The following is a 72,089-nucleotide window of genomic DNA, read 5'->3' as shown; positions in this document are numbered from 1 at the left end:
TGAGAATGCTTGGTCTGGGGGACAATGTGTGCAAGTGGGTAAATAGCTGGCTGAGTGATAGAAAGCAGAGGGTGGTTATCAATGGAGTAAGCTCAGGGTGTGTCAGGGTTACTAGCGGGGTGCCTCAAGGGTCTGTCTTGGGCCCTATATTATTTAATATATTTATTAATGATCTAGTGGAAGGGTTGCATAGTAAAATAGCAATATTTGCAGATGATACTAAACTTTGCAAAGTAGTTAATACAGATGAGGATAGGGCACAGCTACAGGAGGATTTAGATAAATTGGGGAGTTGGGCCAAAAAATGGCAAATGGGGTTCAATGCCGATAAATGTAAGGTCATGCACATGGGAAAGAAAAACAGCAGTCGCCCATACATATTAAATGGGAAACCGTTGGGGAAATCTGACATGGAGAAGGACCTGGGTGTCTTGGTTAATAGCAAATTAAATTGGAGTGCCCAGTGTCAGGCAGCAGCTGCGAAGGCAAATAGAGTCATGGCATGCATCAGAAGAGGAATAGGGGCATATGATGAGAACATTGTTCTTCCTCTGTATAAAGCGCTGGTAAGGCCGCACTTAGAATATTGTGCACAGTTCTGGGCTCCGGTGCTCAGGAAAGACATATTGGAGCTAGAGAGGGTACAAAGGAGGGCGACTAAGGTAATAAAGGGAATGGAGGGACTAGAATACCCAGAGAGGTTGTCAAAATTAGGCCTATTTACGTTGGAAAAGAGAAGGCTTAGGGGAGACCTCATAAACATGTATAAATACATCAGGGGGCAGTACAGAGATCTCTCCCATGACCTGTTTATACCAAGGATGGTGACAAAGACGAGGGGGCACACTATGCGTCTGGAGGAAAGGAGGTTCCTGCACCAGCATAGAAGGGGATTCTTTACGGTCAGAGCCGTGAGACTCTGGAACTCTCTCGGAGAGGAAGTGGTGATGTTCAACTCACTTAAAGAGTTCAAGAGAGGCCTGGACGCCTTTCTTGAGAACAATAAAATTACATCTTATGCTTAGTTAATTAATCCAGGGATTTAATCTGACTGCCAGATTGGTGTCGGGAAGTGAATTTTTCCTCAAGGATGTAAATTGGCCTATACCGCATGGTTTTTTGTTGCCTTCCCCTGGATCAACGCTGTGGAATAGCTGCAGTGCACAAGAAATAGGCTGAACTGGATGGACGCTTGTCTTTTTTCGACCTTATAAACTATGTAACTATGTAATAGGATAACACAAGGAAGGGAAGACAAACAACGGGAAGATAACAACATAAATATACCTATCTCTCGAACAGAAAAACTTCACCGCTGCAATAGCAATGAACACCACAGCTTCTCCAGAGACTGGCTCCTTCAAAAAGGTCAGCATAGAATGAACTACAACCTGCGGTCAGCTGATGGATCATATGGCTATTTAAAGGGAGGTGGAAGTGGCACCAACCAACATCAGCTGACCTTTAACAAAAGCCTGCCAGCAAGAGACTAATATTAACCCTTGCTGGACCAAAAGTAAAAGTACATTTAAATTACAGCATAACCAGAGCTGCCACGAATCTCCAAATTATTTATCACAACCAGCAAGATAAGGTGATGGTGGCCTCTGTCATCATGAAGGAGTTTGCTTGTTGTCTAGGAGATCGACCAATGCTGCTGTCTACTTTGTGAACATTCTGTTGAAGCTTGATTGACCCAAGGCCCGCAATCTTCTGCGTCTGGAGAACGTGTTCTGTCCCAGGGTCCGACTGTGTCCCGGCTTACACAATATTAACCCAGTGTGCCGTCAGTGAGATGTACCATCCCTGGCCACAAGCTTGTCCACGTGTCTGTGGTTAGGCGGTCCTTCACAGTAACTGCATTGGTAAGAGCACGGAAAATGTTCTGGCATATGTGCTTTTGCAAGGTGGGGATGCCACACCGGGAGAAATAGTGGCTGCTGGGGACCGAGTACCAAGGGACAGCCACCGCCATGAGGTTACAGAAAGCTTCCGTCTTCACGAGCCTAAAAGGCAAAATTTCTAGTGCAAGCAGTCGATAAATGTGGGAGTTTAGTATTGTGGCCTGTGGGTGGGTGGCTGTGTATTTGCGCTTGTATTCCAAGGACTGGGGTAGGGACAACTGAATGCTGCGCTGGGACAAGGACGTGGACGTGGTTGCTGACGGTGATGGTTGCAAGTGTGCAATGACAGGTGCAGGGTGGGAGACCTCTTCGCCTGCATCATGGACGGAGGCTTGACAGGCACGTACAACAGGGGAAGAGGCAGTGGTGTCACCTGCAGACACTGTTTCTGGGTCCTGGCATTGCCCATTTTAAATAGAGTTTAATATTTGCCACATTGCCAAAAATGTCTATTATTTCTGCAGTAATATAGGATCATGACTAGTGTTGGGCGAATATGTTCTGTTCCGAGAATGCTCGGGCCAAGCTCCGAGTATTTACAGCTGCTCGGTGTTATGTTTGAATCGCTCCCGTGTGCATGATTTGCAACTGTTTGACAGCTTTATTACATGTGAGGAATTTGCAAGAAATAGACATTCCTCACATGTATTAAAACTGTCAAACAGTCGCAAATCATGCACACGGGAGCGATTCAAACATATCACCGAGCAGCTGTAAATACTCGGAGCTAGGCCTGAGCATACTCGGCGAAAGGGTTAACAGAACATACTCGCTCAACACTAATCACGACTGATGACCACGGTTTTAAGCAGTGACCTGAGAGTCAGAGATGCTTTCAGGGGTCTTACCCATGCTCTTCCCATGTCATTTCAGCATTGTATAGATGTGTCTGATCATGTCTCACACACCACATGACAAGATAAGGTAGTAAATAGTGATGAGCGAGCATTCTCGTTTAACCCTTTAAACAAGCATGCTCCGGTACTCGCCAAACAGGCTATCCCTGCATGTGTCACAGCTGTCTAATAGGCTGTTGCTGAAAAGCCGAGCACACCGAAACTACTCGGCGAGTACCTAATAGTAAAATGTTAAAATTACATTTACTGGTAAATGTATTTTTCATCGTTGAAAGCAATGCAAAAGTGCAATAATGCATCAAAAACGCAACTTGTGAGCATAGCCCAAGGTGTGGAGGAGCTTTTTTTGTTTCCTTATATACAAGTCATTACCCTGTAAAAAATGTTCCTTAATATTTTTTCCAGGAAAATCCATTTTGGCTGCGTTTTTGTATGTTTTATTGTGAGTCTGTAAAAGTGGTGTAACACAACATTGTTCATAGCAGTGACCTGGGAGTCAGAGATACTTCCAGGGGTCTTCCCCATGCTGTTCCCATGTCATTTCAGCACTGTTCCCATTGATCTGGGCAATTTTTAGGCCCCCTGCAGACTTCCGGGGTGGGCCGCCGGAAAAATGCTTGAGTTTCCCATAGACTTACATTGGGCTCGTTGCTCGGGTCGAGCACCCGAGTATTCCAATGTGCTCGACCCGACCAACGAGCACCCGAGCATTTTAGTGCTTGCTCATCAGTTACTTTTTTTTTTCAAGCATACACACTTCCATGTTCCATCTGGGGCCGGGGTTGCAGTCACTGGCATAGCTGTTTTCCCCATCTTGAAACAAAGGGACATCATTGATACCCATTTCATGGGCTGGGCTAGTCCCTGCTCTACAGTGAATGTGTCGGTTATCAATTTCAACACAGTATGTGCTCCCTACTTACATTCCTTTGAATGTGCACTGACAGTGCGCTCCCTCACCAGCTTTAATGAGAAGTGATGAGCCGGCAAGAGAGCGCACTGTTAATGAGAATTGAAAAGGAAGAGAGAAGCAGAGAAAAAAACTCAACAAATGAAATAGACATTACAGATGATGTCCCATTTCAGGGCACTGATAGTCTGATTTCTGTCATTTTCTCACTCACTGTGGCTACATTTAGAGCTCTAGGATATAAAAGGCAGAAACCAGAGCACAGTTGGGTTTGCTGAAAAGGAATGTATCCAAATGCTATTATCTTGCAGAAATGGGGTTAATATTCAAGATAATGGATATGCAAATATACCCAGCAGCTGCACTAAAAATTCAACTGCTGGAAGTAAATAAAGGAAATAAACTTTATTCCTCCTGGCTGGCTTTCAGTCATAGAGGGGCTTTCAGTCATAGAGGCACACCGGTGAAGTCAAGTCATTGCTCGGTATATAGTGGGCAGTGACTGTAACCAAGTCCCTGCACTGACTTCCATCTCAGCAGTGCATCAGTAAGGTGAGGGTTAAACCAGTTGTTTAACACAGTTTTAAAATCAATGTGCTTGCCACTAAAGGTGCAATTACATGGCATGATTATTGTGAATGAGCTTGCCTAAGAATGCTCAATTAGTGATAATCACACAGTGTAAACAAGCTGCCCATCACCTGACAAACAACAAATTGCTCCATCATCCTCATTCTCATAAGAACATCATCCTGTGGGAACAGGACAATGGCATCCTGTGCGCACGGACTGATCTATTTTTTCCAGTCATTCAGTGCACATCTGAAGTGCATAGAAGTGGGCTTCCTTACCTCTTGTGCCCCTGTTCCACCACACAGATTGTACCAATGTTATTTCCACCCCTAACGTGTTCTGACTAATAAATTACCATTGGGCTTCCCTTCTAATAACTTGGGATGTTATAAGAGGGTATTTGACAAGGGGTTTGATGTTACCTATATATAACCTTGTAGCTACAAGCCAGGAAGAGAACAAAAAGAGGCAAAAACTGAATTTCCTCCTAAAATTCTTTAAATCACCAGGACCCAATTTTTTGCTACTTTGTTAAATCAAGCAAAATGCCAGATCGTGAGGGGTGATGTGATTTGGAGAGGCCTAAGAAACAAATGTTAGCAGCAATTCGATTTATGTCAAACAAATCCCAGCTGAATTTGGGTGAATCTGGGAAATAGAATAAAATCTCAAAAATATTCACATAATTTCTATATGCTTAAAATGTTGGGGAGATAGACAGTTTCTTCTTTGCCTCTGACGTTGATGGAAGTCTTGGATCTGTAGAATTAAGGGCTCACATATTGGTCAATATAAAAAGTTGCCTTCCAATAATTTAGTAGTACAGTAAGATGGATTTTCTGCACGCTCTGCAGTCTATCACTACACACGCCACCATTACGCTGTTTGTCTTGCCATTAGACCTCCAAACACTTTTGCTGTTGCTTCCTGGCAGGAAGGAGGAGAGAGAGAAATTGTTCTCAATTGTGCGTCAACACATAACTATAAATCTCTTTAAATTGTTTAAAGAATTTTTCATTTCCAGCTTCTTCCTTATGAGCAGGGATTAAACCCTTAAAATCAAACCTGTTTTCACCTTTCAGACCAGGTCAAATTTTACAATTCTGACCAGTGTCACTTTGTGAGGTAATAACTCTGGAATCACTTCAACATACTTCAATTATTCTGAGAATGTTTTTTCCTGACACGTTGTACTTCATGTTAGTGGTAAATTTTGGTCGATATGATTTGCGTTTATTTAACCGCTTCCTGACCGCCCACTGTAGATAAACGTCGGCGCTGCCTGGGCTCTGTGCAGCGCCGACGTTTAAAAACGGTGGGTGGTCCCGCAGCGCTCAGGACCCCGAGGGTCCTGCAAGCACTGCGGGTGCGGTGCAGAGTGATAGCTCTGACAGGGAACATCATCGGGACCTGATTGGATCAGGTCCCAGTGATGTTAACCCTTTGCTATCTTCTATATGCCGCGATCTATAGTGATTGTGGCATATAGAAGATAGCAAGAGGAGAGGCGGTTGTCTACTTACCTCTCCGGCGACCCCTGATACCTTCCAGGACCTGGCGTTGTTATGGCAGCTGGAGGTCACATGACCGCCTCCAGATCTGCCATATATGGTGTCCTGCTAGGCTCAGCCTGCAAGCTGAGTCCAGCAGGAGACACAGTGTGAAACTGTCAGCAGTGGTCTCATACAACGTAATATATGTCTATTACATTGGATGAGATCAGTGATCATAAAAATAAAAATGAATGTCCCATACAGGGACTAAGTAAAAATGTAAAAAAAAGTCAAAACAATGTTTTCAAACTGTTAAAAAAAAAATCACAAAATAAATAAAAATAAATAAATAAAATATTAAACCGATAAATCCGTATATTTATGCAAAAACAAAAAAAGTACACATATTTGGTATCGCCGCATCCGAAACAACCCGAGCTATAAAACTGTCACACTAATTAACTCCTTCTGTGCACACCGTAATAAAAATAAATAAAAAACGGAACAAAAAACTATGCTTTTTCCTCATATCGCCAAACAAAAAGTGAAGAAAAATGCAATCAAAAAGCAAAATGGAAATAAAAATGGTACCGCTGAAAACATCATCTTGTTTCGCAAAAAAAAAGCTATCATACAGCTCTATCAGCCGAAAAATAAAAAAGTTATAGCTCTCAGAATAAAGCGATGCAAAAAAAATATTTTTTCTCTAAAATTGTTTTATTGAGTAAAAGCGCCAAAACATAAAAAAATATACAGTAAGTGTAGTATTGCTGTAAATGTACTGACCCAAAGAATAATGCTGCCTTATCACTTTTACCACACGCAGAACGGCATAAAAAAAAACCTCAAAAAACAATTCCTGAATTGTTGGTTTTTGTTAATTTTACCTCCCAAAATATGGAATAGAAAGTGATCAAAAAATGTCACATACCCAAAAATGGTACCAATAAAAATGTCAACTCGTCCTGCAAAAAACAAGCCATCACATGACTCTGTCGGCCGAAATATGGAAAAATTATAGCTCTCAAAATATGGCGATGCAAAAACTAGATTTTGCAAAAAAAAGCGCCTTTTAGTGTGTGACAACTGTCAATCATAAATACCCGATATAAATCTGGTATCTCTGTAATCGCACTGAGCTGAAGAATAAAGTAATCTCATCACTTATACTGCACGAGGAATGGCGTAAAAAATAAATAAAACCAATTCTTCACCTGCTACTGATTTGTTTATTATGTCTCCCAATGTGCTAACCACACATCTAGATAAGTTCCCTAAGGGGTCTAGTTTACATAATGGTGTCACTTGTGGGGGGTTTCCACTGTTTAGGCACATTAGGGGCTCCCCAAATGCGACATGGCGTCCGCTAATTATTCAAACAAATTTTACATTCAAAAAGTCAAATGGCGCTCCTTCCCTTTCGAACCATGCAGTGTACCCAAATAGTGGTTTTCCCCCACATATGGGGTATCGGCATACTCAGGAGAAATTGCACAGCAAATTTAATGGTGCAATTTCTCCTGTTACCCTTATGATAATGCAAAATTTGGGGATGAAAAACATTTTATGTGGGAAAAATGTGAAAATTTTATTTTTATGGCTCAATATTATAAACTTCTGTGAAGCACCTGGGGGTGCAAGGTACTCACCACACATCTAGATAAGTTCCCTAAGGGGTCTAGTTTCCAAAATGGTGTCACTTGTGGGGGGTTTCCACTGTTTAGGCACATCAGGAGCTCTCCATACGCAACATGGCGTCTGCTAATTATTCAAACAAATTTTACATTCAAAAAGTCTAATGGCGCTCCTTCCCTTCCGAACCCTGCAGTGCGCCCAAACAGTGGTTTTCCCTCACATATGGGGTATCAGCGTGCTCAAGAGAAATTGCACAAAAAATGTTGCGGTCCATTTTTTCCTGTTACCCCTGTGAAAATAAAAAAAATTGGGTCTAAAGTACCATTTTTGTGAAAAAAGTTAAATGTTAATTTTTTTCTTCCACATTCCAAAAATTCCTGTGAAGCACCTGAAGGGTTAATAAAGTTCTTGAATGTGGTTTTGAGTACCTTAAGGGGTTCAGTTTTTATAATGGTGTCACTTTTGGGTATTTTCTGTCATAAAGACCCCTCAAAGTGACTTCAAATATGATGTGGTCCCTAAAAAAATGTTTTGTAAATTTTGTTGGAAAAATGAGAAATCGCTGGTCAAATTTAACCCTTATAGCTCCCTAACAAATAAAAATTGTGGTTCCAAAATTGTGCTGATGTAAAGTAGACATGTGGGAAATGTTATTTATTAAGTATTTTGTGTGACATATCTCTCTGATTTAAGGGCATGAAAATTCAAAGTTTGAAAATTGCAAAATTTTCAAAATTTTCGCCAAATTTCCGATTTTTTCACAAATAAACGCAAGTGATATCAAAATTTTTTTACCACTATCATGAAGTACAATATGTCACGAAAAAACAGTCTCAGAATCAGGGGAATCCGTTGAAGCGTTAAAGAGTAATTACTTCATAAAGTGACAGTGGTCAGAATTGAAAAAATTGGCCCGGTCACGAAAGCAAAAACAGGCTCTGGCGTTAAGTGATTAAGAAAATATCGGAAAATTTACTAAATCTTTTGCAATTTTCAAACTTTTAATTTTTATGCCTTAAATCCGATAGTTATACCACATAAAATAAATAATAAGTAACATTTACTACATGTCTACTGTACATCAGCATCATTTTTGAAACATTTTCTTTTGCTAGGAAGTTAGAATGGTTAAAAATTAATAAGCAAATTTTAATTTTTACAATAAACTTTACAAAACCAATTGGTCAGTGTTTTTACTGACAGCTTGGCTGTACAAACCTGTGATGGGCATGATGAGCTGTCAGTGCTTTGATTGATAGCTCGGCTGTGCAATCTGTGACTGGGATGTGCGGGACTTTCTCCAGGTGTTCTGTGTTCTGGAGATTGCCCAAGCTATTTAACTGAGCTGTCTGCTCCTAATCCTTGCCAGTTGTAGTTTGTGCTTCCTGGTGAGTGTTAGCCTGATTCTGTTCTGAGTTCTGATCTTCTTCTGCCTGACCCTTTGGACGGTGTTCTGATTATCCTTTTGTCTGGTCCTTTGGCTTTGATCCCCTATACCTTTGTATTGACTCTGGACTGTGACCTGACTTACGTCTTTGTCTTTTCCCATGGTTATCCACGTTCTCTCTTGGTTTTGACCCCAGAACGTCTGACTTTTCTGCCTCACGGTCTGGCCATATACTTTTTTTTTTCCCTCACCAATTGATCCAGTTTTTGCATTCTGACCAGGTGAATAATCTGACCCAGATGGTTCAGGATCTAGCCAGGAATCACCAGAGGCTAAAATCATCAGTCCAAGTTGCAGGGTAAGTTTGGGACTCTGGGTGCTTCCCAAAGCACTCTGCTATTGACAAGTAGTTATGTCTTCTGAACCCACTGATGTGCATTTGACCTCTCCCGAACCAGTTGTCGCACTTCCAGATTTGGTATTTTGTTATTGACCCTGGACTGTGACCTGAATAATGCCTTTGTCTGTACCCTTGGTTATCTACATTTTCTTTTGGTATTGACCTCAGAATGTCTGATTTTTCTACTTCGCTATCTGTCTGTGAGTAGAGACTAGCATCACAGTGCCATATTGGAGTTCAGATTTTGCTGGATTGGTTTGAGGGTGCCATGTCACATTGGCAGAGCCCCTAAGGTGCCATAACAGCTGAAACCCCCATAAGTTACTCATTTTACAAACTACATCCCTCAATGAATTCATCTATGGGTGAAGTGATCATATTGACACCATGCGTGTGTCACAGAATTTTAGATAATTTGGCAGTGAAGAAAAAATAATTACATTTTAACCACAAAAATTATTTTCACATGGAAAAATGGGTAAAAAAGGCACCAAAATTTGACACAATTTTTGTTAAATGTGGCAATTCCCCATATGTTTCTGTACAGTACTGTTTATCCACAATGCGAGACTCGGGATGGATGAAGCACTATTTGACTCTTGGAGAACACATTTTCATAGAATAGTTTTTGGCCTCCATATACAGAGCCCCTAAGTGCCAGAAGAGCAGAATCCCCCTTTAAATTTCTCCATTTTCTAAATAGCACCCCTGAGGAATTTATCTACAGGTGTAGTGACAATTTTTACTCCATGGGTGTTTTCCAGAAACAAGCTGCAGTAGATGTTGCTGAGTAAAAATTGCAAATCTGCCTTTGTAGTGTCCATACGTTGTAGTGTCCATATATTGTGCCCCGCTCCTGCTTCTGTAAACATGGACCCCGTAAATTAGGCAGACTCTTATCTCTACAGAAATACCAAACATGTGGATGCTAAATTTGGTTTAGACACATTGTAGAGTTCAGAAGGGAAGGGGCATTTTGATTTGGAGCTCAGAATTCACTGGATTTCTTTTGGAGGGCGAAGAGCCATAGCGCTTTTCCAGATCCTTTGCACTACCAGTAACATCAAAGCCCCATTTATTTCTATTGAAAGATGATGGACCTGAGTTGAGACATGTTTTTTTGTGGATTGAGTTGAAGCTTTAGCTGGGATAATTTTACACAAAAATTTTCGATCACTTTTATCCTGTGCTCTACACTTAGCTCTTACATCGGTGTTTCGATCTAAATCTCCGAGTGATGTAACTCAGATGAAACCCCCTAGGGATCTGCTATGCATCCAGTCAACACTGTATTGCCACAACCAACATGGCTTCAGCATTACAGTGATTGTCAGGCAATCCCTGCATAGTAATTGTCAACCTAATATGCGTCAAACATGCGGGGCGGGGACTCGAGCTCCCGCCCGAACATTCAAAAAATACTTGCCAAGTAACGAGCATCTCGAGCACTGTGATGCTTGGGTGAGTGATGAGTAGTGACGAGCATCCTCGCTCATCACTAATACCAATGAAACATTTCTTGGTAAAAAAAAACCCTAAATATTAGGGATTGTCCTCCATTTGCCATGGTACAGACCCCTCTAGTGAAACAAAATAGTCAGCAAAAATATCCCTGACTCTACTGTAAGACCAGAGGGGCCTGCTTGTGTACTATGCTGTGTTTCTTGTAGTAATGGCACAGTCAATGTTCTCATATCCTCATCAGCATCCAAGGATCCATCATGCATCCTACAAAAATTATGCAGAATTATAGTTTCCTTTATGCCTGCTTGGATATTGGCCAAATGCAATTGAATAGTGCTCTAAAAAATGCACCAATTTGATGACAATTTCCCAAAGGCTCACAACGGGTTTTTGTCAGACGATTGTTGAACCTGCGCCTCCGTGTGTTTAAACCTTGATGAGGAAATACATATACCGAAAGCACAAAACCCTTAGCAGCAACCATAATAAAGGATGGAGGCGGCCCAAGGGTCCTGGAAGCACACAGGGCTGCGGAAAAGCAAGATTCATCTCAGAAAGCCACCGAGCACCTCTTGAAAAGCATAAGGTGTGAACAAGCAACGCCTTCCCATAGGCCCCAATATCAACAATTACAAAACGATAGTTACTGTCAACCAAAGCCAGCAGGACTACTGAGAAAAATTCTTGTAACTGAGGAATCTGGAGCCCTAGTTTGGCGGCTTTTTAAGATGAATGTGCTTACCATCCAGTGCCCCAATACAGTTAGGAAATTGGGCAGCTTCCATGAACTCCTGGGAAATCCTCAGCCAGTCATGTGTGGTTGGTTGAGGCATTACCCGGCTCTTGAGATTGTCCCAAATAATATCAAAGAAAATGCTCACAATCCCTGATATTGTTGACGTACCTAGGACGAATTCAGAATGGAGGGAACCAAAATAATTGCCAGTAGCCAGAAATCTGTATAAAAAGATTGAAGAAAATTGAATCAGTGATGAGCTAAGAGATGCTTTCCTGGTGAACTACTATTTTCCAGGGGGTGTTGAAGATATATCTGAAGAACCACTTAGGGCACGTTCATACGACAAGTCTCTGGTCACTATTTTGGGTTCGTATTTGTAAGGCAAAATCAGGAGTGGGTGACAAATGCAGAAGTGGTGCACATGCTTCTTTTGTACTTGTCATCTGATTACTGCACTTCTGTTTTTGGCAAACACAAGTATTTTCAGCATTTTGTCTAGGATAGTGGTGCTGTATGATGAGCGAGGGGGACGTGTTTGATGTGGGGAGAGGTCAGAGGAGTGTCGTGCTTGTAATCTATTTTTTTTTTCCCTAACTTAATATGTGTAAATCGCGGCTAGCCAATCAGGGCGCAGAAACCATCCAGACATGTCTTTTAGTGCCATTTTGTGAGTATAACAGGCCAGAGAGGCTGCTCCTGGATACTGAGTGATTTTAGATAATTAGCTAGGCGGTTGCTTCTAAGTTAGATAGTTTAGATAGATTGGGTCCTGTGTGGTTGTGAAATCGACCGTCAAGCAGATTTTATTTTTTTTTGCCATTAGTGAGGTCCAGACAAAGACAACAGGGCACATTTCATCAATATCGGTTGCGCTCTGCTTCTATTGTGCTCCATGCACAAGTAAACCTATAAAAATCTAATTTTTCCTGTTGCTAACGTGATACAGTAGGGGGTATCTCATTTTGAAATTGTTTGGAGCATATAGCACATTCTATTTAATACAGGCCTCATCCACAATAAAAAAAATAATTTCTTCTGTTATTAACGTGATACAGTAGGGGAGGTCTCAGTTTAATATTGTTTAGAGCATATATTCTATGTTATACAGGCCTCATCCACAGTAAAAAAAAAAAATTAGTTCTTTTGTTAGTACGTGATACAGCAGGCCATATGTCAGTTTGAAATTGTTTGGATCATATATTCTATTGTATACAGGCCTCATCCACACATGATACAATATAAATTTATTCTGTTACTACCGTGCTACATAAAGCAGGCCACATTTTATCTTTTAATTATTTTGTGCTAGTATTGTGCTCCAGCCAGGAGTCCACATTTCACAATAGAAATTATTTGTGCTAACAGCATGCTCCAGAAACCAGGTCACATTTCAGCAGATAAATATTTTGTGCTAATATTGTGCTCCATCCAGGAGTCCAACTTTCAGAATCCTAAATTGGTTGTACTAATAGCGTGGTCCTGAAACCATGCCACATTTAAGCATTGGACAGGACTTAGAGCAGTATTTCTAGTTTAACCGTTGATCAGTAACTGGTAGATTAGTGACAGGTGTAGGACTGGTGCTCTGAGAGCTCTGCCAAATTCAGGCAACACAAATGAAGGAGACCCAACTTGGAGACCAAACATTTCCAATAATTATGGGCAGATTCCACTAAAGTGGCATCAATTTCTATGTATTTATTTTACTCACTTATATAGTGCCAATAATTCCACAGTGCTTCACAGATTGGGTCTCACAATCTAAATTTCCTATCAGTATGTCTTTGAAGTGTGGGAAGAAAAATGAGTACCCCATAGGAAACCCTCGCAAGCACAGGGGGAACATACAAACTCCTTGCAGATGTTGTCCTTAGTGGGGTTGGAACCCATGACCCCAGCGCTGCAAGGCTGCTAATGTTTTTGCATCGACGACTCAACGTTCCCGGGGTTTGAAGTCTATTACTGCGGTGCACACTGTGTGCCTCACTGTTGTCTTGGGTAAAACCACTCTCAAGATGGTCTTGAAGCATGTTTTGATACTGCAGCATGGGTGCGTCCCCTTTCAAGGGGGGAAGCAACTGAACAAACTTAATTTTGTACCGTGGATCGAACAGAGTGGCAACCAGGTACTATCTATCGTAGTAGCTATTTCGAAAATGTGCAGAAGGGTGCAGAGGACCTTCATCTGTGTCCACTCCGCAAGTGTGATTTGCACCATGTCCATACTGCGTTTACCCAGGCTATACGACATGAGATACTGCATCAGGGCTCGTCGCTGCTGCCACAGTTGCTGCAACATGTGTAGAGTTGAATTACACCGTGTCGGTACATCAGATATCAACTGGTTTAATTTAAACACTGCCTAATTGCGGTGAGCCCTGGCTGTGCAGTTCGGAAGTGGTGGGGATTCTCTCTGCACTGTTGGAACACGTCTCATTAAGGCGGAGGTGGAGGCCCTAGAGGAGGTGGAATAGGCAGAAGCAGTGGAGGAAGTGTTAGATACAGAGGTTTGTCCCACAAGCCTTGGGGATTCCATGACTTGGTGTCAAGTGGTTTAGTTCTCCAACCCCTGTTGTCTAGTAGTTTAGTTCTCCATCTTCTGGTAAGTGGTGGTTTAGTTCTCCATCCCCAAGCCCCCTGCAAATCTTAGGGTTCCAAGACTTGTGGAGCAGCCCATTCCCCGCTGGCCCCCACAGCCACCCAGTGCCCGGTCAGCGAGATGTCACTCCCCTGGCCATGCTTACTCGTCCAGGTGTATGTGGTGAAATGCACCCTGTCAGACCTAGATTTTTTCAAGGAAAGGGTGATGTTGTCTGCAACATGCTGATGTTGTGAAGGCACATCTTAGAGACATACTGGGGGACTGTGACAATCATCATCTGAATCCACCAGGCAGAAAGGCAGCATTTCCGTGGCCAACAGATCGGGGATGGTGCAGTTCAAGCTCTTTGTTTTGGCATGTGTAGGAGGAAACTGTGGGATTGAGGGCTGGCTGCTGTGCTGAGAGAGGGTGGAGTAGAGTGAACATGACTATCTGCTGGACCATGAGAGAGGTGCAGGCGGAGATGTTACGGTGGATTGAGAAAGATGGGATGTGCTCGGTGTCTGAGATCAGTCAAAAGCAGCAGGCATGTCCACTTCGGTAACAGCTCACGGCCTCTCTCACTCACCTCGACTGTAGTGGGTAAACAAGTGGAGGTTCTGTGGCCGGAGACCTGTGTAAAAACACTTGCCATGGTGATAGAGGAGGCAGATGGAGTTGATGGGGCGGCTGGTGTTTGGTGAGGCCCGCTAGTCTGCATTTTAGCACAGTGAGATTCCCAGATTAAAGCATGTTGATCGCACCTGTGCCAGTTCATGCATGTAGTAGTCAAATTATTGCATTTTTTAACTCTACTCTGTCATTTTTAACAAAGTTGGCAGATAGGTTGAGTTTAGTGTTGAGCGAACATGCTCGACACTGCTCGGTACTCGCCCGAGCATCACGCTACTCAGGATGTTCGGCGAGCACCGAGCATTTCCGGGTTACTCGGGCGGGAGCTCGGGTCTCCGCCCTGCATGTTTGGCGCTCTTAACAGAGCCAATGAACATGCAGGGATTGCCAGCCAGTCACTGTAATGCCACAGCCATGTTGGTTGTGGGCATTACAGTGATTGGCTGGCCGCACAGCGTCACCTCGAGTATTTAAAACGGGGCGCCGCCATCTTGGACACAGTCGCTCCGGATTAGACAGTGTAGGGACAGCGCTGCTGATTTAGGGAGAGATATAAACTGCGAAATAGTTAGTGTAGGGTCTGTAAAGGCTGCTAGAACAAACAAACAGTCCTTTTCAGGACTAATATCCATCCCAGATACCAGGCAGGCAGGCTGTATAGGAGACACAGTGGTTACACCAGCAAACGCTGCACTACAGTCCTATGTGCTGCTCCTGTTGCTGAAATTGCTGGACTTAGCTCCAGGTCTCAGGAGACAGGAAAAATCTTTTTTTTTTTTTTCATCTAAATCCTCTTTTTTTTTTTTCCTCCTTCACACTGTACGAATACCCGTCTTATTAACCTTTTGGTGTCCCCCCACCCCCCAACAAAAAAAAGCGTGTCTCTGATTTTTCAGACACAAATATATCTGTTGAAAATAGTGAGGTGTAGGCTAGAGAAACAGAAGTGTTGTTTTGCACTTCCACGGTTCAAACCTCTGTATTATCCACTTTTGGGCCATTTGTATCTCAAAAAACACAGCTTAAGTGTGTCGCTCACTGTTCAGCCGCAATTATATCTATTTAAAAAAGTCTGGTATACCCCAGTAAACAATAATTGTGGTTTTGCCATCCCATGGTAAAAAATCTCTATTATTCAGGTTTTGGTATATTTTCCGTAAAGAAAAACAGTAGTGTCTCCTGACTGTTGTGACACAAAAATATCTGTTGAAAATAGTCTGGTGTAGGCCTGAGAAATACAAGTGTGGTTTTGCAGTTCCACGGTTCAAACCTCTGTATTATTCACTTTTGGGCCATTTGTATCTAATAAAAACAATTTGAGTGTGTCAATCACTGTTCAGCCGCAAATATATATATTTTAAAAAATCTCGTCTACATACACCAGTAAATTATAACTGTGGTTTTGCAGTTCCATGGTTAGAAATCTCTATTATTCAGCGTTTGGCATTTTTTCCGTAAAGAAAAACAGTAATATTTTCTGCCTGATTGTTCAGATTGTTTAAAAGAGTCGGGTGTAGGCCAGAGAAATAGAACTGCGGTTTTCCTCTTCCACGGTTGTAATCTACTTTTTATTACCCTTTTTCAATTGATAGTGCGAGTGTAAGCTATTTAACTTCCTTTACAATGGGCAAGGCGCGTGGCAAGGGACGTGGAAGTGGATGTTCTGGTGATGGTGCGTGCAGAGGACAGGGGCTGTAGCCAAGGTGAAAATGTGCCACAACCAACAGCCACATCTTCTCGCTCCCACTTCTTGACCGAATTACTAGGGAACCACACAACAACACCAGTATTGCGAACTGATCAGTGTAAACAGGTTATTAATTGGATAGCAGATAATACTTCCAGTTACCTGGGCACCACTACCTCCGGCCTGTCTTCCACACAGTTGACTCTTAGTAGCCGTGAGTCTCGACCGCATACTCCTCCTCACCCTGATGCTCCTTCCTCCCACCATGCCGAGTGTCGTCAGACAGCAACTGATCCCACACTTGGACACTCTGAAGAGCTGTTCATTGGTCCATTTCCAGATTTGTGCCCCTCGCCTGCTCTGCTTGAAGTGGTGGAAGAGGAGATCCCATGTAGCGATGCCACGGCCACAGGAAGTTGACACTGGCAATTTGTCACAAGAGGTGGACGATGACGAGACACAATTGCCAGGAAGTGAGGAGGAGTATCGTGGTGCACAAGTGGAAGAGGAGGAGGTGGTGGATGATCTAGTAACTGACCCAATGTGGCAGAAGGACATACAGAGTGAGGCCAGCAGCACACAGGGGGAGGGAGGCAGAGTACCCCAACAGGCAGGAAGAAGCAGTGTGGTGGCCGCAGACAGATTGCGGGCAACCGTTCCCCGTAACACCAACACGAGGGACGTTGCCAGTACAAGCGGTAGGTCTTCCAGAGTCTGGAATTTTTTTAAAGACTCTGCTGGTAACCCCAAAAAGGCCATATCTTCAACCTGCCATGCCAGCATCAGCAGGGGTGACAAAACTACCAGCCTGACCACCACCAGCATGATCAGGCACATGACAGCAAAGCACCCGACTTTGTGGGGCGAAACCCAGGGTCCCGACCAGTGTCAGCGGGTGTCACCACTGCTTCTTCCACTGTTGTGCATGCAATAGAACCCCCTGTTGTGTGTGTGCAAGGTAATTCTCTGTCCATACTGCATGTAAAGATGCCCCCTCCTCTCAGTCTTCACTTGTTATGGCAGTTTCTCAAGAAACAGCATCAACGTCCACGTCCACGTCCCACCGCAGCGTTCAATTGTCCATATCCCAGACCTTTGAACGAAAGCGGAAATTCGCAGCTAATGCCCCACAGGCCACAGTCCTAAATTTGCACATTTCACGACTGCTTGCATTGGAAATGCTGCCTTTTAGGCTGGTGGAGATGGAATCCTTCCGCAATCTTATGGCGGTGGCCGTCCCTCGGTACTCGGTCCCCAGCCGACACTATTTTGCCCGGTGTGCCATCCCCGCACTACTCAAGCACGTGTCCCAAAGCATCTGCCGTGCCCTCAACAACGCAGTTACTGGGAGAGTCCACCTGACAACGGACACGTGGACAAGTGCTTGTGGCCAGGGACGGTACATCTCTCTGAAGGCACACTGGGTAAACATAGTGGAAGCCGGGACCCAGTCGGACCTTGGGACGGAACACGTCCTCCCCACCCCGAGGATTGCGGGCCCTATGTCAGTCAAAGTTGCCCCCACAGTGTATAGCTCCTGCGCATCATCCTCCTCCTCCTCCTCCTCATGTTCAGCCTCCATCTCAAATATCACCACATCAGTTACAAGCTGGAAGCACTGCAGTACTGACTCCGCTAAGCGGCAACAGGCTGTGCTGAAACTCATAAGCTTAGGTGATAAACCTCACACTGCTTGTGAGTTGTGGACAGCTGTGAAAGAGCAGGCAGATCTGTGGCTGAGACCGCTGAACCTACATCCCGGCATGGTCGTGTGTGACTGGCCGTAACCTGGTGGCGGCTCTGAGGCGAGGTGAGATCACACACGTACCATGCCTGGCTCATGTGCTTAACCTCGTGGTTCAGCAGTTTCTTAAATCGTACCCCGAGTTGCCAGATCTGCTCGTGAAAGTACGCCGCCTGTCAGCTCATTTTCGCAAGTCGGCTACAGCTTCCACCGCCCTTGCTGTGTTGCAGCAGCGTTTGCAGCTTCCGGCACACCGACTGGTGTGTGATGTCCCCACACGTTGGAACTCTACCCTCCACATGTTGCAAAGGATTTGTGAGCAGAAGAGAGCAGTTGTGGAGTACCAGCTGCAACAAGGCCGTCGATATTCAGGTCAGACTCCACACATAAGACCTCAGGAGTGGACCTGGATGTCTGACATATGTACCATCCTGACAAACTTTGAGGAGGCCACCAAGATGTTGAGTGGCGATGACGCCATCATTAGTGTCAGCATCCCACTTGTCTGTCTTTTGCAACGCTCTCTGCAGAGAATTAAAGAGGAGGCATTGCAGCCAGAGTATGATGAGATGGATCAAGAAGCCGTAGTGGGCGATTACACACAGCCCAGCCTCATCTCATCCCAACGTGCATTGGGGGACAATGAGGGAGAGGAGGAGGAGGAGGAGGAGGAAGAACAGGAGCTGCTATCATGCGCTGTAGACGGTAATACCTGTACAAGTGTCATACCGTCGGTTCAGCGTGGGTGGCCTGAGGACAGGGGGGAGGAGGAGGAGGAGGAGAGCATGGTCAGTCGTCATCTTGGTGAGGACACGGAAATCTTGCCCTTTTACCAGTCTGTCACGCATGGCTGACTTTATGTTACGCTGCCTTAACCGTGACCCTCGCGTTGTCAAAATGTTGGGTGGCAGTCATTACTGGTTGGTGACACATTTAGACCCCCGCTACAAGGAGAACTTTCACTCTCTTATTGCTGAGGTGGAGAGGTCTACAAAAATGGGGCAGTACCAGAAGGCCCTTGCTGCAGAACTCTTAAAAAAATTCCCATCTGAACACGCTAGCGGCAGAGGTCACAGTTCGTTGCCCAACCAAGGCGTACAGGCGAGAGAGATGCAACTCCAATCCAGCAGAGGCAGGGGAACACTGTCAATATTCTGGGACAGATTTCTGACATCCGCCCAGCTTACAGTCCCTGAGGCGCGGGGTACTCTCACAAGGAGAGGAAAGTTTCAAAAGATGGTGAGGGAGTACCTTGCCGACCGTACCAGCATCCTCCGTGATTCCTCTGTGCCTTTTAATTATTGGGTATCCCAGCTGGACACTTGGAATGAACTCGCTCTTTACGCCTTGGAGGTCCTGGCCTGCCCTGCCGCTAGAGTGTTATCGGAGCGTGTTTTTAGTGCCGCTGGGTGAATTATAACTGATAAGCGCACTTGCCTGTCAACTGACAATGCTGACAAGCTGACCCTTATCAAAATGAACAAGGGCTGGATTGGGCCAGACTTCTCATCACCACCAAATGACAGCAGAGTAACATAAAGTCAAATCCACTGTGTTATTTCGGGAGGTGTATTCACATGCACCGCTTCACACCCACACATGGGAATACACTTCCTCATTTCAGCTGTTTATGTTCTTCTCCTTATCCTCAGCCTCCACCACCACTATACCACCAGGGTGCCAGCATTGCAAGTTCCTCCATCCTTATTTTTGTCAGCTTTTGCTTGGAAGGCATAAGCAAATACTATGGGAGCCCTACTCCCCAATAATGGGACTTATGTTTGTAATATGCTGTACTGCATGGTTCTTGTAAGGGGCATTGCAAGTTGCTCCGTCCTAATTTTTGGAAGCTTTTACTTGGAAGGCATAAGCAAATCCTATGGGAGACCCACTCCCGAATAATGGAACTTATGTTTGTAATATGCTGTACTGCATGGCTCTTGTAAGGGGCATTGCAGTTCCTCATAATTTTTGGAAAGCCTTCCATTCACTGCTTAGGCCAACAGTGCACAGGAGACCCAGTTGCTATAAATAGAAAAAAAGGTTTAGTTAAGGCCCTGTGACCTCCATGTCATTTCCAAGGGGCATTGGAGTGCCTCGAAATTTTTGGTAGGCATTGCCCTCACTGTATGCCCTACAACTGTGTAGCCGAACCGCTCCTTTTGTTACAGAAACATATCCTACAAGACATATCTGGTTGACTGGCCTGATATTGATGTGAATGGTCCCTGTACCTCCTGCTCTTTCTCCTTTGCCACTACCTCATCCATCATTTATCACCTGAAGCTTTCTTTTAACGGGAGTCATAGAACTTGGATAGTAGCAGGAAAACATCCAGCAATCCTCGGAGGAGGTAGGATATGCGCCAAAACGCTGACCAGCTCAGGCCTAGCCTCTACTACATACATGCGCTTGCATTCCAACAAAACAAAGCAGATGCTAACTTCTATCATCCTCATCATGCTCCTCACCTTGGCACTCTCAACTCCCCTGATGGAGAAGCCAGGGCCCACCGGAGGAGTCTGGTTGTCTGGTGGGCTCGGCCAATGCTGCCCTAAAGCAGGCCAGGCTAAGAAAAGTGTGGGAAAGGTTACCGGGACAAATAGGGGTGGCTGGGGTCAGAGTATGGACACCCGGCCGCCCCCTGGAGGCTGGGGAGCAAGCGGGGACATCCGGGCGGCTGGGGACTGAGTATGGATACCAGGCCGCCGACGCAGCCATGGCGTGGTGGCCAGATTCTGCCTCCACATGCCTAAAAGGCCCAATTTCAAGTGCAAGCAAGCAGTATGGTATTGCAGCCTGGGGGTGGGCGGGTGGCAGGCTGCATACTTGCGCTTGCATTGCAAGGAATGAGAGAGGTACAATTGAACACTGCCCTGGGACAAGGACTTGAATGGGGATAGTTGCAAGTCTGCAACGACAGGTGCAGGGTGGGAGGCATCTTCGCATGTACCATGAACAGGGGTTTGGCATGCACACACTACAGCGGAATAGGCTCTCCTTCCCACTAAATGCACTGGGGAGGGCACAGGTAATGTTTTGGTATACGCGCTTAATCTTATGTATAAGGCACACCAGGACAAATAGGGGTGGCTGGGGACTGAGTATGGAAACATCGCTGCCGAAGCAGCCATGAGGTAGTGGCCAGCTTCGGCCTCCTCCAAATTAAAAGGCCCCATTTCAAGTGCAAGCTAGCAGTATAGCATTGCAGCCTGGGGGTGGGTGGGTGGCAGGCTGCATACTTGGGCTTGTATTGCAAGGAATGGGGGAGGTACAATTGAACAGTGCCCTGGGACTAGAACTTGCACGGGGATAGTTGCAAGTCTGCATCTTCTGATGCGGCAAGGATCACTTATGATGGGCACACTTTTAGACAGTGACCTGGGTGTCATAGATGCTTCCAGGGGTCTTCCCCATGCTGTTCCCATGTCTTTTCAGCACTTTATGCATGTGTCACACAGCACATGGCCAGATAAGGTTGAATAAATGTTAAAATGACATTTCCCGGTGAATGCATTTGTCACAGTTGAAAGCAATACAAAAGTGCAAAAACGCATATAAAATGCTACTTGTGAACATAGCCCAAGGTGTGGAGGAGTATTTTTGGTTATTTATTTTACCTTATACACAAGTCTTTACCCTGGAAAAGAAATTCCTTAACATATTTCACAGGAAAAAAGTTTCAGTTTCGTTTTTGAACGTTTTATTGTGAGCCCGTAAAAGTGGCTTAATACCTCTGACCACGTTGTTGACAGCAGTGACCTGGGGGTCAGAAATGCTTCCTGGGGTGATCCCCATGCTGTCCCCATGTCATTTGAGCACTGTCACTATCGTTTTGGGCACTTGTTAGGCTTTTAAAAGACTGCCAGGGGTGCCACCGCAAAAATGCTCGGGTCTCCCATAGACTAACATTGGGCTCGTTGCTCGGGTCGAGCACCCGAGTATCACGGCGAGCTCGGCCCGAGCTTCGAGCACCTGAGCATTTTAATGCTCGATCAACACTAGTTGAGTTGTGTCATTTTTTTGCAGTCTCAAAAAAAACCCAGGCTAGGCAACCCTTATCACCCCTGCGATCTGCAGATCCGTGAATGCTGCTGGCCACTGACAGAAATGGGGCTGAGGATGCAGTGCTTGTCATAGTTGAATAACTCAGTGTCTGTGCGGCAAGCCGCAATGTAACCTCCTCCTCTTCCTCCTCTGCTGAACTACTCGGATGCATGCCTCTGGGTTCACACCAAGTGGGATCTACAACCTCATATTCATCCTTTTTATTCTCCCACTCGTCACCCTCCTCTTCTTTCTGCCCTGACAGTACAGTACAGTTCGCGTGTGCCTCAAGTATCTGAGTCTCATCAGAATCACCTCCCCCAGGGGTTAACATCTGGTGACGAGGGTTTGGATTCTGCTCGGATCTTACTTCATCCAGCCCCAGATCAAACTGAAAAAACATGTCGGGCATTGCTACACATGCTTTCCCCCTCTTGAGTCTGTGAAGCTTAGGATCAGACCACTAATGCCCCGGAATAGAATGTGTGAACACATCTGCTGACTCTCCCATCTGTAGTTCCCCACAGTCAGTTGGGTGGTTGGAGAGTTGTGACGTGGAGGAAAACAAGGGTAATTGTGGTGCCACCTCTGAAGACTGTACATTGTGTGATAAGGTGGAGGAAGAGAAGCAGAAGCCACTTGATGCAGTGCTTGCCATCTACTGGAGCACATGTTCTTTCTGGCCCTCATCAACAAGGCATACCCCTGTGTGGCTACCAAAGAAAGGGAGTGGAGTAGCACGTACCAGCTTCTCCGCCATCACGGAAGATCGACTTTCCTCTTTACTCCCAAAAATCACATCTCACTACCTATGAACTTGACCCAATCCCATCCCACCTCATTCCAAACCCTAAGACAGTCTTCATACCGAGCCTAACCAACCTCTTCAACCTGTCCATAACAACTGGTGTCTTACCTTCATGATTCAAACATATAACTTGATCACACCCATCCTCAAAAAGCCCTCCCTTGACCCATCCTTTGTGTCTAGCTATCACCCCATATCACTTCTCCTCTATGCCACAAAACTACTGGAACACGTCCATTTTGAACTGTCCCCTCACCTCTTCTCCTGCTACCTCTTGACCACTTAAAATCTGTCTTCCAACCGCACCATTCTACTGACACTGCCCTGACTAAAGTCACCAATGACCTAATGAACGCCAAATCCAAGCGACACTAGTTTGTCCTCCTCCTCCTGGACCTGGCATCTGCCTTCGACATAGTGGACCATTCTCTCTTACTACAGACTTTCTGATCTCTTGGCATTACAGACGTTGCTCTTTCTCCCCAGTCCCTCAAGCTTGACTCTGATCTCTCCTTTTAATGCCAGATCCAAGCCCTTTCCACTTCCTGTCGACTCCTACTCAAAATATCTCCGAACATTCCTCAACCATGAATCTACAAAAACACCAGTGCACGCCCTGATCTCCCGCCTCAACTACTGCAACCTCCTGCTCTGTGACCTCCCTTCTACCACTCTTGCACCCCTCCAATCTATCCTAAACTCCAACTGTTACCCCGCTATTCCCCAGCTTCTCCCCTCCACCAATCCCTGCGCTTTCTCCCCATTGTCCAGAGACTCCAATTGAAAGCCCTAACCTTGGTATACAAAGCCATCCACAACCTTTCTCCTCCATACATCTGTGACCTTCTCTCCCTGTACTTACCTGCGTGCAACCTCCAATCCTTACAAAATATCCTTCTATATTTGCCTCTTATCTCTTCTTGCCACAATCGCATACAAGATTTGTCCCATGGATCTCCCCTACTCTGGAACTCTCTACCCCAACACATCAGACTCTCGCCTACTGTGGAAACCTTCAAAAGGAACCTGAAGACCCACCTCTTCCGACAAGCATACAACCTGCAGTAATCCTAGCTTCACCCCCACCTACTGTATCCTCACCCATCCCTTGTGAACCCTCTTGGGCAGGGTCCTCTCTCTTCCTGTTCCAGTCAGTGACCTGTTTTCACATGTAAAGCGCCATGGAATAAATGGAGCTATAATAATTCTACTACTTGTAGTCTGGGTCAATTGATGCCACGTTTCTGGTGTCTGCCCCTAATTTGATGCGTTTTGGCAGCTTTTGCACCCATTTGAAGGTGTTGTGTATGCGTTTGGTTTTGCCTCCCATTGAATCTAATGGGGTTTGGTATGTTCGTCGAACCGTTCGACTAATTATTCGGCAAACATCACGAAGTTTGCCAAGCTGGGTGGAACCGAACATTTAAAGGTTTGCTCATCTCTAGTCAAAAGTGAAACATCTAAAAAGAAATATAACTGGTTGTATGAGAGAATAAAAGAACATTTGGAGTAGATCTAATGGGTAGGAGCATTGCCTGACACTCGCTGTTTAGATCCTGATCACAGGATCGCAGTTAATTTACAGGGCTATAGTCTGTTCAGAAATGACTGTACAAACAAGGGAGGATGGGTGTGTGCTTATATGTAAGATCATCATTAAAACTCATCTTGCGTGAGAATATATGTGAATCTAATGAAAATGTAGAGTCCCTGTGGGTGGAGATAAGGGGAGGGGGAAAAAATAATAAATTACTGATAGGGGCTTGTTATAAGTCTGCAAAAATAATGGAAGTAGCGGATAATATCCTCATAAAGCAAATAAATGAAGCAGCGACTCAAGGAGAAGTCATTATTATGGGGGACTTCAACTACTGTACCCTGAAATACATTGGGGAACAGAAACCTGTAGTTCAAGCAAAGGTAATAGGTTTTTGACAACTATGAGAGACCATTACCTTTCACAAGTGGTTCAGGACCCAACAAGAAGGGGGGCACTGCTAGACCTAATATTAACCAACAGGCCATACCATGAGTTGGGGGTCACTTAGGAAATAGTGATCACAAAATAATTTTTCATGTGTCCTTTATTAAGATGTGTAGTAGAGGGGTTACAATGACACTAAACTTCAGGAAGGCAAATTTCCAACGGTTGATTGATGATCTTAGTGCAATAAACTGGGACGATATCCTGAGACATAAAACTACACAAAGCAAATGGGAGACATTTATTAGCACCCTGAATAGGACCTGTGCACAATATATACCCTATAGGAATAAACATGCTAGAAATAGGAGGAAACCACTATGGCTACATAGAGCTGTAAAGGGCGCAATAAGTGACAAAAAGAAAGCATTTAGAGAACTAAAGCAAGTAGGTAGTGATGAGGCATTAAATAAATACAGAAAATTAAATAAATTCTGTAAAAACCAAATCTCCAAATCAAGACAGCAAAGATGTAGACAGAGAGACTCATTGCCAGAGAAAGTAAAAATAATCCCAAAATGTTCTTTAACTACATAAATAGTAAAAAACTAAAAAATGATAGTGTTGGCCCCCTTAAAAATAGTCTGGGTGAAATGGTGGATGAGGAAAAAAACAATATGCTAAATAAATTGCATCACAGAAAACATGATCAGTGATAACAAAAATTCTCCATTAAATGTCACTTGCTTAACCACTTCGCACCAGAGCCTGTTTTTGCCTTCGTGACCGGGCCAATTTTTTCAATTCTGACCACTGTCACTTTATGAAGTAATTATTCTGGAACGCTTCAACGGATCCCCCTGATTCTGAGACATTTTTTTCATGACATATTGTGCTTCATGACAGTGGTAAAATGTATTCGATATCACTTGCGTTTATTTTTGAAAAAATCGGAAATTTGGCGAAAATTTTGAAAATTTTGCAATTTTCAAACTTTGAATTTTCATGCCCTTAAATCAGAGAGATATGTCACAGAAAATAGTTAATAAACAACATTTCCCACATGTCTACTTTACATCAGCACAATTTTGGAACCAAATTTTTTTTTTGTTAGGGAGCTATAAGGGTTAAAAGTTGACCAGCGATTTTTCATTTTTCCAACAAAATTTACAAAAACATTTTTTTTAGGGACCACATCATATTTGAAGTCACTTTGAGGGGTCTTTATGACAGAAAATACCCAAAAGTGACACCATTATAAAAACTGAACCCCTCAAGGTGCTCAAAACCACATTCAAGAACTTTATTAACCCTTCAGGTGCTTCACTGGAATTTTTGGAATGTGGAAGAAAAAAATGAACATTTAACTTTTTTCACAAAAATGTTACTTTAGACCCAATTTTTTTTATTTTCACAGGAGTAACAGGAAAAAATGGACCCCAAAATTTTTTGTGCAATTTCTCTTGAGCGCGGTGATACCCCATATGTGAGGGAAAACCACTGTTTGGGCGCACTGCAGGATTCAGAAGGGAAGGAGCGCCATTAGACTTTTTGAATGTAAAATTTGTCTGAATAATTAGCAGACGCCATGTTGCGTTTGGAGCGCTCCTGATGTTCCTAAACAGTGGAAACCCCCCATAAGTGACACCATTTTGGAAACTAGACCCCTTAGGGAACTTATCTAGATGTGTGGTGAGCACCTTGAACCCCAAGGTGCTTCACAGAAGTTTATAGTATTGAGCTGTAAAAATAAAATTTTCACATTTTTCCCACAAAAACGTTTTTCATCCCTTAATTTTGCATTATCATAATGGTAATAGGAAAAATTGCACCATGAAATTTGTTGTGCAATTTCTCCTGAACACGCTGATACCCCATATGTGGAGGCAAACCACTGTTTGGGCGCACGGCAGGGTTTGGAAGGGAAGGAGCGCCATTTGACATTTTGAATGTAAAATTTGTTTGAATAATTAGCGGATGCCATGTTGCATTTGGGGAGCCCCTGACGTGCCTAAACAGTGGAAACCCCCCACAAGTGACACCATTTTGGAAACTAGACCCCTTAGGGAACTTATCTAGATGTGTGGTGAGCACTTTGCACCCCCAGCCACACAGAAGTTTATAATATTGAGCCGTAAAAATAACATTTTCACATTTTTCCCACAAAAATGTTTTTCATTCCCTAATTTTGTATTATCATAAGGGTAACAGGAGAAATTGCACAACAAACTTCATGGTGCAATTTCTCCTGAGTACGCCGATACCCCATATGTGGGGGAAAACCACTGCTTTGGTGTACGGCAGGGTTCGGAAGAGAAAGGAGCGCTATGTTGGCTGGGATAGGCAGCAGACACCATGTCACATTTGAAGAGTAGCTGACATGCCGAAACAGCAGAAACCCCCACAAGTGACCCCATTTTGTAAACTACACCTCTCAAGGAATTCATCTAGGGAAGTAGTGAGTATTTTTTAATTTTTAAATTTATACCATTGGGCAGTGAAAAAAGCATAATTATATTTTTACCACAAAATAATGTTTTACCCTCAGATTTTACATTTTCACACAGGGCAATGGGTAAAAATGGTGCCGAAATGTGTCACACAATTTCTTCTAAAAGTGTCAATACCCCATATGTGGCTGTATCGTACTGCTCAGCCATACGGCGAGATCTGGGGGGGGGACGGAGTGCTATTTGACAATTGGAGAACAAATTATTGTAGAATAGGCATTTGGATTTGGGAGCACAAAATTTTCTGAATTTCTTTTCGGGGGCAAGGGCCATTTCGCTTTTCCAGAGCCTTTCTGCTACCAGTAGCTTGGAAGTCCCTTATATTTTTAACAGATGACGGACCTGAGTGGGGACTAGGTTTTTTTGAGGACTGAGTTGAAGCTTTTATTGGGAACATTTTACGTAACATTTATCCGGTGCTCTAGGCTGAGCACTTACATTGGGGTTTCCATCTAAATTTCCAAGTGATGTAATTCAGATGAAACCCCTGCGGGATCCATTCACTGTAATGAGGCAGCAGAGTTACTCTGGACTCCGTCTGGCCTCTGTTTAGCGGTGTCCTTTTTTTCAGAAGTGCACAAAACTGTGGCCAACTGCACTTTTATGCACGCCTAAAACAAATGACACCGTGGGATCCCAGGCCAGACGGCATCCACAGTGCCTATATCTGCCTCATTACAGGTAATCTTCCGTCATGGGTTCCGGCTGAATCACATATTTCAGAGATTTACACGGAAACTCTGGGGTAAGTGCTCAGCGCAGAGCGCAGGATAAATGTAAGGCTCTGCGCCTTACTGCGATCTTTGGGAGACATAATAAACTAATCAGTAGCAGGTGAAAAATTGGTTTTATTTTTTACGCCGTTCCCCGTGCGGTATAAGTGATAAGATTACTTTATTCTTTGGGTCGGTGTGATTACAGAGATACCAGATTTATATTGGGTTTTTATGACTGACAGCTGTCACACACTAAGACGCTTTTTTTTGCAAAATCTAGTTTTTGCATCGCCATATTTTGAGAGCTATAATTTTTCCAGATTTTGGCCGACAGTCATGTGACGGCTGGTTTTTTGCGGAACGAGTTGACATTTTTATTCGTACCATTTTTTGGGTACGTGACATTTTTTGATCGCTTTCTATTCCGTTTTTTGGGAGGTAAAATTATCAAAAACCAACAATTCAGGAATTGTTTTCTGAGGTTTTTTTTATGCCATTCTGCGTGTGGTAAAAGTGATCAGGCAGCGTTATTCTTCGGGTCAGTACGTTTACAGCGATACTACACTTACTGTATATTTTTTTATGTTTTGGCGCTTTTACACAATAAAACCATTTTATAGAAAAAATATTTTTTTTGCATTGCTTTATTCTGAGAGGTATAACTTTTTTTATTTTTCGGCTGATGGAGCTATATGGTGGATTATTTTTTGCGGAAAAAGATGACGTTTTCAGCGGTACCATTTTTATTTCCATTTTGCTTTTTGATCGCATTTTTTTCCACTTTTTGTTTGGCGATATGAGGAAAAAGCATAGTTTTTTGCTCCGTTTTTTATTTATTTTTATTATGGTCTACACAGAAGGAGTTAATTAGTGTGACAGTTTTATAGCTCGGGTTGTTTCGGACGTGATGATACCAAATATGTGTACTTTTTTTATTTTTGCATAAATATACGGATTTATCGGTTTAATATTTTATTTATTTATTTTGTATTTTTTTTTTAACAGTTTAAAAACTTTTTTTTTTTACATTTTTACTTAGTCCCTGTGTGGGACATTAATTTTTATTTTTCTGATCACTGATATCATGTAATGTAATGTAATAGACATGTATTACATTACATGAGATCTTCCCTGACTGTTTCACAGTCAGTCTCCTGCCTGGCTTCAGCTGCAGGCTGAGCCAGGCAGGGCACCATATATGGCAAATCTGGAGGTGGTCATGTGACCTCCAGCTGCCATAGCAACGTCAGGTCCTGGAAGGTATAAGGGGGCCGTCGGAGAGGTAAGTGGACGACCCCCTCTCCTCCTGCTGTCTTCTATATGCCGCGATCACTATAGATCGCGGCATATAGAAGACAGCAAAGGGTTAACATTACGGGGACCTGATCCAATCAGGTCCCGATGATGTTCCCTGTCAGAGCTATCGCTCTGCACCGCTCCCGCAGCGCTTGCAAGACCCTGGGGGTCCTGAGCGCTGCGGGACCACCCACCATTTTTAAACGTCCGCACTGCACAGAGCCCAGGCAGCGTGGACGTTTATCTACAGTGGGCGGTAGGGAAGCGGTTAACCCAGCAGGAAGTACGGCGGTGTCTAAAATCACTAAAGTTGACAAATCCCCGGGCCCGGATGGGATACACCCGCGAGTACTGCAGGAATTAAGTAACGTCATAGACCATTATTTTTAATCTTAAAAGATTCCATAATAACAGGGTCTGTACCACAGGACTGGTGTATAGCAAATGTGGTGCCAATATTCAAAAAGGAGACAAAAACCGAACTTGGAAAATATAAGCCAGTAAGCTTAACCTCCTACTGTGGGTAAAATCCTCAAGGGCTTCCTAAGAGATGCTGTACTAGAGTATCTGAAGAAGAATAACCTCATGACCCAATATCAACATGGGTTTAGGAGGGACCGTTCCTGTCAAACTAATCTGATCAGCTTTTATGAAGATGTAAGTTCCAGACTGGACCAAGGAAATGCAGTGGATGTTGTGTATATGGACTTTTCAAAAGCTTTTGATACAGTTCCACACAAAAGGTTGATACATAAAATGAGAACAATGGGGATAGGGGAAAATATATGTATGTGGGTTAAGAACTGGCTCAGTGATAGGAAACAAAGGGTGGTTATTAATAGAACACACTCAGACTGGGTCTCAGTTAACAGTGGGGTACCACAGGGGTCAGTATTGGGCCCGCTTCTTTTTAACATATTTATTAATGACCTTGTAGGGGCATACAGTGTAGTATTTCAATATTTGCAGATGACACTAAACTCTCAGGGTAATCAATACAGAGGAGGACAATTTTATATTACAGGAGGATTTATGTAAACTAGAAGCTTGGGCTGATAAATGGCAAATGAGCTTTAATGGGGATAAATGTAAGGTAATGCACTTGGGCACAGGAAATATAATGTATAATTATTTGCTTAATTGTAAAACACTGGGCTAAACTGTCACTGAAAAAGACCTGAGTGTATTGGTGGATGACAAGCTCACATTTGGTGGCCAGTGTCAGGCAGCTGCTGCAAAGGCAAATAAAATAATGGGATGCATTAAAAGAGGCATATATGCTCATTAGGAGAACATAATTTTACCTCTATACAAGTCACTAGTGCGACCACACTTAGAATACTGTGTACAGTTCTGGTCTCCAGTGTATAAGAAAGACATAGCTGAACTAGAGCGAGTGCAGAGAAGAGCGACCAAGGTTATTAGAGGACTGGGGGGTCTGCAATACCAAGACAGGCAATTACACTTGGGGTTTTTACTTTGGAAAAACGAAGACTTAGGGGTGATCTTATTACTATATACAAATATATGAGGGGACAGTACAAAGACCTTTCTACTGATCTTTTTACTCTGAGGCCTGAGACAGGGACAAGGGGCATCTTCTTCATCTGGAGGAAAGAAGGTTTAATCATAATCACAGATGGGGATTCTTTACTGTTAGAGCAGTGAGACTATGGAGCTCTCTGCCGCATGATGTTGTAATGAGTGATTCACTAAAATTTAAGAAGGGCCTGGATGCCTTTCTTGAAAAGTATAATATTACAGGTTATATATACTAGATTCCTTGATAGGGCGTTGATCCAAGGAACTAGTCTGATTGCCGTATGGAGTCAGGAAGGAATTTTCTTCCCCAATGTGGAGCTTAGTATTTGCCACATGTTTTTTTTGCCTTTCTCTGGATCAACATGTTAGGTTATGGGTTGAACGGGATGGACTTAGTCTTCCTTCAACCTTAAAAACTATGTTACTATGTTACAATGGACTTTTCCGTGGTTGTGAGGACAGTTTTATACTTTAGTAATTAGAAACTGATTGAGTTCAAGATTACATTATCTTATAGGCCCCTCTAGAGATTGGGTCCAGCCTGGGGTTGCAACATTCCCTTTACAAAAATTTCTTGTACATAAAATCTACATTAGCAAACAATGGTATTGAGAACAAACTCAAAGACATGAGTGGGAAAGCCACAAGTTCTTATGTCCCACAAAGGAATGTGGAAGCATTAGCAGAAGGAACCCCCTCACCCATATTGCCTCTTCTCCTTAAAACAACACAAATCTTCTGATGAGCTGAAGGAGAAGCTGTCCTGTTTTAAAATCAGATCGTTTCCACTTGTGAAGAAAATTATTTCTAAAAATATTAGGAATTTGTTAATAAAAAATTGTAGTAATAAAAGTAATAGCAGAAGAGGAAAAATATTTCATTCTTTTTCTCTCCAATTTTTGTAATTTTAATATTCATTATATTATCATTAGTGGTAGTAGCAGTACAATAAAATTAACATGACCTAATTTTTAGATTTTTACCTCAATTTTTATTTACTTAACAATTAGTGATGGGAAAATCTGCCAAAATTCTAATTCGAGAGCTCACTTAATATTGGCCAGGAAATTCAATTAGTATTGAATTTACTCTATATAAATTAAATGTACATTATTATGCTCCGCAGTCTCTCCTTCATTTAGCCTCATACACATAGATAAAATGGAAAAAAAATTATAGTAATTCTGCCTCCACCTGTCTCACCGCACAACCCCATCTGGGTGAGGGTAAGGTGAATATTAATTTACTTAATATTTAACAAAGTAAAATAGCAGCTAGTCAGACGCTATTTTTCTGTATTTGCACAAACCAAATAGCAAAAAAATTCAATGATTTAAATTTTTTGCAAGATGTTAAGATTTTATTTGCATTAAACCGACTTAGTCATCTCCAGTAATAATAGTAATAATTAGTAGTAATGTCAAAGAAAAAATATAGACGATCAGCTCTCATATCTACAGGTGCAACAGTGCACGGATCCAAATTCCAAAGGAAACTGTCCATGTAACAAAGGCAGTTGATCCAGCCCTTCAAGTAAGACATGTATTTTTATTAAGGGAAAAGTCCATCCATAAAAGGTATATAATTCCATAAAAGATCCACATAAATATATGGATAAGTATATCATCTGAGGTAATAGTCCCAAGAGGGATGCATTCAGAGTATCGGTTGACGCGTTTCAAAGTGATACTACGTATTCAGGTTATGAATAAGTAGTATCACTTCAAAATGCATCAACCGATCCTCTGAATGCATCTCTCTTGGGAATACTACCTCAGATGATATCCTCAGATCAACTGCATTTGTTACATTAATAATTAGTAGTAGTAACAGATGTAACAATATCAGAAATCGTATAAAAAAATACAATGTGACGATCTCTACTTCACTGCTTCTTTTGTGACTAATGTTAATATTTTAGCATTGATATTTTTTAAGTTATCGTACATTTGATGACTGTAATTAAAAAAAAATACTAAACTTTATTAACACTAAAAGTTATAGGGCAACAGAACGTCAAGACATAATATAATATTTTACAACAACATGAATTTCATTTTCTTTCCATTTGTTAATGGTAATGACTTTATTTGTACTTATTGAAAACACACTTATGTCTTTATAAGATTTCAGCTTTAGCTTTTCTTTTGCATTATTACCTATGTCTTAAACATTTCTTTACAGTATAAGTAATTATTGCAATCATTTTGTTTTTACAGTTTTTTTTTTTTTTTGCTTTTTCTTTTCTACTTTTACGCCTATGTATATTTCAAACATGTCTTTACGTTCCATTACTGTAAACTAAATGTACTTTATTTTTCTTTTATTAAAATTGTCATTGATATTTATTTTGCATATATATATATTTTAAACATCTTTACGTGTCATTATTGTAAACCAAATATATTTGTCTTTTACTTGTAAGATTTTTTAATTTTATTTCATCTTATTCATTTTTTTTGTGCATATGTATATTGGAAACCTAAAGCATTTAAGTCTTATTTATATCTTTATAATTTTTAATTTAACTTTACATTTACTTTTTACATGTATTTTTTAAACACCATCTTTCCTGCCCCTCTGATCAGTGGATGCCCTAGAACCTGACCCACTGCTGAGAGGTTGGAGACCACCGCCCTGTCATAGTTTACATATGAGTGTAGGGAAGATTCACAGACAACCTGTCTGAGGCAAGTGTTAAACACAACTGAATTGAATACCTTTTGTATTTAGCTGTGGACAGAGTGTGCCAATAGCATCATGGTGGATAATTGGGGTCATTCTTTATTTCTATAAGGAAGTGAACTTTGCTTTGTGCATAATCAATGGCTCTCAAAACTTTTTTCTTAGCTGCTAATACCGTAGACTTAAGTTTTCAAAAGTGTAGCAGATACTGTATGTGCATAGCTTCATCTTAATGAAGACTACGCTGGATTTATGATGATGCAGGCAAAATGGAAGTAGAGAATGTGGTTGCCTTATAATGGAGGCTTGAATCTTTCTTGGTTCTGGTGTTTTTGCAGACAAAATTAATGCTTTATACAAGACCATAAAGAGCAACATAAACCTGACAAAGCTGGAAAAACTGTAGTGTGTACAGCATCAAAATTAAAGGTCACATCTTTATACAAGTTCCAAAGAAACATTTTTTCAAAAGGTCTGCAAATCTTTGTCTAAAATAGAATTTAAAAAATGGAGAAATGAATCACAATATATTATAAGCTAACTGACATATATTGTAGAGCGTAATGTCTTAAATAAAAAAAGTCAATATTAAATTATTCTGATGAGTATCTCATAGTATAGTGTACACTAATGATATATTGTTTAATAATAGATTAGTCGTCCAAGAAATAATATACATTATAATAAACAACTAATGAGCAAGTAGATATATATAGTAGATTTTATTGGATCAAAGCAGGAATGCCAATATCATAATGTAGACATTTGATAATTTTGCATCTTGCGCGACATGAATAAAAACGTATGTTTTTTTAATAATAATTTTTTATTTCAATTGTTGATTACATTTTGTATGATAGATGCAAATGTGAAAAAAAGCAAATTACAAGTAAACTGAAAAGTGGGCAGGAAATGCAAGAATTCACAATGATGCACGCAATACTATTCTTATTATTATACATTTAATTCATTTAACAATTTCTTTAAACAATTTAATTCTTAACAAAAGAAAAACTTACGTTTTAGAGACAAATTATTGTTATGCTATTTTATTTAAACTGTATATTATTGTACTTATTTCTTTAATTTGTTATTGCTAATTAATTATTAGAATTACAGTTATTTTCACTTGTATTTAAAGTATTTCAAGAAGTTAAGTTGCTTAACGGATGTTTCATTTCGTAATTTCTTTTAAAATGCTATAATCAATGTAAGAGGTAGTCAAAAGTATTTGAGATTCGCATAGTTCATGTGAATAACTTGCCTTTATCAGCATCAAGTTTTTTTAACTTTTATTTCAGTTTTAATTTGTTAGGAAAAAAGTCTTGAAATGCAATTGCAGACAGATCCGTAGAATAATAAATGGAGAAAAAAAAACACATTGTTCTTTTTCAACCGACCGGTCCAACTGGTTGTTAAGAACAAATAAAACGAAAACACACCAATCACTGGCCTCTGGCAGGGAGGACCACTACTCCAGAGAAGTATAAAGACAGCACTTCAAATCCATTAGGCATCTGTTTTCAGAAAGACTTTAATTTGTGAAGGTGCTGAAGAAGAGCATGAACTCAATTCATCTTCCAGCTCATCAGGAATCTACAAACCTTCATCAGATTCATCCAAAAAGTGCCCAGGAGGCAACAGAGATGGCGGCACACAGCGAAAACATCAGCATGTACCACCAGCAGAACTTATATTCAGCACCAAGGGTGGCCAACTTTGCAATTGGGAACTATTCACCTTCAGCCAACTCTTGCTTATGGCTTAATTGTCCAGGAGTCCACAATATGCCTAGCTATCTTCATGGGAACAACCCAAGCTCATATATGCCACCTTCTTATGGATCCCATAGACAATTCCTGCCAAATTCGTCACGTTGCAGTGGTTCGGATTTTGCTTGGTTATCCATACCTTCTCAGGAGGAACTTCTGAAGATTGTGAGGCCTCCATATTCCTACTCAGCTCTTATTGCTATGGCCATACAAAATGCTCAGGAAAAGAAACTAACCCTGAGCCAAATATACCAGTATGTAGAGGACAATTTTCCATTTTATAAGAAGAGTAAAGTAGGATGGCAAAATTCTATTCGCCACAACTTGTCTCTGAATGACTGTTTTAAGAAAATGCGAAGAGATGAGAATGACCCAGGTAATAATATGACTACAATTATCCTAATTATATTTTTAGTCGCAATAGTATTAGTATTTTCCATCGAGTCTCCCTTGGTTTTGTATTTTAATTTCTTTTTTTTTTTTATTTAAAATGTCAAATCATAAGTTAAATCACTTAAAAATATCTGTAAATATCTTCCAATCTGCAATTCAATTCATAGAGTTCTTACCTTCAGGTGGCCCAAGTATAGTCCTGTATAGAGCAATAGTACAAATAAAAATTAACAGTTTGGTAGAAAACATATTTTTTCATAAGTGTATTGACTTTTACATCCAACCTCAAACAGGAAGAATTATTTTAACAAAAAAACCTTTTGAAATACTTTAGATTTTTCCCCTAAATGACTTGAAATTTCCCATAATTTTTTTCAATCATGTTTTTCACTTAGTGAAACAGTAAAAATGTCTTTATTTTCATAGGTTTGTTTTAAGAATCTATACTTTAGTGTTGTTATATTTAAATGTATTTATTGTTTCTAGTTCATTAAATTTGAAAAATAATAATTTTTATTATTTTTACAATGTTTAGGCAAAGGCAATTACTGGACCTTGGATCCTAACTGCGGGAAGAAGTTTGACAATGGGAAATTTTGTCGGAGAAGAAAGCGCAGGTCAGAATCCAACAAGCCTGATGCTGTCTTGGAAAAAGGTGAAGAAGGTGGCATAGATCTAGGGAGTAATGTTAGTGATAACCCATCCATGATGACCCCATCATTCCCAGAGGTGGAAGCCTCTTCAAAAGATTGGAATAGCACATTTCCCACAGAAATCACCTCTACTCCTTGTGTCAATAACTTTTTTAGCAGTATGACATCCTCTTTGGACTCCAGCTCAGTGAACAGGCAGGTGTCTCTGGGGCTGGTCAACGAACTCTCCCAGAGGAACGCCACTGAACTAAGCAATGGCACCTCAGCTTCCTTAGTGGATCCATTTGCAGATTTGCAGCATACTATACACCTCAATAGAAGCCCCTCTTACAATTCTTTCACAGGTTCCCTTCAAAGCAGTCAATTCGATAGCCATTTTCACAACAATTTCAGTGTCGACAGCTTCATATACTCCAGAGCGGGCACCAAATTGTAGCCCCAGGAGAGAAGTTAGGTAACGTTGGCTGCTGTTGGCGGAGATATTTGTTTTTTATATATATTTTTTTGGAACTAGTGCAAATGCGCAATATGGAAATTGGACTTGAAAACATCTACTGGGATGTCTTCAAGAAAGAACACATTATATTCACAATAGGCTGCCACTGTTTTACATCTCAGAATTTCCATAGGACTTTTTTTTAGCGTTAACGGTAAATGACAATGCAGAGTTATCTGCCATGTACATAGTTTAATATATTACACAATGTGTAAATTTGAGAGAAGCGGGTGGCTTTTTTACTGTTTTATTTATCAATTTTGATATTTTTATCTTTTATTATCCAAGAGACTGTTTGTATGAGTTTTGCAATAAATCGTGTAATAAAAAATTTGTTTTTGAATTACATTTTCTTACCGATCGGGAAAGAAAAATAAGTGAAAACAAAAGGGGTTTCATGAAAAAAAGAAAAAGTGCTTTTGTTATAAGGATTTCTATATCTTTTGCAATCTATTTATCTTGTAGCTATATACCCATATATCTTATCTCTCCATCTATATCAAATATATTTATCAATGTCGTATAATCAGTCTATTTCACATCTATCAATGTTTGTATTTCATATCTAATTATCTCTCATATCTTTCTTAACTAACTGCTGCATATATATATATATATATATATATATATATATATATAATATACACTAGATGGTGGCCCGATTCTAACGCATCGGGTATTCTAGAATATGTCTACCGACGGTGGCGTACTTATTTTAAATCTGCCGCCAATTGGCTGGAGACCGTGTTTAAATTTGGCGCCACATTCGCAAATTGGTCGCCGCGGGTGGCCGGGAGCAACCAGCAGAGCGGTGTTTAAATTTGGCGCTGATATTGCTGATTGGTCGCAGCCGAAGGCCGTGACCAATCAGCGAACCGTGTTAGTGAGGACCGGGGAGCATCCGCCTGCCTTATAATGCCCCATGCAGGATGTCACTCACCCCCCCGATATAATTCCCCATGCAGGATGTCACATTCCCCCCTCCCTTATAATGCCCCATGCAGGATGTCACATCCCCCCTCCCTTTTAATGCCCCATGCAGGATGTTACACCACCCTCCCTTATAATGCACCATGCAGGATGTTACACCCCCCTTATAATGCCCCATGCAGGATGTCGCATCCCCCCTCCCTTATAATGCCCCATGCAGGATGTCACATCCCCCCAATAGTGGCCCATGCAGGATGTCACATCCCCCTCCCTTATAATGGCCCATGCAGGATGTCACATCCCCCCTCCCTTATAATGCCCCATGCAGGATGTCACACCCCCCTTTATAATGCCCCATGCAGGATGTCACTTCCCCCCCATATAATGCCCCATGCAGGATGTCACATCCCCCCTATATAATGCCCCATGCAGGATGTCACATCCCCCCTCCCTTATAATGCCCGATGCAGGATGTCACATTCCCCCCTTTCTTATAATGCCCCATGCAGGATGTTACACCCCCTCCCTTATAATGCCGCATGCAGGATGTCACATCCCCCTTCCCTTATAATGCCCCATGCAGGATCTAACACCCCCTCCCTTATAATGCCCCATGCAGGATGTCACACCCCCCTTCCCTTATAATGCTCCATGCAGGATGCTACACCCCCCTCCCTTATAATGCCCCATGCAGGATGTCACATCCCCCTTCCCTTATAATGCCCCATGCAGGATGTCACATCCCCCTTCCCTTATAATGCCCCATGTAGGATGTCACATCCCCCCTCCCTTATAATGCCCCATGCAGGATGTAACGGGTCTGGGAGGTGGAACCTCTGAGCTACTATACAAGGGGGCGGTCCTTGTAAGGGAGCGGGTGGTGACCAGGGAAGACGGGCAGGCAGTCACAGCAGGTGACCGGGACAGTCTCTGAGTGAACGGGCTGGAGGTCACGGCAAGTGACCGGGTCAGTCTCTGGATGAACGGGCAGGAGGTCACGGCAAGTGACTGGGGCAGTCTCTGAATGAATGGGCAGGAGGTCACGGCAAGTGACCGGGGCAGTCTCTGGATGAACGGGCAGGAGGTCACGGCAAGTGACCGGGGCAGTCTGTGGATGAACAGGCAGGAGGTCACAGCAAGTGACCGGGGCAGTCTCTGGGTAAAGGGTTGGTACGACCTGTGGCGGCTGATGGTAGACGTGAGCTCCCAGGTGAGCAGGCGAGAGTCTCTGGATAAACGGGTGGTCACAGCATGTGACGGCGGAGCCTCCAGAAAGACCAACAGACAGGCGGCAGATGAGCGCTCCCAGGTGAGCGGGCAGAAGTCACTGGACAGGCGGGTGGTCACAGCACGTGACGGCAGAGCCTCCAGGTAGGCTAGCAGACAGGCAGCAGATGAGCGCTCCCAGGTGAGCGGGCAGGAGTCACTGGACAGGCAGGTGGTCACAGCACGTGACGGCGGAGCCTCCAGGTAGGCTAGCAGGCAGGTAGCAGATGTGTGCTCCCAGGTGAGCGGGCAAGCTGGTCCATAGACAGACTGACAGGAGTTGGAAGGCAGACCGTCGGACCTCAGGCAAGCAGGCAGGTAGCTGATGTGCGCTCCCAGGTGAGCGTGCAAGCTGGTCCTTAGACAGACTGACAGGAATTGTAAGGCAGACCGTTGGACCTCAGGCTAGCAGGCAGGTAGCAGAATATCAGGCAGGAATAAGACAGCAAGCTGGCAGGAATCTGGCAGGTATCTGGCAGGTAACTGGCAATGGGACCTGAGGGCTGAAGCAGAGTAGTGAACAGTGCAACAACATTGCTCGGGCACCTCCATTTTGGAGGAGGTGCCTTATATATCGTGAAGTCCTCCGGCCATTGGCCGGGGACTCCTTAGGATGGCGCGCGCGGCCCCTTTAAGAGGGAGGGAGAGCACGCGCGCGCGCCCTAAGCACAGTGGCCGGGAAGGAGCGCGCGCTGCCAGCAGAGCGGGAGGAGGATGCCGGGCACGGAGCAGAGATGTGAGGGGAACAGCGTCCCTGCCTAGCAGAGGGCAGGGACGCCGGCACTACAGTACCCCCCCCTTTAGGCCCCCCCTTTTTTAGGCCAGACAGAAATTTAGCAAGGATAAGAGGGGCATGGATGTTCTCCCGGGGCTCCCATGTTCTCTCCTCAGGACTAAACCCCTTCCAATCCACTAGAAAAAAGGTCTTTCCTCTTACCCTTTTGGTGGCAAGAATGTTCTCTACCTCAAACTCGTCCTTAGCAGAAACCGGAGCAGGAGGCGTACCTGTAGACTTGGAAAAAGAGTTAAGAACCACAGGTTTGAGGAGAGATACATGGAAGGAGTTAGGGATCCGTAAGTTGGCCGGGAGTTTCAATTTATAGGCCACCGGGTTGATCTGACTGATGACCTCCAGAGGACCGATGAACCGAGGCCCTAACTTGTAAGAAGGTATCTTGAGTCGGACATATTTAGATGAGAGCCAGACTTTATCTCCAGGACGAAATTGTGGAGGATCCAGGCGTTTTTTGTCAGCGTGTCTTTTCATCCAATCGGACGACTGAAGGAGTGCGGATCGGGTACTCTCCCAAATAGAGGAAAATTTGCTAACGAGAGATTCCGCAGCCGGGTTGTCCACAGAGGTGGAGACAGGAAAAGGAATCCGAGGATGCTGACCGAAGACTACAAAAATCGGGGATTTGGAGGAGGATTCGCTCTCGTGATTGTTATAAGAGAACTCGGCCCATGGTAGTAGATCCACCCAGTCTGAATGATGGGCATTAACGAAGTGCCGGAGGTAACTGGTCAGGTTCTGATTGATCCGCTCCACTTGACCATTGGACTGTGGGTGGTAAGCGGAAAAGAAGTCCAGGGTGACGTCTAGCAGTTTACAAGTGGCTCTCCAGAAGCGTGAGGTGAACTGTACCCCACCATCCGACACGATGTGGAGGGGCAGGCCATGAAGACGAAAGATGTGACGAATAAAGTCTTTAGCTAGCTCGGGTGCAGACGGGAGGCCTGGCAGGGGAACGAAATGAGCCATTTTGGAGAAGCGGTCAGCGACCACCCAAATGACCTTACAACCGGCAGAGACTGGGAGGTCAGTTATAAAGTCCATTGCTATATGCTGCCAGGGGGCAGCAGGTACAGAAAGCGGAAGGAGGCGACCGGCTGGCAGATGTCTCGGAACCTTGTTGCGGGCGCAGGACACACAGGCAGAAACAAAGTCTATTACGTCCTTGTGCAGGGTAGGCCACCAGTAGTGCCGGGTAATAAGCTGGAGGGTCTTTTTCTGACCGGCGTGGACAGCCAGTTTAGACGAGTGACCCCAGTGAAGGATCTTCTCCCGATCAGGTACTGATACGAACGTCTTTCCGGGAGGGAGACGATTTAGACTCAAGGGAGCCACCTGCATTACTCTGGCGGGATCGATGATGTGTTTCGGATCTTCCTCGAGATCAGACACCAGAAAGGATCGAGACAAGGCGTCCGCCTTGACGTTTTTGTCAGCCGGGCGAAAATGAAGAACAAAATCAAAGCGAGCAAAAAACAAGGAACACCGGGCTTGGCGCGGGTTAAGTCTCTGGGCATGCTGGAGGTAAGCCAAGTTCTTGTGGTCAGTGTAAATTATTACCGGGTGAAGAGCCCCCTCGAGCAGGTAACGCCACTCCTCCAATGCCAGCTTGATGGCCAATAACTCTCGGTCTCCTATGGAATAATTGCGCTCTGAGGAGGAGAAGAGTTTAGAGAAGAAGCCGCAAGTTACCATCCTCCCGGAAGATGATTTTTGAGTAAGTACCGCTCCGGCTCCAGTGGAGGAGGCGTCAACTTCCAGGAAGAACTGCTTGTTGCCGTCCGGGCGATGCAGCACCGGGGCGGAAGAGAAGGCCTGTTTTAAGGAAAGAAAGGCCTCCTCTGCTTCGGGCGGCCACTCTTTGGGATTAGTACCCTTATGGGTGAGCGCGGAAATTGGGGCAGTCCGGGAAGAGAAGTGTGGTATGAAGAGGCGGTAGTAGTTGGCGAAGCCCAGGAACCGCTGAATGGCCTTCAACCCCTCCGGTCGAGGCCATTTCTCGATGGCAGACAGTTTCTCTGGATCCATTTGTAGGCCGGTCTGAGAAATAATGTAGCCCAAAAACGGAAGCGAGGTCTGCTCAAAGAGGCACTTCTCGTATTTAGCGAAGAGGTGATTCTGCCTGAGCCTGAGCAGGACCTGACGAACGTCCCTCCGGTGAGTCTGGAGATCCGGAGAGAAGACCAAGATGTCGTCCAGGTACACCACTACGCAGGAGTAGGGAAGGTCCCGGAAGATGTCATTGACCAACTCTTGAAAGACGGCAGGAGCGTTACAGAGACCAAAGGGCATTACCAGATATTCATAGTGGCCGTCCCGGGTGTTGAATGCCGTCTTCCATTCATCCCCCTGACGGATACGAACCAGGTTGTACGCCCCACGGAGGTCCAGTTTGGTGACGATTCTAGCCCCCCTCAGATGATCAAATAACTCCGGAATGAGCGGAAGGGGGTACTTATTCTTCACCGTGATCTGGTTAAGGCCTCTATAGTCTATACAGGGACGGAGAGAGCCGTCCTTCTTTTTGACGAAAAAGAAGCCTGCTCCCGCCGGGGAGGTGGATTTCTGGATGAATCCCCTGGCCAGATTCTCCTCAATATATTCGGACATCGACCGGGTCTCAGCAGCGGATAATGGATAAATACGCCCACGGGGAGGAGTAGTACCGGGTAACAGGTCGATAGGGCAGTCGTATGGTCTATGAGGGGGTAGTGTCTCTGCCTCCTTTTTATTAAAGACATCAGCATAAGACCAATAAGGAATCGGAAGTCCAGGTAGATTAGCTGGGGTAGGAGAAGGACGGACGGGATGGATGGGAACCACACAGGTCTTATGGCAGTCCTGTCCCCAGCGAAGGACTTCTCCGGTCTGCCAGTCAAGCACGGGTACATGTCTCTGGAGCCAAGGTAAACCTAGCAAGAGGGCGTGAGAGAGTCCAGGCAGAACATGAAAGGAGATACTCTCAGAATGCAGCATTCCCACCTGCAGAGTAATGGATTCGGTGATGAGTTGGATGGGGCGTGGTAAGAGACCCCCATCCACGGCAGCAACAGACAAGGGTACAGCCAGAGGTTTGGTGGGGATGCGGTATTTCTCTACCAGGGACTGTGAAATAAGATTCCCGGCTGCTCCAGAGTCAAGTTGGGCTAGTTCGAAATAACGGTTCTCCCCGCAGACGATTGAGACTGACAGCAGCAGAGATGGAGAGGATTTATTCTTGTCTAGGTCGACCTCTCTGAGCGAACCTAGACACAGGCGTTTCCCGACCTCTCTGGGCAGGCACGGATCCGGTGCTCCTTACTGCCACAGTAGAAGCAGCTCCCCTCGGCACGGCGTAAGTCCTGACGGGTTTTGACCATCTTGGTCTGGTTGACCTGCATAGGCTCAGGAGAGTGTACCTGGGGAGAGACGGAGGGAGTGACGGGTTTCTGAAAAGTAGGAGCTAGACGTGGAAACCTCCTCTCACGGATGACCTCTTTGGCACGCTCCTGGAACCGTAGGTCAATCCGGGTGGCAAGAGTTATTAGGTCATCGATAGTGGTAGGAATGTCCCGACCGGCAAGTTCATCTTTAATACGGCCGGACAGACCTTCCCAGAAGACGGATACCAGAGCGTCGTTATCCCAGGCCAGCTCCGAGGCAAGGGTACGGAACCGTATGGCATATTGGCCCACGGTGAGACTTCCCTGACGGAGGCGTAGCAGTGATGATGCGGATGAGGTCCTCCGTCCGGGTTCGTCGAAGACTTTCCAGAAAGCCGTGAGAAAGGCAGGCAAGTCAGACACCAGGGGGTCTCCTCTCTCCCATAGAGGATTTAGCCAGGCCAGGGCCTCCCCGGTGAGATGGGACATGATGAAGGCAATTTTGGCCTGGTCGGAGTTAAACTGGTGGGACAGGAGTTCAAAGTGCAGGGTGCACTGATTTATGAAGCTCCGAGCCTGGGCGGAGTCGCCTCCGAAGCGAGGAGGTGCAGAAAGCCGGGGTCCGGGGTAGGATACCATGGTATTAGTGGACAGCGGAGTTGCCGGATTGCGAGTCCTGGCACTGGCGGAGGTTGCTGGCGGAGCAGTCAGAGTGTCCAGGCGAGAATTGACATTCCGCAGGTGACCCAGGATGAACTCCTGTTGGGACCTCTGACGGGACAGTTCATGACACAGGTCCGAGAGCGAGGGAGCTTGGGTGCCACCGGCTTCCATGGCCCGAGCAAACTGTAACGGGTCTGGGAGGCGGAACCTCTGAGCTACTATACAAGGGGGCGGTCCTTGTAAGGGAGCGGGTGGTGACCAGTGAAGACGGGCAGGCAGTCACAGCAGGTGACCGGGACAGTCTCTGGGTGAATGGGCTGGAGGTCACGGCAAGTGACCGGGGCAGTCTCTGGATGAACGGGCAGGAGGTCACGGCAAGTGACCGGGGCAGTCTCTGGATGAATGGGCAGGAGGTCACGGCAAGTGACCGGGGCAGTCTCTGGATGAACGGGCAGGAGGTCACGGCAAGTGACCGGGGCAGTCTCTGGATGAACGGGCAGGAGGTCACGGCAAGTGACCGGGGCAGTCTCTGGGTAAAGGGTTGGTACGACCTGTGGCGGCTGATGGTAGACGTAAGCTCCCAGGTGAGCAGGCGAGAGTCTCTGGATAAACGGGTGGTCACAGCATGTGACGGCGGAGCCTCCAGGAAGACCAAGAGACAGGCGGCAGATGAGCGCTCCCAGGTGAGCGGGCAGGAGTCACTGGACAGGCAGGTGGTCACAGCACGTGACGGCGGAGCCTCCAGGTAGGCTAGCAGGCAGGTAGCAGATGTGCGCTCCCAGGTGAGCGGGCAAGCTGGTCCATAGACAGACTGACAGGAGTTGGAAGGCAGACCGTCGGACCTCAGGCAAGCAGGCAGGTAGCTGATGTGTGCTCCCAGGTGAGCGGGCAAGCTGGTCCTTAGACAGACTGACAGGAGTTGTAAGGCAGACCGTCGGACCTCAGGCTAGCAGGCAGGTAGCAGAATATCAGGCAGGAATAAGACAGCAAGCTGGCAGGAATCTGGCAGGTATCTGACAGGTAACTGGCAATGGGACCTGAGGGCTGAAGCAGAGTAGTGAACTGTGCAACAACATTGCTCGGGCACCTCCATTTTGGAGGAGGTGCCTTATATATGGTGAAGTCCTCCGGCCATTGGCCGGGGACTCCTTAGGACGGCGCGCGCGGCCCCTTTAAGAGGAAGGGAGAGCGCGCGCGCGCGCCCTAAGCACAGTGGCCGGGAAGGAGCGCGCGCTACCAGCAGAGCGGGAGGAGGACGCCGGGCACGGAGCAGAGAGGTGAGGGGAACAGCGTCCCTGCATAGCAGAGGGCAGGGACGCCGGCGCTACACAGGATGTCACATCCCCCCCCTCCCTTATAATGCCCCATGGAGGATGTCACATCCCCCCCCTCCCTTATAATGCCCCATGCAGGATGTCACATTCCCCCCTCCCTTATGATGCCCCATGCAGGATGTCACATCCCCCCTCCCTTATAATGCCCCATGCAGGATGTCACATCCCCCCTCACTTATAATGCCCCATGCAGGATGTCTCATCCCCCCCTCCCTTATGATGCCCCATGCAGGATGTCACACACACCCCTACTTATAATGCCCCATGCAGGATGTCACATCCCCCCCATAGTGGCCCATGCAGAATGTTACAGCCCCGTCCCTTATAATGCCCCATGCAGGATGTCACATCCCCCCTCCCTGATAATGGCCCATGCAGGAAGTCACATCCCCCCTATATAATACCCCATGCAGGAAGTCACATCCCCCCCCCATAGTGGCCCATGCAGGATGTCACATCCCCCCCCTCCCTCATAATGCCCCATGCAGGAAGTCACATCCCCCCCATAGTGGCCTATGCAGGATGTCACATCCCCCCTCCCTTATAATGGCCCATGCAGGAAGTCACATCCCCCCCTATATAATACCCCATGCAGGAAGTCACATCCCCCCCCATAGTGGCCCATGCAGCATGTCACCCTCCATCATTTCTAATGGCCCCTCCACGATGTCACACACCCCCACCCCACCATGTAATGCCCTATGCCCCCGTACAATAAAAATAAAAAATCCAATACTCACCTCACTTCTCAGCTGTTGCTCCGGACTCCAGCGTAGCTGGCATCTTCCCACTGCGTGCTGTGACCGCTCAGGAGAGAGCGCGGTGTAAAGACGTCACAGAGCAACAGCGGAAGACACAGGAGCTGCTGCGGAGGCACGGGGAGGGGTAAGTATGGCGCCGGGGCCCTGAGTAAGAGGGGTGAGGGGAGGGGAGGGGAGGAGAGGGGAGGGGAGGGGAGGAGAGGGGAGAGGGGAGAGGGGAGTGGGGGCGTCACACTTGCCGTTGGGAGATAAGCGGCCGTAGCCACTGATCTCCCAAAGGTAGCCGCATGGAGGTCAGCGGCGCCTCCGGTCGGGGGACTTATGCTGCGAGCAGCCGGTTGCATCTCCCGGCTGCATCGCCGCTGACCTCCGTGCGACAGATGAGCCGCTAACGGCCGCCATCTTTTTCTGAAATGCCGCGTCGCTGATTGGCCGCGGCCGGAACAATCAGCGACGCGGTATTTTCTGGACAGAAGGACAGACAGACAGACGGGATAAGACAATTACATATATTAGATATATATATATATATCTTTCTATTCTATCAAATATCCTTAGATCTCTCTATCTCATATCTATCCATCTATTTCATATCAATCTCTTTCGTACACCAAGGGCTCCCATAGTTAAATTTTTCTTAGAGATAATTAAATTGATGATAAGTAAATGAATTCCCTGTTTTGTTCACTCTGCCAACCAAAAATAAAAAATTCTTATGTAGTCCAAAATGGTATTAATAAAACCTTCAACTCTTCCCATAGAAAAAAAGCCTCCTCCTTACAACTCTTTATGCTGATAAAAAATGTTATAGCTTACATGTTTTGTAAATCAGTGTCTTACCATGCAAAAATAGCAAATTCTAAAAATACCATGTTACCCGGGGGTTGCTGCGATCATACTGACTGTTAGGCGTCGGTCTGGTTCGGGATTCGAAATGGGTCCAGGACCTTCTGTGGTCCCCATTTCAGTCGTCAGTCTCAACGCCGAGCTGGTCCACGAGACATACAGATTGTCTCCCATGTATTGGCACCTAGCAAGGTTAAGCATAGGTTGCAGAGGGAGACAGGGTGCTTGGAGTTTAAGTCCAGGATTGGCCGTACTGAGCATGCCCGTGACCTGGCAGATCGTGATTGGTGGGTTGGCACCCACCTGACCCGGTGACCTGGCACCGCCTGATTGGTCCATGGGTAAAGTCACCAATGGCGCGTCGGTGGGCAAGGCTTAGTCTTTAAAAGGCCCGCCCACAAACATGGCAGCATGCTCTGGTCATTGAGCAGTGATGCTATGGTGTGGACGACTCTGTTCCACGTGTAGTTTACGCTAGGCAGGTTAGCTCCATAGAGGCAGGTAGCTTCGTCTAGCAGTCTGGCTCAGCCAAAGGGGTCGCCTAACACCCCTCTTTAATTCTATACAGAGAGCATTGTAAAAGACAGACAAGTGGGATGCTGACGCTAATGATGGTGTCATCGCCACTCACCATCTTGGTGTACTCCTCAAAGTTTGTCAGGATGGTGCATATGTCAAACATCCAGGTCCACTCCTGAGGTCTTATGTGTGGAGTGTAACGGGTCTGGGAGGCGGAACCTCTGGGCTACTATACAAGGGAGCGGTCCTTGTAAGGGAGCGGGTGGCGACCAGGCAGGCAGTCACAGCAGGTGACCGGGACAGTCTCTGGGTGTACGGGCAGGAGGTCACGGCAAGTGATCAGGGCAGTCTCTGGAAGAACGGCCTGGAGGTCACGGCAAGTGACCGGGGCAGTCTCTGGAAGAACAGGCTGGAGGTCACGGCAAGTGACCGGGGCAGTCTCTAGGTAAAGGGTAGGTACGACCTGTGATGGCTGAACCTCCAGGTAGGCTAGCAAGGCAGATGGAGGATGTGTGCTCCCAGGTGAGCAAGCGAGAGTCTCTGGAATAGCAGGTGGTCACAGCACGTGACGGCGGAGCCTCCAGGTCGGCAAGCAGGCAGGTAGCGGAGAAGCGCTCCCAGGTGAGCGGGCAAGAGTCTCTGGAATAGCTGGTGGTCCCAGCACATGACAGCGGAACCCCCGGGCAGGCAAGCAGGCAGGTAGTGGAGAAGCGCTCCCAGGTGAGCGGGCAAGAGTCTGGAATAGCTGGTGGTCACAGCACGTGACAGCGGAGCCTCCGGGCAGGCAAGCAGGCAGGTAGCGGAGAAGCGCTCCCAGGTGAGCGGGCAAGAGTCTGGAACAGCTGGTGGTCACAGCACGTGACAGCGGAGCCTCCGGGCAGGCAAGCAGGCAGGTAGCGGAGAAGCGCTCCCAAGTGAGCGGGCAAGCTGGTCCATAGACAGACTGACCGGAGTTGTAAGGCAGACCGTCGGACCTCAGGCAAGCAGGCAGGTAGCTGATGTGCGCTCCCAGGTGAGCGGGCAAGTTGGTCCTTAGACAGACTGACCGGAGTTGTAAGGCAGACCGTCGGACCTCAGGCAGGCAGGCAGGTAACAGGAAATCAGGCAGGATTAGGACAGCAAGCTGGCAGGAATCTGGCAGGTAACTGGCAGGTAACTGGCAACGGGACCTGAGGGCTGAAGCAGAGTAGAACGGTGCAACAACATTGCTCGGGCACCTCCATTTTGGAGGAGGTGCCTTATAAATGGTAAAGTCCTCCGGCCATTGGCCGGGGACTCCTTAGGACGGCGCGCGCGGCCCCTTTAAGAGGGAGGGAGGGCGCGCGCGCGCGCCCTAAGCACAGTGGCCGGGAAGGAGCGCGCGCTGCCAGCAGAGCGGGAGAGGGACGCCGGGCACGGAGCAGAGCAGTGAGGGGAACAGCGTCCCTGCCTAGCAGAGGGCAGGGACGCCGGCACTACAGTACCCCCCCCTTTAGGCCCCCCCTTTTTTAGGCCAGATAGAAATTTAGCTAGGATGAGAGGGGCATGGATGTTCTCCCGGGGCTCCCACGTTCTCTCCTCAGGACCAAACCCCTTCCAATATACCAGAAAAAAGGTCTTTCCTCTTACCCTTTTGGTGGCAAGAATGTTCTCTACCTCAAACTCGTCCTCAGCAGAAACCGGAGCAGGAGGCGTACCTGTAGACTTGGAAAAAGAGTTAAGCACCACGGGTTTGAGGAGAGATACATGGAAGGAGTTACTTTCAGAATGCAGCATTCCCACCTGCAGAGTAATGGATTCGGTGATGAGTTGGATGGGGCGTGGTAAGAGCCCCCCATCCACGGCAGCAACAGACAAGGGTACAGCCAGAGGTTTGGTGGGGATGCGGTATTTCTCTACCAGGGACTGTGAAATAAGATTCCCGGCTGCTCCAGAGTCCAGTTGGGCTAGTTCGAAATAACGGTTCTCCCCGTAGACGATTGAAACTGACAACAGCAGGGATGGAGAGGATTTATTCTTGTCTAGGTGGACCTCTCTGAGCGAACCTAGACACAGGCGTTTCCCGACCTCTCCGGGCAGGCACGGATCCGGTGCTCCTTACTGCCACAGTAGAAGCAGGTCCCCTCGGCACGGCGTAAGTCCTGACGGGTCTTGACCATCTTGGTCTGGTCGACCTGCATAGGCTCAGGAGGGTGTACCTGGTTAGAGACAGAAGGAGTGACGGGTCTCTGAAAAGTAGGAGCTAGACGTGGTAACCTCCTCTCACGGGTGACCTCTCTGGCACGCTCCTAGAACCGTAGGTCAATCCGGGTGGCAAGAGTTATTAAGTCATCGAGAGTGGTAGGAATGTCCCGACCGGCAAGTTCATCTTTAATACGGCCGGACAGACCCTCCCAGAAGACGGAAACCAGAGCGTCGTTATCCCAGGCCAGCTCCGAGGCAAGGGTACGGAACCGTATGGCATATTGGCCCACGGTGAGACTTTCCTGACGGAGGCGTAGCAACGATGATGCGGATGAGGTCTTCCGTCCGGGTTCGTCGAAGACTTTCCGGAAAGCCGTGAGAAAAGCAGGCAAGTTGGACACCAGGGGGTCTCCTCTCTCCCATAGAGGATTTAGCCAGGCCAGGGCCTCCCCGGTGAGATGGGACATGATGAATGCAATTTTGGTTCGGTCGGAGTTAAACTGGTGGGACAATAGTTCAAAGTGCAGGGTGCACTGATTTATGAAGCCCCGAGCCTGGGCTGAGTCGCCTCCGAAGCGAGGAGGTGCAGAAAGCCGAGGTCCGGGGTAGGATATCATGGTGTTAGTGGACAGCGGAGCTGCCGGATTGCGAGACATGGCACTGGCGGAGGTAGTTGGTGGAACAGTCAGAGTGTCCAGGCGAGTACTGACATTCCGCAGGTGACCCAGGATGGACTCCTGTTGGGACCTTTGACGGGACAGTTCATGACACAGGTCCGAGAGCGAGGGAGCTTGGGTGCCACCGGGTTCCATGGTGCCCGAGCAAACTGTAACGGGTCTGGGAGGCGGAACCTCTGGGCTACTATACAAGGGAGCGGTCCTTGTAAGGGAGCGGGTGGCGACCAGGCAGGCAGTCACAGCAGGTGACCGGGACAGTCTCTGGGTGTACGGGCAGGAGGTCACGGCAAGTGATCAGGGCAGTCTCTGGAAGAATGGCCTGGAGGTCACGGCAAGTGACCGGGGCAGTCTCTGGAAGAACGGGTTGGAGGTCACAGCAAGTGACCGGGGCAGTCTCTAGGTAAAGGGTAGGTACGACCTGTGATGGCTGAACCTCCAGGTAGGCTAGCAAGGCAGATGGAGGATGTGTGCTCCCAGGTGAGCAAGCGAGAGTCTCTGGAATAGCAGGTGGTCACAGCACGTGACGGCGGAGCCTCCAGGTCGGCAAGCAGGCAGGTAGCGGAGAAGCGCTCCCAGGTGAGCGGGCAAGAGTCTCTGGAATAGCTGGTGGTCCCAGCACGTGACAGCGGAACCCCCGGGCAGGCAAGCAGGCAGGTAGCGGAGAAGCACTCCCAGGTGAGCGGGCAAGAGTCTGGAATAGCTGGTGGTCACAGCACGTGACAGCGGAGACTCCGGGCAGGCAAGCAGGCAGGTAGCGGAGAAGCGCTCCCAGGTGAGCGGGCAAGAGTCTGGAACAGCTGGTGGTCACAGCACGTGACAGCGGAGCCTCCGGGCAGGCAAGCAGGCAGGTAGCGGAGAAGCGCTCCCAGGTGAGCGGGCAAGCTGGTCCATAGACAGACTGACCGGAGTTGTAAGGCAGACCGTCGGACCTCAGGCAAGCAGGCAGGTAGCTGATGTGCGCTCCCAGGTGAGCGGGCAAGTTGGTCCTTAGACAGACTGACCGGAGTTGTAAGGCAGACCGTCGGACCTCAGGCAGGCAGGCAGGTAACAGGAAATCAGGCAGGATTAGGACAGCAAGCTGGCAGGAATCTGGCAGGTAACTGGCAGGTAACTGGCAACGGGACCTGAGGGCTGAAGCAGATTAGAACGGTGCAACAACATTGCTCGGGCACCTCCATTTTGGAGGAGGTGCCTTATATATGGTAAAGTCCTCCGGCCATTGGCCGGGGACTCCTTAGGACGGCGCGCGCGGCCCCTATAAGAGGGAGGGAGGGCGCGCGCCCTAAGCACAGTGGCCGGGAAGGAGCGCGCGCTGCCAGCAGAGCGGGAGAGGGACGCCGGGCACGGAGCAGAGCGGTGAGGGGAACAGCGTCCCTGCCTAGCAGAGGGCAGGGACGCCGGCACTACATGGAGTCTGACCTGAATATCGACGGCCTTGTTGCAGCTGGTACTCCACAATTGCTCTCTTCTGCTCACAAATCCTTTGCAACATGTGGAGGGTAGAGTTCCAACGTGTGGGGACATCACACACCAGTCAGTGTGCCGGAAGCTGCAAACGCTGCTGCAATGCAGCAAGGGCGGTGGAAGCTGTAGCCGACTTCCGAAAATGAGCTGACAGGCGGTGTACTTTGACGAGCAGATCTAGCAACTCGGGGTATGATTTAAGAAACTGCTGAACAATGAGGTTAAGCACATGAGCCAGGCAAGGTACATGTGTGATCTCGCCTCGCCTCAGAGCCGCCACCAGGTTACGGCCATTGTCACACACGACCATGCCTGGATATAGGTTCAGCAGTCTCAGCCACAGATCTGCCTGCTCTTTCACAGCTGTCCACAACTCACAAGCAGTGTGAGGTTTATCACCTAAGCTTTTGAGTTTCAGCACAGCCTGTTGCCGCTTGGCTGAGGCAATCTAAGATGGATGCTGAACATGAGGAGGAGGATGATGCACAGCAGCTGTAGACTGTGGGGGCAACTCTGACTGACATAGGGCCCGCAATCCTCGGTGTGGGGAGGATGTGTTCCGTCCCAAGGTCTGACTGGGTCCCGGCTTCCACTCTGTTTACCCAGTGTGCCGTCAGGGAGATGTACCATCCCTGGTCACAAGAAATTGTCCACGTGTCCGTTGTCAGGTGGACTCTCCCAGTAACTGCGTTGTTGAGGGCACGGAAGATGTTTTGGGACACTTGCTTGTGTAGTGCGGGGATGGCATACTGGGCATAATAGTGTCGGCTGGTGCCTGAGTACCGAGGGACGGCCACCGCCATAAGGTTGCGGAAGGATTCCTTCTCCACCAGCCTAAAAGGCAGCATTTCCAACGCAAGCAGTCGTGAAATGTGCGAATTTAGGACTGTGGCCTGTGGGGCGTTGGCTGCAAATTTGCGCTTTCGTTCAAAGCTCTGGGATATGGACAATTGAACGCTGCGGTGATATGTGGACGTGGACGTTGATGCTGTTTCTTGAGAAATGCTTTGCTGACATGTGCATGATCATGCTGGTGGTGGTCAGGCTGGTAGTTTTGTCAAACCTGCTGATGCTGGCATGGTAGGTGGTACAAATGGCCTTTGTCGGGTTATCAGCAGAGTCTTTAAAAAAATTCCAGATTCTGGAAGACCTACCAGTTGTACTGGCAATGTCCCTTGTGTTGGTGTTACGGGGAACTGTTGCCCACCTTCTTTGTGCAGCCACCACACTGCTTCTTCCTGCCTGTTGGGGTACTCTGCCTCCCTCCCCCCTGTGTGCTTCTGGCCTCAATCTGCGTGTCCTCCTGCCACATTGGGTCAGTTACTAGATCATCCACCACCTCCTCCTCTTCCACTTGCGCACCACGATCCTCCTCCTCACTTCGTGGAAATTGTGTCTTTGTCATCGTCCACCTCTTGTGACAAATTGCAGCGTCAACTTCCTCTGGCCGTGGCTGTTCAAATATTTGGGCATCGCTACATGGGATCTCCTCTTCCACCACTTCAAGCGGAGCAGGCGAGGGGCACAAATATGGAAATGGACCAGTGAACAGCTCTTCAGAGTGTCCAAGTGTGGGATCAGTTGCTGTCTGACGACACTCGGCATGGTGGGAGGAAGGAGCATCAGGGTGAGGAGGAGTATGCGGTCGAGACTCACGGCTACTAAAACTTGACCGTGTGGAAGACAGACCGGAGGTGGTGGTGCCCAGGTAACTGGAAGTATTTTCTGCTATCCAATTAATAACCTGTTCACACTGATCCGTTCGCAATACTGGTGTTGTAGTGTGCTTCCCTAGTAATTCGGTCAAGAAGTGGGAGCGAGAAGATGTGGCTGTTGATAGTGGCACATTTTCACTTGGACACGGCCCCGTCCTCTACACGCACCATCACCAGAAAGTCCAGTTCCACGTTCCCTGCCACACGCCTTGCCCATTGTAAATTAAGTAAAACAGCTTACACTCGCACTATCAATAGAAAAAGGGTAATAAAAAGGAGATTAGAACCGTGGAAAAAGAAAACCACAGTTCTAGTTATCTGGCCTACACCAGAATCTTTTAAACAGATATATGTGTCTCAATAGTCAGGGAGACACTATTAGTTTTTTTTTTACGGAAAAAATGCCAAAAGCAGGATAATACCAAGATTTGACCCATGGAACTGCAAAACCACAGTTGTAGTTATCTGGCCTACACCAGACTCTTTTAAACAGATATATTTGTGTTTGAACAGTCAGGGAGACACTATTACAGTTTTTTTTACAGAAAAAATGCCAAAAGCAGGATAATACCAAGATTTGACCCGTGGAACTGCAAAACCACAGTTGTAGTTATCTGGCCTACACCACACTCTTTTAAACAGATATATTTGAGTCTGAACAGTCAGGGAGACACTATTACTGTTTTTTTTTTATGGAAAAAATGCCAAAAGCAGGGTAATACAGATATTTGAACCATGGAACTGTAAAACCACAGTTCTATTTGTCTGGCCTAGACCAGAATCTTTTAAACAGATATATTTGTGTCTGAACAGACAGGGAGACACTATTACTGTTTTTTTTACGTAAAACAGGCCAAAAGCAGGATAATACAGAGATTTGACCTGTGGAACTGCAAAACCACAGTTCTAGTAATGTGGCCTACACCAGACTCTTTTAAACAGATATATTTGTGTCTCAATAGTCAGGGAGACACTATTACAGTTTTTTTTTTACAGAAGAATTGCCAACAGCAGGATAATACCAAGATTTGACCTGTGGAACTGCAAAACCACAGTTGTAGTTATCTGGCCTACACCAGACTCTTTTAAACAGATATATTTGTGTATGAACAGTCAGGAAAACACTATTACTGTTTTTTTTAAGGAAAAAATGCCAAAAGCAGGATTATACAGAGATTTGAACCGTGGAAATGCAAAACCACAGTTGTAGTTATCTGGCCTACACCAGACTCTTTTAAACAGATATATTTGTGTCTGGTCAGAGAGAAACTATTACAGTTTATTTTTACGGACAAAATGCCAAAAACAGGATAATACAGAGATTTGAACCGTGGAACTGCAAAAACACAGTTGTAGTTATCTGGCCTACACCAGACTTTTTTAAACAGATATATTTGTGTCTGAACAGTCAGGGAGACACTATTACGGTTTTTTTTTTACGGAAAAAATGCCAAAAGCAGGATAATACAAAGATTTGACCCGTGGAACTGCAAAACCACAGTTGTAGTTATCTGGCCTACACCAGACTCTTTTAAACAGATATATTTGTGTCTGAACAATCATGGACACACTATTACTGTTTTTTTTATGGAAAAATGCCAAAAGCAGGATAATACAGAGATTTGAACCGCGGAACTGCAAAACCACAGTTGTAGTTATCTGGCCTACTCCAGACTCTTTTAAACAGATATATTTGTGTCTGAACAGTCAGGGAGACACTATTACTGTTTTTTTTTTTTTACGGAAAAAGTGCCAAAAGCAGGATAATACCAAGATTTGACCCGTGGTACTGCAAAACCACAGTTGTAGTTATCTGGCCTACACCAGACTCTTTTACACAGATATATTTGTGTCTCAATAGTCAGGGAGACACTATTGCAGATTTTTTTTTACGGAAAAAATGCCAAAAGCAGGATAATACCAAGATTTGACCGGTGGAACTGCAAAACCACAGTTGTAGTTATCTGGCCTATACCAGACTCTTTTAAACAGATATATTTGTGTCTGAACAGTCAGGGAGACACTATTACTGTTTTGTTTATGGAAAAAATGCCAAAAGCAGGATAATACAGAGATTTGAATCATGGAACTGCAAAACCACAGTTCTAGTTATCTGGCCTACACCAGACTCTTTTAAACAGATATATTTGTGTCTGAACAGGCAGGGAGACACTATTACATTTTTTTTAGCGGAAAAAATGCCAAAAGCAGTATAATACAGAGATTTAAACCGTGGAACTGCAAAACCACAGTTGTAGTTATCTGGCCTACATCAGACTCTTTTACACAGATATATTTGTGTCTGAACAGTCAGGGACACACTATTACTGTATATTTTACGGAAAAATGCCAAAAGCAGCATAATACAGAGATGTGATCCGTGGAACTGCAAAACCACAGTTGTAGTTATCGGGCCTACACCAGACTCTTTTACACAGATATATTTGTGTCTCAATAGTCAGGGAGACACTATTACAGTTTTTTTTTTTATGGAAAAATGCCAAAAGCAGGATAATACAGAGATTTGAACCCTGGAACTACAAAACTACAGTTGTAGTTATCTGGCCTACACCAGACTCTTTTAAACAGATATATTTGTGTCTGGTCAGGGAGACACTATTACAGTTTTTTTTTTTGGAAAAAATGCCAAAAGCAGGATAATACAAAGATTTGACCCGTGGAACTGCAAAACCACAGTTGTAGTTGTCTGGCCTACACCAGACTCTTTTAAACAGATATATTTGTGTCTGAACAGTCAGGGAGACACTATTACTGTTTTTTTTTTACGGAAAAAATGCCAAAAACAGGATTATACAGAGATTTGAATCGTGGATCTGCAAAAACACAGTTCTAGTTATCTGGCCTACACCAGACTCTTTTAAACAGATATATTTTTGTCTGAACAGTCAGGGAGACACTATTACTGTTTTTTTTTTTACGGAAAATATGCCTAAAGCAGGAGAATCCAGAGATTTGAACCGTGGAACTGCAAAACCACAGTTGTAGTTATCTGGCCTACACCAGACTCTTTTTAACAGATATATTTGTGTCTGAACAGTCAGGGAGACACTATTACAGTTTTTTTTTACAGAAAAAATGCCAAAAGCAGGATAAAACAGACACACTCAATTTTTTTTGGGAGGGGGAATACCAAAAGGTTAATAAGACGCGTATTTGTACAGTCTGACTGAGGGGAAAAAAAATACAGGATTTTGATGAAAAAAATAAGGATTTTTCCTGGCCCCTGATGCCGGGGATAAGTGTAGCAATTTGGCCAACAGGAGCACACAGGACTGTAATGCAGCATTTGCTGGTATAACCACTGCATTTCCTATACAGCCTGCCCGCCTGCCTGATATCTGGGATGAATATTAGTCCTGAGAAGGACTGTTTGTTTGATTTGGCAGGCTTTAGAGACCCTACACTAACTATTTTGCAGTATAAATATCTCCCTAGCTCTGCAGCACTGACCCTACAATGTCTGATCCGGAGCGACTGAGTCCAAGATGGTGGCGCCCGGTTTTAAATACTCACTGTAATGCCACAAACAACATGGCTGCAGCATTACAGTGACTGGCTGGCAATCCCTGCATGTTCATTGGCTCTGTAAAGAGCACCAAACGTGCAGGGCGGAGACCCGAGCTCCCGCCCGGGTAACCTGGAAATGCTCGGTGCTCGCTGAACATCCCGAGTAGTGAGATGCTCGGGCGAGTACCGAGCAGTGTCGAGCATGCTCGCTCAACACTACTAACCCCTGATCCAATGTGCTGCCGTTCACCCTCTAATATCTAACAGGCTGGAGAAATTTGTACCTACTGCCACTCTATCTTCAGCTCCTTTGTGAGAAAATGTATTTGGGCAGCCACTCAGCCTACCAAATAAAATCCCTGAGAAGGAAATTGGGTATGGCTTTGCTACTGGTACTGGGGTCAGTGCTAATACCATGGCGTCGTACCATAGTTTGCTGGAAATATTCCAGGCTGGTAGGAGGCAAGCAAATTCCCACAGAAAAGTACCAGCAGTAATGTTCAGGCCACATTTCAAGTGCAAGCAGCTTTAGAGGACTTCCTGGGAGAAATGACACGCAGGGTAGATACGGTTTCCCTCTATGCCAGTCCTTTCACCGAGTTAAATACAACTCTCAGCAAAAAAAGGCCCTGGCCACATTCACCTGTCCACGTATTTGTGGTTAGGCGGTCCTTCCCAGCAAGTGCACTGTGGAGGGCACGGGTAATGTTGTGGGACCCATGCTTGTGGAAGGTGGAGGCGATACCGGGAAATATAGTTGCGGCTGGGGACCGAGTATGGACACCCGGCCACCGGCATGAGGTTGTTAAAAGCTTCCACCTCCACGAGCTTAAAAGGCCATAATTCAAGTGCAAAGAGCCCAGAAATCTGGCAGTATAGTATTGCAACCTGTGGGTGGGTGGGTGGCTAGCTGCCTTCATACTTGCACTTGCATTCCAAAGAATGGGGTAGGGACAACTGAACGCTGCAGTGGGACAAGGACATGGACGGTGATTGTTGCAAGTCTATGTTACGCTGGCGTGTCCTTTAAAAAAATAAAATAAAACTTAAAGGACACGTCGGGGTCCACCAGACTGCAGAGGAGCTGCAGCAACTGAGTCACAGAGGAATGTTCAGCTAAGCACAGAGAAAGAAAAGAACTAGTGTGTTAAGTGCACACACAAGTAGTAACTAACCAAGGTACAATGCTGGGAGTTAACAACACTCCAGAAATGAAACTAATAAACCTCTGCACTGCAAGACACCGCTGAGCAGAGCAGAAAGGATTTGGCAGCATGAAAAGCCTGAGCACTAGATGGCGGCGTATAGAGCTGCAGATAGCTGCTGGCCAGGAAAGGCTTGGAACCTAAGTTCCTAAAGAGGAGGAGGATCTCTGCAGCACTCAATACATGGGTGTAAAAGCGGCAGTGTGACCACACATACAATGGCAGACCCTGGAATACTGGATCGGTAGCAAGGACGCCTCCGTGGCGTGGACACCAACCGGTGAACCGACACGGTAGAGCGTGCTGCTTCCAGCATTCCCCTAGCCCTAATTGATGGCTAGGATGACTAGGGAGCTTTCAGCAGGAACCCTTGACAACGACTCACACACACTGCATTTACTGCCAGAGACCTCACCCCAGGTTAGAAAGAGACAGACTAGGCGGAGCCCACGGAACCCTTAAATACACTAGAGACAGCCCCAGCCCCCCAGGACAACCAACCACGCTGTAGCGTACAGCAGGGGGCGGGGCTTAGCGACACATGACCGCAAGGGGAGGTGCTTATCGGCACATGACCACAAGGGGGCGTGGCTTAACGACACATGAGCAGAAACCACACTTAGAATCCCTAGAACGGAACCTAAATGCTGACAATTACTGACCAGCAGGAAAGGGCCTGGCTGGACGCCGCGAGAAAGCCCTTCTCCTGCGTACCGGCCTAACAATGGCTCCATCATGAAAATTGGCACGTTTTGAAAATCAACTCCGGGACACTATATACAGTATAATCATTAGTGATGGGTGAGCACTAAAATGCTCGGGTACTCGTTGCTCGGGTCGAGAAAATTGGAATACTCGGATGCTTGACCCGAGCAATGAGCCCAATGTAAGTCTATGGGAAGCTCGAGCATTTTTCAGGCGGCTCCACCGGCCGTCTGCAAAGGGCCTAAAAATTGCCCAAATCGATGGGAATAGTGCTCAAATGACATGGGAACAGCAGGAGGAAGACCCCTGGAAGCATTTCTGACTCCCAGGTCACTGCTGTCAACAATGTTGTCAGAGGTATTACGCCAATTTTACGGACTGACAATAAAACATACAAAAACTAAACCAAAATGGATTTTCCTGCGAAATATGTTAAGGAACATCCTTTCCAGGGCAATGACTTGTATATAAGGTAAAATAAACAACCAAAAACAAAAATACTCCTCCACACCATGGGCTATGTTTACACGTAGCGTTTTTGATGCGTTTTTGCACTTTTTCATTGCTTTCAACCTTGACAAATGCATTCACAGGGAAATGTCATTTTAACATTTTATAACCTTATCTGGCCATGTGCTGTGTGAGACATGATCAGACACATCCTGTTTCATTTATGAAGGAGGGACTCTGAAAGTCACAAAGTTTATTTTTATAGGGCCATCAGGCGGCCTTTACTATTCTTAAAGGGCCAGCAGTCGGCCCTCGCTATTCTTAGAGAGCCATTAGCCAGCTATGCTTTGTTGTTTCCATTACTAAAGATTGGGTCTCCTATACTGTTATTGCGTATGCAATGAGTGGCAGGTCTGCCCAAAATTTGGATGCACCCCATTACCCCTTTGAAAATTTGGACGCACCCCAATTTGGAAGAGACTTAGAGGAGGGCTTTCTGAAAACAATGTTCCCATTATTAGGAAGTAGGTCTCCCATACTGTTTGCTTATGCAGTGAATGCAAGGGCAGCCAAAAATTTGGACCTACTCCAATGCCCCTTGGAAGAGACGTAGAGGAGGGCCTCCTAAAAAAAAAATGTTCCCATTATTAGGAAATGGGTCTCCCATAGTGTTGGCCTGTGCAGTGAATGCAAGGGCTGAAAAAAAAATTGTGAGGCACTCCAATGTCCCTTGGAAGTGACGTAGAGGGCCTCATGAAAAAACGTTCCCCGTTATTAGGAAGTGGGTCTCCCATAGTGTTGGCCTATGCAGTGAATGCAAGGGCTTCCAAAAATTGGGAGGCACTTCAATGCCCCTTGGAAGAGACGTGGAGGAGGGCCTCATAAAAAAATGTTCACATTAGAAAGGAGCGGGTCTCCAATACTTGTAATGCCCATGCACTAAGTGTATGGGCTGAAAAACATTTACCCTTGGGGGGTATACATGAACATACTGTATAAAAAAAAATTTTTACGGGCGTCATAAAGACCCTTAAAAAAATTATGTGGGTGTTGCATCACGGACCACGGTCATCCAGTTGATATGGTGGTGGAGGATGAGGATGGGAGAAGGAAGAGGACAAGTGCAAATAGCCAAAATTAGGAAGCTTAAACCCATGTCTGGGTGTGAAAAGGTGCTTGCGAATACACCTCCCAAAAAATGACACTGGATTTGAGTTTATGTTACGCTGCTATCATTCAGTGGTGTTGAGAAGTCTGGCCCAATCCAGCCCTTGTTCATTTTTATAAGAGTCAGCCTGTCAGCATTTTCAATTGACAGGAGGATGCGCTTATCAGTTGGGCCTGTGAGATGGGAGGGGCTGAGAAAATTCTCCCAGAACTTTGACAGTGATCCCCTGCCTCTGCTGGATTGAAGTTGTCTCTCTTGTCTGTACTCCTTGGTTGTCCAACGAACTGTGACCTCTGCCGCCAGCGTTTTCAGATGGGAATTTTTTTAATAGTTCCGCAACAAGGGCCTTCTGGTACTGCCCCATTTTTGTAGACCTGTCTGCCTCAGGAATAAGAGATATAAAGTTATTCTTGTAGCGTGGGTCTAGAAGTGTCACCAACCAGTAATGACTGTCACCCAAAATTTTGAGAATGCGAGGGTCATGGGAAAGGTAGCATAACATAAACTCACCCATGCGTGCCAGACTGCTAACAGGCAAGACTTCCGTGTCCTCAACAAGAGGACGAGTGACCATGCTCTCCTCCTCCTCTCTGTCCTCAGGCCATCCACGCTGAACAGACGGTATGACAGTTGTGCAGGTAGTACCATCTAAAGCGCTTGAAATTAGCTGATGTTCTTCCTCCTCCTCTTCCTCATTGTCACCCAATCCACGTTGGGATGAGATGAGGCTGGGCTGTGTGAAATCACTCTATATGGTTCCTAGCTCCATCTCATCGTGCTCCACCTGAAATGCATCCACTTTGATCGTGAGCAGAGCGTTTCAGAAGACAGAGAAGTAGAGATAAGCGGTGTTCGACTCGAACTGTTCGCCAATCTCAAATTCGAGCTGTTTTGGGCGGTGATCGAGCCGTTCGGCGAACCCGAACGATTTGAAAAAAATTTGGCTGTTCGAGGTTATGTTCGATAACTGTTCGTGCACCAAAATCATAACTGGATTTTTTCTCAGTAATGATGAAAATTAATGTTAATATGCAGTTTGAGTGTACAGCGGGGTGGGGGGAGGGGCAGGGGATGGATCTCTGCAGAAATAATGAAGATCTCCATTTTTTTTTCTCTTTCCCGCATTTACAGTGGGGAGGTGCAATCTGTCAGCCTATCAGCAGTGCACACAAAGAGCGAACTGCTTTTTTTCACACAAGCAAGGGCGCATGTGTCATTGGCAGTGTATATCACATGTCCTTGCCCTATAAGACCCAGCCATTTTCCCCGTCGCCACCATTTTTTCACTGCTAAAGCTGCGTGTTAGACGGCACCGCTGTTGCTGTGTGAGCTATACTTTGTTAATTTGAAGCCAATTTTTGCACAAATCTACAGATAGCTTGGGAGTAGGGAATAGTTGTGATTGCAATCCTTTTAAGGTCTAGGTTACATAATTTCCTACGACTTTTATCAGGCAGGTCTGTGCTCTTAAATAGATAGGTTGTGGGAGTAAAGACTAATTGAAATAGCAGTCCTTTTCAGGGCTAGGTTACATCAGTTCCTATCACTTTTATAAGGCAGGTCTGTGCTCTTAAATAGATAGGTTGGGAGTAAAGACTAATTGCAATTGCAGTCCTTTTCAGGGCTAGGTTACATCAGTTCCTATCACTTTTTGCCAGGCAGGTCTGTGCCAGTGCTGTGCAAGTTTTTTTCACAGCATTTGGCTAAATCTAGCAAAACAAATCCTTTTTGTCCTCTTGCAGTGTGTGTTAGTCAGTGGAGAAGCCTATCTGTGTTGCAAGCTACACCACCTGTGTATAGAATACAATTTTTTTTACTGCACCTAGAGAAGTAAAACCTTTTGGGCATAGCATCATTCTATTAGTCCATCTATACTAACCTCCACCAGGTTGCAAATTCAAAATAATTTTTATCTGCATATAGCTCTGAAAAAATATTTGGGCTTCGGCTTGTAGCAGTGTGTGGGACTTGCTCTATTAGTCCATCTATACTAACCTCCAGCAGGTTGCAAATTCAAAATAATTTTTATCTGCATCTAGCTCTGAAAAAATATTTCGGCTTGTAGCAGTGTGTGGGACTTGTTCTATTAGTCCATCTATACTAACCTCCATCAGGTTGCAAATTCAATATAATTTTTTTCTGCATCTAGCTCTGAAAAAATATTTCGGCTTGTAGCAGTGTGTGGGACTTGTTCTATTAGTCCATCTATACTAACCTCCAGCAGGTTGCAAATTCAAAATAATTTTTATCTGCATCTTGCTCTGAAAAAATATTTTGGCTTGTTGCAGTGTGTGGGACTTGTTCTATTAGTCCATCTATACTAACCTCCAGCAGGTTGCAAATTCAATATAATTTTTTTCTGCATCTAGCTCTGAAAAAATATTTTGTCTTGTAGCAGTGTGTGGGACTTGTTCTATTAGTCCATCTATGCTAACCTCCAGCAGGTTGCAAATTCAAAATAATTTTTATCTGCATCTAGCTCTGAAAAAATATTTCGGCTTGTAGCAGTGTGTTTGGGTCTTGTTCTATTAGTCCATCTATACTAACCTCCATCAGGTTGCAAATTCAATATAATTTTTTTCTGCATCTAGCTCTGAAAAAAGATTTCGGCTTGTAGCAGTGTGTGGGACTTGTTCTATTAGTCCATCTATACTAACCTCCATCAGGTTGCAAATTTAATATAATTTTTTTCTGCATCTAGCTCTGAAAAAAATATTTCGGCTTGTAGCAGTGTGTGGGACTTGTTCTATTAGTCCATCTATACTAACCTCCAGCAGGTTGCAAATTCAAAATAATTTTTATCTGCATCTAGCTCTGAAAAAATATTTCGGCTTGTAGCAGTGTGTGGGACTTGTTCTATTAGTCCATCTATACTAACATCCATCAGGTTGCAAATTCAATATAATTTTTTTCTGCATCTAGCTCTGAAAAAATATTTCGGCTTGAAGCAGTGTGTGGGACTTGTTCTATTAGTCCATCTATGCTAACCTACAGCAGGTTGCAAATTCAAAATAATTTTTATCTGTATCTAGCTCTGAAAAAATATTTCGGCTTGTAGCAGTGTGTGGGACTTGTTCTATTAGTCTATCTATACTAACCTCCACCAGGTTGCAAATTCAATATAATTTTTATCTGCATCTAGCTCTGAAAAAAGATTTCGGCTTGTAGCAGTGTGTGGGACTTGTTCTATTAGTCCATCTATACTAACCTCCATCAGGTTGCAAATTCAATATAATTTTTTTCTGCATCTAGCTCTGAAAAAATATTTCGGCTTGTAACAGTGTGTGGGACTTGTTCTATTAGTCCATCTATACTATCCTCCATCAGGTTGCAAATTCAATATAATTTTTATCTGCATCTAACCCCGCCAATACTTTTGGGCTAATACCACAGTTTGGCCACTCAGCTCTGCTCGGGTCCCATCCATTGTTTTTTGTGCAAACAACTCCAGAGTTGTCAATTAGTTAACCACCAAAATGAGTGGAAAAAGGCCTGCTGCTGGTGGAAAGGGGAATAGGCGTGTTGGGAAGGGAAGAAAAGGTTGTGTCCGTGGGGTAGGTGTTAGAGCAACAGTAACATCTGCAGAAGAAAGACCATCTTCCAGCCAAACTAAGATGTCTACTTCTTTTTGCGGACAATGTGATAAGATCCCTTTCTTACAGCCACGCCAATCACTACAAATTCCAGATGAGGCACAAAAACAGCAGGTGCTTCAACGGATATCAAGTGCTCCTTTAAGTGGGCTCTCCTCCGCCTCAACTTCAACATCACAAATACTCCAGTCCTCAGAGGTGTCACCCCAATCGCACTTGCTTCCTCACAGCTCCCAAGTCTCCAGCTGCCCGTCTGAGTATGGGGTAGAACAGATGGTTGAGTCTGCAGAGCTGTTTACTCATACTATAGCCTGGGAATCAGAGGTCGGATCCAGAGCTTCTGTGAATCCAGACGAGGAAATGATCTGCACTGATGCCCAGAATCTTTATGAGTCGGATCCAGGACCAGACGCAGAATGTTCTGACCATAATGTAGACCCTCGTTCCCAAACTGTAACTCCTGTTGGTGGAGACAATGAGGAAGATGATGATGAGACTCAAATACCTGATTGGAGCGACAACTTTAGTTTTTTGTCAGGGCAGGAAGAGGTTGGCTCTAAGGACGACGGGTGTGATAACACACAGAGTGATGATGACGAGGTTGGAGATTCCACTTACTGTCAACCCACAGTCAGCCAAGAGATGAGGTCAGCAGAGGAGGTGGAGGAGGATGCTAGTGACGACGAGGTCAGGTTGCGCCTTCCTGGACAGAGACGTAGTACTGGAAGCATTTTAACAACTGCATCCTCAAGCACAACTCTGCCTCTGACCACAAGTCGTGGTGGCTCTTCAGGTCACATGGGTGCTAAGCCTTGCATAGCCTGGGCATTTTTTCAGATCGATAAAGATGACCCAACTCGTCTTATCTGTAACATTTGTCAGCAAAAGCTAAGTAGAGGCCAAAAAATACATAGTTTGAGTACTTCATGCATGAAGCGGCACATGGATATGAAGCATAAGTTGCAGTGGGAAGCTCACTGTGCTACAATGCGGCCTAGCCGGCCGGGCCAACCACCGTCTGCCACATCTTGTGCATCCGCGGCCTCTTCATCCTCTGCGACTGGGGGGACAGCAGTCACACCCGTTTGGGGACGCAGACCTGCCACCTCTTTACCCACAACAGCCAGCGTGATTGGCAGGTCATCATTTTCTTTGGAGGTGGATACACCAGCTGGTGTTCAGCGCTGTCCGACATCGATAGCACCACCTTTGGATCAAGGCAACCTAACATGTCCGCCTGCATCTTCCTCACAGACCGGCAGTTTGCCGGGGACACCCTTCTCAACACCGTCTAAGCACAACAGCCAGCCCTCGGTCCCTTAGATGTTGACAAGTAAAAGACCATTTCCTCCTAGCCATGAGAAAGCTAAGAGGTTGAATTTCACCATCTGCAAGCTCTTGGCTACAGAAATGCTTCCTTTCCGCCTGGTGGACACAGAGGATTTTCGAGACCTTATGTCCATCGCAGTGCACCAGTACCAGATGCCCAGTCGGCACTACTTCTCAAAGAAAGGTGTGCCTGCGCTCCACCAGCATGTCGCACACAACATCACCACTTCTTTGAGAAACTCTGTGTGTGAAGGGTGCATTTCACCACAGACACTTGGATGAGTAGGCATGGACAGGGGCGTTACAAGTCGCTGACTGGGCACTGGGTAACTATCGTGACAGCAGGACAAGGGGCTGCTGTCCAAGTCTTGCTGTACCCACGAGTTGTGCGTCAATCCTCTTTATCTCAAAGTTCCTCCACTGCTTCTGCCTCCTCAACCTCCTTTCTGTCCTCCACCTGCACCCAAAGCCTGTCTGGTCATGCCACAAACTTTCTAACTGCGCAGAAGGGATCCTGCACACCTCCTTACTATGCTGGCAGCAGGGCTCAACGTCATCAGGCGGTTTTTACTTTGAAATATCTGGGAAATGTGAGTCACACAGCTGAGGAGTTGTGGTCAGCTCTGGAGAACCAGTTTCATTAATGGTTGTCTCCACTGGACCTGAAACCAGGGAAGGCTGTGTGCGACAATGCTGCAAACCTGGGTGCGGCCCTTCGCCGGGGCAATGTCACACACGTGCCTTGTATGACTCACGTGTTGAACCTGGTTATCCAGCAATTTTTAGCCCACTATCCCGGACTAGATGGCCTTTTGCAGAGGGCACGGTCGCTGTGTGCTCACTTCCGCCGTTCGCATCCCACAGCTCAGCGACTTACATCTCTACAGAAGTCGTTGGACCTGCCACTTCACCGGCTAAAATGCGATGTGCCTACCCGGTGGAATTCAACTATGCACATGTTGCAGCGACTGTGGCAGCACCGACAAGCCCTGGTGCAATACGTTGTGACGTATAGCCTGGGCCAATGAGTTCCAGAGGTGGGGCAAATCACGCAGGAGCAGTGGTCTCAGATCAGGGACCTATGCACCATTCTGCCCAGTTTTGTAATGGCGATGAAGATGTTTAGTGCTGACGATGCCAATATCAGCATGACTATTCCGGTGATTTACGTGCTGAAGCGCATGTTAAACAGAAGTCGGAGTCAGGTGGTGGCACAAGAGGAGGTGGAGGAAGTAGAGGAGGAGGAGTTGTATGCGGAAGGGCTAACATCTGCAATGTCCAGACGGTTGGCAGCACCAAGGCGGCAGGCATGTGAGGGTGGAGGAGATGGTTTTACCAGGGTGCATGGTAGCAGCCACACTAGTGAGGAAGGTGCAGGAGCCCAGGAAGAAGTGGAGGACGAACTGATGGAAGACTCATCAGATGAGGGAGACCTTGATCACATTTCTGTTGTGCGAGGTTGGGGGGAGAGGGCAGAGGAAGGAAGCATGATTGTTACCTCGCCACCAACACAACAGGGACTTGGTGCTCCTGGATGCGCAAGACACATGAGTGCCTTCTTGCTGCACTACCTGCAACATGACCCTCGAATTGTGAGAATTAGAAATAATCCTGACGACTGGGTTGCCACACGGTTAGATCCCCGGTACAAAAGTAAATTTGCAGAAATTATTCCTGCCATAGAAAGAGATGCACGCATGCAGGAGTATCAGCAGAGACTGTTGCAGAATCTTACATGTGCTTTTCCCCAAAACACTAGTGGTGCACGTAGTGAATCTCACAGTTCCAACTTGCCAACTGTGGGACCGTCGAGTGTTCAGCTCTCAAAACGTAACAGAAACACAGTATCTGCTGGTAACATCAATTTTGCAGAATCATTTCACCACTTTTATAGCCTATCCTTTGCAAGGCCACAGGAGACAAGAAGTCTCACACATAGTCAACGCCTAGAGACGATGGTACAGAAGTATCTCCAAGTAAACATTGAAGCCATGACTGTGTCACTGGACCCTTGCTCTTTTTGGGCTTCCAATCTGGATAAATGGCCGGAGCTCGCCAGTTAAGCCTTGGAGATCTTGTCATGCCCCGCAGCCAGCGTTCTGTCTGAACGTGTGTTCAGCACTGCTGGTGGTGTGCTGACAGATAAGCGCACGCGGCTCTCCACTGATAATGTAGACGGACTCACGTTCATAAAGATGAACAAATTATGGATCCGAAATGACTTTTCTACCCCGGTGTCATCCTGGGGAGAGTAAAAGCTTGATGATTTGTTAAAATCACCTCACCAACCGTTTTAAGCTTTCAAATTACTAATCATGTTTATCTGTATCTTGGCTGGAAAATAATTTGGGCCTTGTAGCAGTGTGCAGTACTGATTCTATTAGGCCACCTATACTAAACTCCACCAGATTTAAAATTACTAATCATGTTTATCTGTATCTTGGCTGGAAAATAATTTGGGCTTTGTAGCAGTTTGCAGTACTGATTCTATTAGGCCATCAATACTAAGCTCCACCAGCTTTCAAATTAATAATAATTTTTAGCTGCATCTAGCCCGGAAAATAATTTTGGGGCTCCTAGATGCGCAAGACACTTGAGTGCCTTCTTGCTGCACTACCTGCAACATGACCCTCAGATTGTCAGAATTCGAATTAATCTTGACTACTGGGTTGCCACACTCTTAGATCCCCCACACTTTTCGATCAACCTTTTCATTTTAATAAAGAACAAAAAAATGTTCATTTTTGAAATTATAAGCATTAGCAGGTTATTAGAAACTGAAATCAAACAGTTTTCAACTCAAAACTTATTCTAGGTGATGTTACATTTGCACATAGGACCCCTTGTTCGAAAGGAGCTTCTGAACTCTCTCGTTCATTGAATTTGTTAGGTTTTGGATGGTTTCTACTTCAATTGTTTTGCATGAGGACAGAATACCCTCCCAGAGCTGTTGCTTAGATGTGAACTGCCCCCCACCATCATAGACACTCCTTTTGATGATGCTCCAGAGGTTCTCAATGGGGTTGAGGTCAGGGGAGCATGGGGGTCACACCATAAGTTTGTCCCCTTTTATGCCCATATGAGCCAGAGATGCAGATGTGTTATGTGCAGCATGAGACGGTGCATTATCATGCATGAAAATGATCTTGCTGCGGAATACACGGTTCTTCTTCTTGAACCATGGCAGGAAGTGCTGCTTGAGAAACTTCACATACATTATGGAGTTCATCTTTACCCCTTCAGGGATCCTAAAGGGGCCGACAATCTCTCTCCCCATGATTCCAGCCCAAAACATTACTCCACCTCCTCCTTGTTGGCGCTGTAGCCGTGTTTGCGTGGGGTGTCCATCAACCAGCCATCCTCCACTCCATCCATCTGGACCATCGAGCGTTGCACAGCACTCATCGGTGAACAAAACAGTTTTGAAGTCAGTCTTCATGTATTGTTTGGCCCACTGGAGCCGTTCCTGCTTGTGTGCAGTGGATAGAGGAGGTCGACAGGATGGCTTACGCACAGCTGCAAACCTCTGAAGGACTCTGCATCTTGTTGTTTGGGGGACGTTGGAGGCACCAGCAGCTTCAAAAACTTGTCTGCTGCTATGACAAGGCTTTTTTGCCAATGTTCTTTTAACCTGACGTAATTGCCAGTAGGAAAGGGTCCTCAATTTTCCCTTATCAGCACGCACACGTGTGTACTGTGAATCAGCTACATACTTCTTGATTGTATGATGATCAGGATGAAATGTCTTGGCAATGTTGATTGTAGTCATGCCTTGACCTAAACACTCCACAATTTGTTGCTTCTCAGCAGCCAACACATCCTTTTTCTTTCCCATTTTGGCAGAAAATGTAGGCTGCTTAATAATGTGGGACAGCCTTCTTAAGTAGTCTTGCCTTTCATTGGACACACCTGCCAAACTAATTAGCACAGGTGTCTGCAATTGCTTACAGTGATATAAAGAGCCCTGACACACATCACCATCAATGAGTTTAACTGACAAACAAAAAAATTCTTACCTTATCACTCCTAAACACTTTTTGCATAATAATTTGGAACACAGTGTACATGTGCTTTTCCACAAAACACCAGTGGCTCAGGTAGTGAATCTTACAGTTCTAACTTGCCAACCGTGGTCTATATGGAGTTGTTCAATAAAGGGTCCAAAATTAAGATAACATAGACGGGAGAGATCTCTATGAATAGGAATTCCTAAGTATTTGATACCCTGTGAGGGCCAGGCAAAGGGAAAGTTGGACTGGATGGAATCCTGTATGGATTTGGGGAGGGAGACATCGAGGGCCTCAGACTTCGCTGCATTGATTTTAAAATTTGACCATGTAACAAAGTGATCTATTTCAGCCATAACAGCAGGGATGGATATATGTGATTGAGTGATATATACTAGGACATCATCAGCAAATGCAGAGCACTTGTACTCGGTGCCTCCCACCTCAATCCACCTAATATTGGGGTTATGGCGAATTGATGAGAGCAGGTGCTCCATCACTAGGATGTATAAGAGAGGGGACAGAGGATATCCCTGCCTTGTCCCATTGGTGATTATGAAAGGTGATGAAAATGTTCCATTTATCTTCAGCCTAGGTGACGTATTGCGATACAGGGCCGTGATTTTGCCTATAAAAGGGTCCCCTAGACCCCTACCCCAAGCTTTTTAAGAGAATAATATATGGCGTGCCAGGAGACTCTATGGAATGCTTTCTCAGCATCCAACGAGAGTATCTAATTACAAATTTTTAACTGCATCTAGCCCAGGAAATACTTTGTGCCTAGTAGCAGTGTCTGCTAGTCAGCGGATTATCCCAGTTGTTAAGCAAGCTACACCACCTGTAGTTTGGACACTTAATTTTTTCAAAGGAAATGGTTCGGTCCCCCGGGACACTCAGTGAAGAGCATCGGGGAGGCACCGCCGAGCTCGATCCTTATAAAAGCTTTTTAACTGCAGCAGCTTTAGTGGACGCTACTGGAGCTGGAATTACGCGGCTGCTGGCATGAGACTTGCCCTCCAATAGATCCTTGTAAAAGGATTTAAAGTGTATTCATTCAAATTAGAGAGACAATTTAAATTAAAAAGATTAGACCTGCCTCCACCGCAGGGGGGCTCGCTCGACCCACCAGCGGACAGGCACCAGTATTGGGAGAGGGGGGCTGGCCGTCAGGGTCTACCACGGCTCTGGCACAAAGCCGGCGACACGGAGGTCGCACGGGCAGGAATGTACTGGCCGTGTCGGCTTCACACTTTTTTGGTTTTAGAAGGGCATGACATGCCTATACCTGTGTCTCCCCCTCCTTTTACTCCTCCACCTCTTTTCTTTTCGCATGACTATATGTACTTGTCACTTTTCCATGTGGTAGTTGTGTCTTCTGAGCAGTTTGTCAGCTTTTGGACACCTTTGAAGGTGTTTTCTATGTGTTTCTTTGTGTTTTTGTTTGCCTGCCATTGGTTTTAACGGTGTTTGAAGGTGTTTGACGAACAGTTCGGCGAACATACGGGTGTTCGATGAACCGAACCGAACTCGAACACTACGGGGGTGGCTCAACACTACAGAGAAGCGGGATGGTGACGCTAATTATGGCGTCATCACCACTCACCATCTTGGTGGAGTCCTCAAAGTTTTGGAGTATGGTACATATGTCTGACATCCATGTCCACGCCTGAGGTCTTATGTGTGGAGTCTGAACTGAATACCGATGACCTTGTTGATGCTGGTACTTAACAACTGCCCTCTTCTGCTCAGAAATCCTTCTCAACATCTGCAGTGTAGAGTTCCAATGCATGGGGACATCACACACCAGTCTGTAAGCCGGAAGCTGCAAACGCTGCTGAAACACGGCAAGGGTGGCGGAAGCTGTAGGTGACTTTTTAAAATTGGCACACAGGCGGCGTACTTTAACAAGCAGATCCGGCAGCTCTGGGTAGGATTTGAGAAACCGGTAAACCAGGCACGGTACGTGTGTGAGGTCACCTCGCCTCAGAGCTGCCACCAGGTTCCGGCCATTGTCACACATGACCATGCCTGGCTGTAGGTTCAGAGGTGTGAGCCACAGATCTGCCTGCTTTTTCAGAGCTGTCCACCACTCTTCAGCATTGTGCAGTTTGTCACCTAAGCATATTAGCTTCAGTACAGCCTGTTGATGCTTTGCCGAGGCAGTGCTGCAGTGCTTCCAGCTTGTGACTGATGTGGTCATTTCAGAGATGAAGGCTGAAGAGGAGGAGGTAGCTGAGGAGGATGATGTGCAGGAGCTGTAGACTGTGGGGGCAACCCTGATTGACCTAGGGCCTGCAATCCTTGGCGTCAGGAGGACGTGTTCCGACTAGGTCCCGGCTTCCACTATGTTAACCCAGTTTGCCATCAGCGAGATGTAGCGTCCCTGCCCACAAGTACTTGTCCACATGTCCGTGGTTAGGTGGACTTTCCCGGTAACTGCGTTGCTGAGGGCATGGCTAATGTTTTAGGACACGTGCTTGTGTAATGCGGGGAACGGGAGAAATAGTGGTGGCTGGGGACCGAGTACCGAGGGACAGCCGCCATCAGGTTGTGGAATGCTTCCGTCTCTCTATGTTCCTGAAAGGCAACATTTCGAGAGCAAGCAGTCGCAAAATGTGGGAATTTAGTAGTGTGGCCTGTGAGGCGTTGGCTGCATATTTGCGCTTGCGTTCCAAGGACTGGGGTATGGACAACTGAACGATGCATTGGGACAAGGACCTGGACGTGCTTCCTGATGCTGCTACTTGAGAGTGTGCAATGAC

The 72,089-nt window shown here is 45.7% G+C and overlaps 1 protein-coding gene across 1 annotated transcript; it reads left to right on the top strand.

The window, feature by feature from the left end:
• The first annotated feature begins 35,097 nt into the window (after positions 1-35,097).
• Positions 35,098-36,789, top strand: LOC141173009 (forkhead box protein I1c-like). The gene is made up of 2 exons (XM_073657631.1): positions 35,098-35,683; positions 36,236-36,789. The coding sequence occupies exons 1-2, from the start codon at positions 35,098-35,100 to the stop codon at positions 36,787-36,789; spliced, it is 1,140 nt and encodes a 379-aa protein (XP_073513732.1).
• Positions 36,790-72,089: the final 35,300 nt, after the last annotated feature.

The sequence above is a fragment of the Phyllobates terribilis genome, unplaced genomic scaffold (genome assembly GCF_046119375.1).
Source record: "Phyllobates terribilis strain yellow unplaced genomic scaffold, ASM4611937v1 Scaffold_1__5_contigs__length_1240528914, whole genome shotgun sequence".
Lineage (NCBI taxonomy): Eukaryota > Metazoa > Chordata > Amphibia > Anura > Dendrobatidae > Phyllobates > Phyllobates terribilis.
This window is presented reverse-complemented; position numbering and strand designations above follow the sequence as displayed.

Coding starts and splice junctions, on each gene's coding strand:
- LOC141173009 (XM_073657631.1), top strand. CDS start 35,098: ATGAACTCAATTCATCTTCCAGCTCATCAGGAATCTACAAACCTTCAT. Junction 35,684..36,235: donor AAGAGATGAGAATGACCCAG/GTAATAATATGA, acceptor TACAATGTTTAG/GCAAAGGCAATTACTGGACC.